Source organism: Mobula hypostoma, chromosome 5 (genome assembly GCF_963921235.1).
Source record: "Mobula hypostoma chromosome 5, sMobHyp1.1, whole genome shotgun sequence".
Lineage (NCBI taxonomy): Eukaryota > Metazoa > Chordata > Chondrichthyes > Myliobatiformes > Myliobatidae > Mobula > Mobula hypostoma.
In genome coordinates, this window is record NC_086101.1 from 62,411,540 (window position 1) to 62,483,628 (window position 72,089).

A 72,089-nucleotide genomic window follows, 5' to 3' on the forward strand; every position below is an offset into this window, starting at 1 on the left:
AATGTGCAGCACAGGAGCCCTGGCACACCTCCACGTGTGCTTGTGGCTGGTGGTTGTTGTGGGCAACTTGTGCCCGACCAGTTGGGAACTGCAGGTCCTGGGGTTGGAAGAGACAAGGCAACGCAGAGTTGTCCCCAGCTCCTGATTCGCTCTGTCAGTCTGGCCATTAGATTGGTGATGGAAACTCATTGAGAGGCTAGCTGTGGCTCCCAAAAGAGAACAGATAGCCTTCCAAACACGGGAGGTGACCGGTGATCTTCAACCAGACACGATATCCTTAGGGAAGCTGGGCAGCTTGAACACGAACTGAACCACAAGGGTAGCAGTTTCAGGAGCCGATAGAAGATTGGGGAGAGCAGTGATGTGGGCAGCCTTGGTGAACCAGTCCACAACTACTAGAATGGTAGTGTTTCCATCTCACAGGAGTAAACCAGTGATGAAATCCAATGACAGGTGGGACCAGGGGAAATGAGGCACAGGCAGTGGGAAGAGCAGACCAGCGTGGTGCTGATGTGACGTCTTGTACTTGGCACAAGGGGGACAGGCAGAGATGAAATCATGGACATCCTGTGACATAGACGGCCACCAAAATCATTGACTTATGAATTCCAGGGTCTGGTGAATTCCCAAGTGGTCAGTCAGACAGAAGAGTGACTCCAGCACTCTGAGGTGCTCAATGGCAGTTACAAACAGCCAGTTAGGAGGTCCCCCACTTGGGACTTGATCTGACTGTTGGGCAGCCCTTGCCTCTGTATCTATTCCACAAAATTATTGGAGAAGCAATGTATAACCAAGGAAATATGGGATCTAGATTGGAGTTGTCCTCAGAGATGTCAAACTGGTGGGAGAAAGGATTGGCCTTGGCATTTTTACTGCCAGGATTGTAGGTGAGGATGAACTTATACTGGGTGGAGAGGAGTCCCCAAAGGGTCTCTTGGTGTCCTAAAGGTAGGAAAGTTTCTTGTGATCTGTCCACACTAGAACGGTATGCTCTTCCCCTTCAAGCCAGTGTCGCCAAGCTTCCAGGGCCTCCTTGACTGTCAGAATTTTTCACTTCCCAATATCATAGTTACACGCTGCAGGAGTCCAGCAACAGGAAAGAACAGCACAGGGATGCAGCCAATCTGCAGAAGAGTACTGTGAGAGTAGAGTTCCAAAGCCAACATCTGTTACATCTTCCTCGAAAATGAATGGACAGGATAGTTTTAAATGTTTCAGCACTGGGGCAGTGGTGAAGCGGCACTTTAGTTTTGAGAATGCTTGGTCCACTTCACTTGTCCGTAGGAATCTTGCAGAGGGCTTCTTGGCGAGTGCTTTTATGGGGGCCATGTTGGAACTGAAGTTTCCGATGAAGTGGCAATAGAAATTTGCAAACCACACGAAGCAGCTTGCCTGCTTTACTATAGCCGGTTTGGGCCCTCTTTAACTGACTGAGCTCGACTTGGGTCCATTTGAACAATGGAAGTGATGAGTAGGTAGGCCAAGAACAAATTCTGCTCTTTATGGAACTCACTTCTCTAGCTTGGCATAAAGATTGTTCTGGATAAGAACTTCATTCAAGTACATGAAAACAAACTGTTTCAACATGCCCCAGAGCACATCATTGACTTGGGCCTGAAAAAACATTAGCGGGGATTGGCCAGATAAAAGAGCATCACGAGGTATTCATAATGGCCAGTGGAGGTGTTGAATGCTGTCTTCTTCTTGTCCCCCTGCTCTGATAGAAACAAGGTTGTAACTATTGAACTTGATCTATCTTGGAAAATATGATTGCTCCTTGGGGATGTTCAAATCCTGAAGCAAGCAGGAGAAGAGAGAAGCATATCTTCACTATGATGTTGTTGAGGAGAAGATAATCAATGCAGGGATGGAGTTTTCCATCCTTCTGGCTCACAAAAGGGAAACCTACTCCTTCTGGCAGGAGAGAGCATCAGGTTCCATATTCTTTCTGCCAATGTGGTAAGTGAGTGGAATTAAACTGGGTGAAGAAGAGAGCCTAATATGCTTGATGGAAGTTGAATTGCTTGGCATCCTGAATGCATGCAAGGTTTGTGATCTGTCCATACCAGAAAGGGGTGCTATACTCCCACCAGCCATTGTTATCATGCTTTCATGCCTCCTTGACAGCCAGTAGGTCTCAGTTCTGAGTTCCTGCCATCACTTTTGCACTCTTCCGGCATCAAAAGATGGGGGAAAAAAAGGCACAGGGATGCAGCTGATTATCCATAGAAGAACACTGAGAGAGTACAGGTCCAATGTCTACATCCGATACATCAACCTCGACGATGAATGGACATGCGTAAGTTTTGAGAATACTTGACCTGCTTTACTTGTCCATAGGAATTCAGCAGAGATCTTCTTGATGATTGCATTTATATGGGCCGTGATGGTGCTGAAGTTTCTGATGAAGCAGTAGTAAAAGTTTGCAAGCCCCATGAAGTGCCGCATGGGAGGTTAGTTAGGAAAATTCAGTCGCTAGGTATCCATGGAGAGGTGGTAAATTGGATTAGACATTGCCTCGATGGAAGAAGACAGAGAGTGGTAGTAGAGAATTGCTTCTCTGAGTGAAGGCCTATGACTAGTGGTGTGCCACAGGGATCAGTGCTGCGTCCATTGTTATTTGTCATCTATATCAATGATCTGGATGATAATGTGGTAAATTGGATCAGCAAGTTTGCTGATGATACAAAGATTGGAGGTGTAGTAGACAGTGAGGAAGGTTTTCAGAGCCTGCAGAGGGACTTTGACCAGCTGGAAAAATGGGCTGAAAAATGGCAGATGGAGTTTAATACTGACAAGTGTGAGGTATTGCATGTTGGAAGGACAAACCAAGGTAGAACATACAGGGTTAATGGTAAGGCACTGAGGAGTGCAGTGGAACGGAGGGATCTGGGAATACAGATACAAAATTCCCTAAAAGTGACGTCACAGGTAGATAGGGTCGTAAAGAGAGCTTTTGGTACATTGGCCTTTATTAATCGAAGTATTGAGTATAAGAGCTGGAAGGTTATGATGAGGTTGTATAAGGCAATGGTGAGGCCAAATCTGGAGTATTGTGTTCAGTTTTGGTCACCAAATTACAGGAAGGATATAAATAAGGTTAAAAGAGTGCAGAGAAGGTTTACAAGGATGTTGCCAGGACTTGAGAAACTCAGTTACAGAGAAAGGTTGAATAGGTTAGGACTTTATTCCCTGGAGCGTAGAAGAATGAGGGGAGATTTGATAGAGGTATATAAAATTATGATGGGTATAGATAGAGTGAATGCAAGCTGGCTTTTTCCACTGAGGCAAGGGGAGAAAAAAACCAGAGGACATGGGTTAAGGGTGAGGGGGGAAAAGTTTAAAGGGAACATTAACGGGGGCTTCTTCACACAGAGAGTGGTGAGAGTATGGAATGAGCTGCCAGACGAGGTGGTAATTGTGGGTTCTTTTTTAACATTTAAGAATAAATTGGACAGATACATGGATGGGAGGTGTACGGAGGGATATGGTCCGTGTGCAGGTCAGTGGGACTCGGCAGAAAATGGTTCGGCACAGCCAAGAAGGGCAAAGGGCCTGTTTCTGTGCTGTAGTTTCTATGGTTCTATGGTTCTAAGTGCCTCACCTCTTTGACTGTAGATGGTTTGCGTCACTCTGTGACAGCCTGAAATTTACATGGGTCCATTTGGATACTGGAAGTGGTGAGGATGTTGTACCACAATGACACCCGTTCTTTATGGAACTCACACTTCTCTGGCTTGGCATCAAGGTTCTTCTCAAGGAGATATCTCAGAGCCCTTTGGATCTGCTGGACGTGTTGTTGGTGAGAACAGAAATAGATCAGACTGAATTCCAAATATAAAAAAACAAACATGTTTTTGATCAGGGATTGAAAAACAACAGGAGCATTTGCCAGACCAAAGGGCATTATGAACTACTTAAAGTAGCCAGTGGAGGGGTTGAATGTTATCTTCCACTCTTCTCTTTCTCAGATATGAACCTGGTTGTAAACATTGCACGGATCTAACTTGGAAAATATGGTTGCTTCCTGAGACGTTCAAATGCAGAGACGAACGGGAAAAAGGATAGCAGTCCTTCACTCTGGTGTTGCACAGGGGCTGATAATCAATATAGAGATGAAGCTTGCCGTCTGTCTTACTCACGAGAAAAAGAAGCTTGTCCCTGCTGGTGAGGTTGACAGATGGATAAACACCAAGGCCAATCCTTTCTTGATGTACTCTTCTATGGCCACCATTTCAGGACAAGAGAGGGAACAGAGCCGACCTCATGGAGGACTAGAACCAGGTAAGGTTTTAATGTTTGGTTGATACGGAGGCAGGGAGGTGGCCTTCGTCTTACTGAAGAGCTAAAGAAGCACAGAAGGGAAGACACTGCCAGCAGCTTGAACTGGATCTGGACAAGTAGACAAGCATGCCGGTCCCCACTCTTGGAGCAGTCAATCTGTTGGTTGATGTCAAGATAACCTTGGCAGTTCAGGAAAATCAACAAGATAGGACAGCTGTTCACTATAGTTACCTTTGGACACAATTGGAGCGATTCTGTGGAAAAGGTGGATCTTGCCAATGCCCAGAGGCTAACCCTCCAGAGCCTTGTCATCTATATTCCACTCAATTGCTGACTCGGAACTCTCCATCTTTGAAAGTGAGAGGTATCCATGAGGTTACTGGCTGCCCCAGAGTCAACAAATGTTGAAGTTCATGGGTCTGAGACAAAGAAGCCAGTGGCAGTACACTAGTAGGGGAAGATGATTGCAGGGTGAATTGACCCATCAGAATTCACCGTCCTACTGAAGGCTATCCTCTTTAACTGGGCACTTGGAGATTAAGCCTGGAATTGTGCTGGATTGCCACAGTAGAACCAGGAACTGTTGTGTCTGTGGCACAACTACATATAGATTAAATGAAAGAATGGATGTGGGAGGTGACTTTAACCGGTGTATTCACGTTACAGCGAGACAGCGAGAGAACAATGCTCATGCATAGAGAACGGCACATGTGCAGACAACTGATCAATACGTAGTGTTAAGGGGGCGCTGATCGTTGTTACAAAAGAATTAGATCCATACAACACACTTCTTCCCCTTTCAGATTAATGTAATATAAAACTGTATATGTACAAAACATTCAATTTCCCTTTCATAAACCCATATTCCAAATAAACATGCTTTCACAATAACAGTCCATAACTAACTTCACAGTTCTAAAGATTCCATCTTTTGGGTGGCACTCTATTTCTTTCAGGGCAGCGCCTCTGGACCCAAGGACTGGCATCAGGTTTGACAGGTGTCTTGTCGACGATAACATTCTCGTCATGCCTCTGGACCTGTGGAATGGCGTTAGGTCTGGAAGGTCTCTTGTTTAAGACAACTTTCTCAGTTTCTGGTGTCACGTTGCTGCCAGTGACATGGTCATCACTGAAAGGGAAGTCCAATGATTGTAATATGTCTGTCATGTTGGATGCATTCGGCTCGCGTGTGTTCTTCGGTTGAGCATCCAGCAGCTGGTCTATATGACATCTCCATGTCTGATCTCCAACATCCACTGTGTACGCCAGTGGTCCAATCTTTGTAACTATCCTACAGAATGTCCACTTGCCTTCTCGGTATTCACTCACTAGGACTTCCCATCCAATCTGGAAGCTCCCCACTGCTTTACGTGGCAACTGACTGTACTGTTTATTCTACACTTCACTCCATGGATCTGGTTTCAGGAGGTTTATGTGAGATCTCAAATTTCTGTCAATGAACTGCCTTGCAGATGTTTGAATTGTTGTCGCATGAACAGAGCTCTGATACAGAAAAATGAAGTTGTCCACCTTGTGCTGCAGAGCAATGTCCTCCTTGTCCATCACTTTAATGAACTTCTTGAAGGTTTGGCTAATTTTTTCAGCTATATCATTTGTTGCTGGGTGGTGAGGAGCTGACTTGACATGTCTGATTCCATTTTACTTCATGAACAGTCAAAATTCTTTTGACGTGTATTGTGTTCCATTGTCACTCACAATTTGTTCTGGAAAGCCATTTCTAGTGAAGGTAGTCCTCAGACTGGAGCCAGACTTTGCTGAAGTGGTTGACTTCATTGGTATAACCTCTGGCCACTACAAATGAGCATCCATAGCAATTGGAAACATGGAGTACATGAATGCCCCAGCAAAGTCAATATGTACTCTTTGCCATGGTGATGACAGATACTCCCACAGGTGTAACAGTGCCTGTGGGGCTGTATTTTTAACTGTTGCCACCCCAAACAGCTTTTGGCCAAGTTTTTAATCTGTTTATCTCTTCACTGCCATCACACGTAATTCCAGGTGAGACGCTTCATTTTGACTGTACTCTGTGTCCTTCATGCAGAATTTCTAAAACGGGGGCACAGTTTAGAGGGAACCACAACATGAGATCCACACATCAGCGTACTTTGACATACTGATAGTTGGTCTTGTCTCACTGAGAACTCTGCAAACATAAAGTTACCATGAGCGGGCTATCCTTGCAATGTGACTTCATACACTTTTGACAATGTTGGATCAGTCCTTGGTTATTTATCCCTTTTTATTTTAGAATTTGTTACTGACATCTGGTCCACCAAGGTGACGTGGAACACTTCTGCTGGGTCACAGTGTGGAGAATTTTCTTCTTCAGGTGCCAATTATGGAAGACATGACAAGCCATCAGTATTGCTGTGTTGTTTGGTACCCTTGAACTCTATGTCATAACAGTGGACTCCTAGGAATAGTGTCCAATGTTGTAACCAGGTAGCAGTCATTATTGGAATTCTCTTCTTGAGGTTGAAAACGGACACAAGGAGCTGGTGATCTGTCACTGGTGTAAACTTCTGCCCACAGAGCAAGTGGTGGAACTTATTTATTCCCCTTACTAGACTAAGGGCCTCTTGGTCGACCTAAGCGTAGTTGCATTCTGCGCTCATCAGTGATCTTGAAGCAAACACAATCTGGCATTCAGATCCATCTTTCATAGCATGTGACAAAATGGGTCCAATGCCATAAGGGGATGCATCGCACACCTGTCTGATGGGCAGGGATGGGTCATAATGGGTGAGTAGTTTCTTTGGACATTGTCACAAAAAAATCTGTGGGTCAATTGTTTAAGAAAAATAACAAGATGGCCTGAGTAGCAAAAATAGATTGAGGTGCTTTTATTTACCTCAAAACAAGAAAAAAAAAACTGGAAAAAAATACAATATATATATAGCCACCCTCAGACTTAACACAAAAGAAAAAAAAACAACAAAGCCTTGGTAACCTGAGGCTTATAACTGCTAAGCCCCTCCCCCGAGACCAACCAAAGGCTAACTAACTCAATTATCCAATTAAAGATGGTATCCTCCACCATCAGCACAACTGTGCAGGTTGCTGCCCTCTATATGAGACAGCTCTATGCAGCAGCTCTGTTTCAGACCCACTGACTATCACTGCTGGGGATGAGTGTTTTATTGAGAGCACCATGTGCCATCCGTAATCAGTGATGGGCGTTCGTCACAGACATCATTAGTCTCTTCGTTTCCTTGAACGTTTTTTCACATCTTTCTGACCATTCCCCCTCTGCTATTCTGTAACAGTGCATTAAATGGGTGTAGCACTGTAACAATGTTTAGGAGAAACCAGTGGTAGGTGTTTACAAGGTCCAAGTATGACCTGAGTTGTGACATATTTTTTGGTTTGGGTGCCTACATCACTGCTTCAATCTTCCCTTGTGACTTCTACTTTTACTTGTCAATGACATGTCCAGATTATGAGATTTTATTCTTGAAAATCTCACATTTCTCTCTTTGCGCGCAGATCATACTCACTTAGCCTGGTAAGCACTTTACTAAGGTTCTGGAGGTGCTCTTCATCTTTCATGTCATTCATGATGATGTCATCAAGGTAGCATTCTGTTCTTGGGATATCCTGGAGCACTTGGTGCATTGTTCTTTGCCAAATTGCTGGAGCTGATGTGACGCCAAAGATGAGATGGTTATATGGGAACAGTCCCTTGAGAGTGTTAATTGTGAGGAACTTCCTGTTTGACTCTTCAGTCTCCATTTGTAGATAGGCTTGTGACAAGTCAATCTTTGAAAAACTCTCCATGCTTGCCAAAGATGCAAAAATGTCTTCTATTTGTGACAGGGGATTCTGTACAGTATGCAGCACCAGGTTGATACTCACCTTGAAATCCCCACATATGCAAATGGCTCCTGCCTTCCCTTTCTTGTCACTAGGACAATGGGCATGGCCCAATTGCTCCAATCAACCTTGTAAGAATTTTAGATGCCTCCAAGTTCTGTAGTTCAATATACACTTTAGGACATCCACAGGACGTGTTTTATGGAATCTTGGTGTTGCTGTTCATTCAGTTCAATTCTGGCCTTCATGCCTTTGAGTTTATCAGTCCCCGTCTTAATCACCTTCTCATTATCATTAAGTAGCTGTGCTAGTTTCTGGTTAGTGCTACTATTTGGCAACCATTGCCTGTTGATGCTACACTGAGAGCTTTGACTGAGTGGCAGCTTAGTTAGATTGTTCTCAACCATTCATGTCCAAAATGTGCTGGCCCTCTACTTTTAAACACATAAAGCAGTAACTGCAGTGTTTGGCCTCCATACATCACCTTATCTTCAAGTTTGCCTTTGGAGGACACTTTTTCGCTTGTGTAGGTCTTTAGTATATATCCATCTCCATTTTCAGTTTTACACCAGATATATTTATTGTGATTTTGTGATTTATATTATATTGTAATCTGCTTCAGTTATACTATGCAATTCCACACAAGACAGTTCACCTTGTCAGACTCTTATATTGTCTGACTCTGTTTTACATTTGGTAACTTAATGCATTTGCTGAGTTTTGTGTTTGAGACTTTTCACACGGTTTGTGCTTTTTCTGTCTGACTTGCACACAATTTCCATGTGACCTTCTCTGTGCCCCTTTCTGCAGACTTTTTCTTTGAACCAACAGTCATTTGCATCATGGAAGGATTTGCCACATTGATAACATTTTTTGGTTTTTTGCACCATTCAGGGACATTTTGTTTATTTCATATTCTAATCTCCTTTTCTGTAGTTCTTCTGCATCCTTTGCTGCAATCTCTAATGCTTTTGTCAATGCCCATTCTAAGTTTCAGTCTCTTTCTGCCAGTAGCCTCATTTGAGTGCTTTGACTGTGCAAGCAGCATATAAGCTTGTCCCTTAATGCACCAGAAAGTCCATCTCTAAAGTCATGGTACTGGGAAATTTATTCTGCAATGTATTCAGGAATGCCTTCATATTTTGATTTGTTCCTTATATTAAAAATCGAAATCACTCAGCTATTACCAGCAGTTTAGTGTTCAAGTGATTTTGTAAAAATGTAACAATTTCATTGAATATCTTGCTTTCTGACATTGCAGGGGTTAAGATGTTCTGTAAGAGATTGTATGTTCTTGAGCCCATTAAGTTAAGAAGCATAAGGGCTTCCTTTTGCTCCTCTACATTGTTTGCATTACAAATACAGTTCCATCCTCTTGATATATGACTCCCAGTCTTCATTAGCGCTGACAAATTCATCAACTTTCCCGGATGAAGCTACCGCCATTTTATTTTCACTTTAAATTCAGCGTGTCTTTCACTGTTACTCACGCGTCCCTTTGTTAGTGTCTGTGATGGCTTTCCCGTGCTGTTTAACTTTCGCTGTTTCATCCCATAATCATGCCATAACAGTCGATGTAGCTCATGATATTTTCTGATATTCAGGTCTGCTCTCATTGCCAATTTGTTGTGTCTATACACACTACATATCAATTAAGTGAAAGCATGCACTTGGGAGATGGCTGTATTCACATTGCAGGGAGAGAGAGAGAGTGAATATCACACATGCATAGAGAACAAATCAATATGTAGAGCTAATGGGGGGCGAGGTTCATTACTCTACAAGAAATAGATGCATACATTACAGGAACCTGTTCAGCTGCTCCAACTTTAATCCTCCTGAGATAGGGTGCAGGTGCCCACCTGCATTGGGTCCTCTGCAGAGTGTGTACTGGGTAATGTGGAAGGGGGTGAAGACAGTCACTGATCTAAGGAGTAGGAAGCTTGGGGCATTCTTTTACCATTCTTTTACTGTGCCATGCAGTTGCCTGGTTGTCAATTTGAATGACTAGATTTATGAGGTCACCCAGGCTGTTTTTCTCATAACGCACTATAATCCTGTGTTGGACCTCTGCGCTCAGCCCACGTTGGAAAGCAGTGATGAGGGATCTGTCATTCCACCCCATCTTAACTGCAAACATGAAGAAATTTTCTGAGCATCTCTCAGTGCTCCTTTCCCTTGGTGCAGATCCAAGAGTCAGTGGGCAACCTCCTGACCATTGAAAGATGAAAATATCAAAAACTTTCTTCAACCTGACTACAAGTTACTGGAACGACTGGGCTGTGGGGGAACCTTGTTCCCAAAGAGCACACTGTGTAATAAAATTCCTGCAGCCATCGTGGTGACCAGAGTATTTGCCTGGTGCAGGAATACTCGGTTCTGGTCCATTCATAGGAGTCAGCAACTGTTAAAATGAAGGATGTGGGACGGGCTGAAAGCTGCTGAAATTTGCCACCAAGACCAATAATAATTGCCACCTGATTCTAGCTAAGGGTAAATAACTTCCGAACTGCGGTCATGACAGCAGTGATCACTGCCATCTGATTCTGGCTGTCTGTGGTTGGTTGCTGAACTGTCGCTGTGAGGTTTGACACCTCTTCTTCCTGCTGGGACTGGGCTTGCTGCTCTGAAAGTAGCTATTGCATTCCATGAGATGCTTCATCCAACACAAACTCTTCTGATTTTAGTTTCTCCTCCACAAAATTTGGTTTGGGCTGTGTTTATTGTTCTGCAAGTAGATATCGCATTGCATAAGTCACCTCTGCCAATGTACCCTCCACTGATTGTGACTTCTCGTCTATCTGGTCAACAAATGTTGGTGTCATAGTCAACTGTACTGTCTCTGTTTGGTCCATTTATGCAGTTGAGTCTTGCTGTCAGGGATCTGCGGTGATGCCTAAGTGCAGAGGGAAAAATGCTGAAATGGATGAACAGTTCACTGACTTTTAATACGAACTGTACAGAATTAAAAGAAAAACAATGAACATTAGGTGAACAGGGCCATTAACAAATACTCTCAACTAAAAGCTAACGCTGATGCTGTAGCTCGGAAGCGGTAACGTAACACTAAGTAAGTAGCACTCTCTTACATGTTCAATCTAAATTGTAGCCTTCTTCCCCTGAACAAAGACAAAGGCAAGCAGGGAGCGTTGACACTGCTGTGCTTTTGGTCAAGACCCAGCAAGACTAAAATGAGAGGAAGGGAGTTAAATAGACTACAATGAAATACTCATTATCTGCAGTGTGATTGGCAATCCCATTCTGCTGCCCACCTATAGGGGCACTCAGACCCCGCAGCAGAGTCTGCAATTGTGACAAATTAAGTATGTTGAACTATTTATATGTACAGTATACATTGGAGTCTGCTTAATTGGTGCACATTGGGACCAGTATATTTTGGACCAGTTATGCAGCTGCCCAAATTAGTCTAAGTTTCATGGAAATTGATAAAATAGTATAAAATGACAAACTGAGTAACAAAATATTTGAATAAGTGAAATACAGAACAAATTAGAACATTACCCATAGCCCTACATTACTATAAATCTGCATTTTAGTTCCAAATAGTTATCAATCAAGTGTACGCTGACTTCTATTTTGATTGACTGTAAATGAATAAAATCAGTGCAGACACCTAGTGTAGATAATGGACTGCTTCATGCAATACTATTGACAATTATGTCCTCCAAATCTTCATTTTCACTAAAACATTCAAGACAATTGTCAATAATTTTGAATTCCTCATAGTTCCTTATTTCAAGAAGTAGTGAAGTTGTTTCATTTTCACTCCCAGCTGCTTCCTGCATCTCCAAGCGTGAATGATTGAAACCACAGTGAATAAAACAGTTCTGAGTTGTCCAACTGCCTATTTCTTGCCAACTATCAGTGATAAATATCACCACTTTTTGAATACAAATGCGTGCAACTGATGCTATTTAAAAACTGTTTGCTCTACGTACAGTGTAGCATCTAATACTGATACAAGCACACATGACTGACGCTGGTTAGAAACTGTTCGGCAATTGCCTGCCCTAATTAAGTGACATAGTATTCCAAATAAAAAAGAGATTTAAGAATTGTCCCAAAGAAATGGCTGGCTCAATTAACCAGTGGCCCTATTAACCAGAATCCACTGTACTTTTAGAAACAAAACAATTAAATGACTGAAAAACCTTATTGAATGGCCATTGTTCTACATTATAAGCATTTCAATAATGAAAGTGAAATCAGATTGCTGGATTATGAATCCTGAATGGAAGAAATTTCTTTGCCAGACAGGCTATAAAATGAGTATCAATTTGGAAAAGCTAATTTCTCAGATCAGGATATCACTAGGTTGAATGCACTATGGTGAAGAAAATGCAAGATGTAAGAGACCATGATGATTTTAATCATCTTGTCCTGACTGAGGGTAAATCAAGTGACTGACAATACCTACTATGACACAAAAGGAATTGTATTAATTGTTTATGCAACTGCAAAATAAATTTATTAATCCCACTTCACTATCCCTTTATTCCCTTGAACCATTGCAACATGTTTAACTCTCACATGGCCATCAATTGCTCCATGGATATTTTTTAATTACTTACTGACAGTAAGGGGTAATTTACTGCTCCAACATGCCACGACTGCTTCATTGAGCAACTCCGCTCTATCCGTCAAAAGCGGAACCTCCCAACGGCCAAACACTTTAATTCCAATTCCCATTCCTGTTCAACCACCTTGGTCTGTGCCTCCACTTGTGCAAAGATGAGGCTACACTCAGGTTGGAGGAGCAATGCCTTACATTGTACCTGGATAGCCTCCAACCTGATGGCATGAATATCAATTTCTCCTTCCAGTAAATTCATTTTTCCCTCCCCTCCCTTCTTCATCTATTCCCCACACTGTCATTTTACCTTTTCTCACCTGCTATCACTTCCCCCTGGGTCCCCTTCTCCTTCCCTCTTTCCTGTGGTTCACTTTCCTCTCCTATCAGATTCCTTGTTCTGCCGCTCTTGACTTTTCCCACCCTCCTGGTTTCACTTATCACCTTGTAGCTAGCCTCCTTCCCCTCCCCCCACCTTCTTGTACAGTCATCTTCCCCCTTCCTTCGCAGTCTTAAAGAAGGGTCTCGGCCCAAAACGTTGACTGTTTATTCCTTTCCATAGATCTGCCTGACCTGTTGAGTTCCTCCAGCAGTTCGTGTGTATTGCTTTGGATTTACAGCATCTGCAGACACCCTGGTGTTTACGATTTACAAGCCAATTAACCTTTGTGTTCTAGGAGGAATCCAGAGCCCATGCCACAAACCCACGCTGTCCGAAAAAGAATTAATGAACTTCTCTCAGAAAGCACCCAAGATCAGGATCAAGCACAAGTCTGTGGAGCTGAGAGGTAGTAACATTAGCTGCTATAGACATAGACATAGACATAGACATAGACATACTTTATTGATCCTGAGGGAAACTGAGTTTCGTTACAGCTACACCAACCAAGAATAGAGCATAAATATAGAAATACAAAAACCACAGACAATCAACCAACAATATGCAAGCTATGCCAGATCGAAATAAGTCCAGGACCAGCCTATTGGCTCAAGGTGTCTGACCCTCCACGGGAGGAGCTGCAAAGTTTGACGGCCACAGGCAGGAACAACCTCCCGTGACGCCCAGTGTTGTATCTCGGTGGAACATGGCCGGAGTCCAACAGCAAAAAGTTCAATATCCGGGCTACAAACACGTTCCTCGATTGTAATATGACCAGGATTGCACCATCCTTTGTTAACCAGAACAGCAAGCCCCCAACTCCTTTACGCTTACCGCTCTCAGTGCACTTCCGGTCAGCCCGAACGGTCTGGAAGCCCACCATGGAAAAGTTTTGGTCGGGTATGTCCACGTGCAGTCCAAGTGGAGAACTCCTCTTCCCCATAAGTCTCTGTTGTCTTGACCCGGTCCTCTTTCCTCGCCCTCTTGATCCCCCCTGCATCCTCAATGCATTTTCCTCCAGATTTCAGCTGGGGTGTCTGCCGCTCTGTTCGCTAAATTGGTCGGCATAAGCGCAATCAGCTGGTCCCTGGAATAAACAATGCGACCATACTGCTGTCCCGCTAATGAGACGGGTCCAAATGTAACTATTTTCAGCACTAAAAACCCAAATAAAACTCTCTCCACCAGCATGTTAGAGAGGGTGCAGCTTCAACATGTTACCATGAAAAAAATACAACAAATAACGTAAGTTAAAAAGGTAAGAAGAAAAAAGTAAGAAAACTAACCATGCAACCATACAACCATGCCATCCTCAGTTTATACAAAAGATCATTAGCTTTCAGTGCTGGTTATCTCAGCTTCTTTCTAACGGTTAGGTCACATAATCTATTAACAGTGTTATAGATAATTTATGCATGTGCAGCATCTTGTGACAATGAGAATTTGCTGTATTTTTTCATGATAAGCAGAAGAGGACAGAAGGCAGGGAGGAGACAAGAATTGAAAAGGACACCTGTGGGTTGGAGTGCCAGTTAAATAACAGGTTTAAGACACAAGAGATGAATTCTAAAAATTGATTCTAAATGATAGGGAAATGCATTTTTAAACCATCTAGATAAATGCACTTTTTATTTGTTCCAGTCAGGTAGTCAGTTTATGCTCTACGGAATGATATGGAATTTATTTAAATGAATGTCTTTACTGGGGGGTGAAGCCTAATAATTTAGGAAATTATCTCAGCAACACGCACAGAATGCTGGAGGAACTCAAAAGGCCAGGCAGCATCTAGGAAAAGAGTACAGTCAATGTTTTGGGCCAAAACCGTTCAGCAGGACTGGAGAGAAAAAGCTGAGGAGTACATTTAAAAGGTGGAGAAAGGGGAGAGAGAAACTCAAGGTGATAGGTGAAATCTGAGGGGGAGGGATGAAGTAAAGAGCTAGGAAGCTGATTAATGAAAGATACAAAAGAAAAAGAGGAAGGAGCACCAGAGGGAGGTGATGGGCAGGAAAGGAGATAAAGTGAGAGAGGGAAAAAGGAATGGAAAATGTTGAAGGGATGAGGGTTAGGGGACATAATTGGAATTCAGGAAAATAGATGTTCATGCCATAAAGTTGGAGGATACCCAAACGGAATATAAGGTGTTGCTCCTCCAACCTAAGTGTGGCCTCATCTCGAAAGTGGAGGAGGATGTCGATGGACATATCGGAATGGGAATGGGAAGTGGAATTAAAATGGGTGGTTACTGGGAGATCCTGCTTGTCCTGGTGGATAGAGCGTAGGCACATGGCAAAGCAGTTTTCTAATCTATATCAGGTCTCACTGATATAGTGGAGGCAACACCTAGAGCACCGGACACCTTAGATGACCTCAACAGACCTACGGATGAAGTTGCCTCACCTGGAAGAACTGTTTGGTGCCCTGAATTGTAGTGAGGGAGGAGGTATAGGGGCAGAGGAAACACTTGTTCTGCTTGCAAGGATAAGTACCAAGAGGGAAATCAGTAGGGAGGGATGAATGGACAAGGGAGTCGCGTAGGGAGCGATCCCAGTGGAAAGCGGACAGTGGGGGAAGGGAAAGATGTGCCTGGTGGTGGGATCCATTAGAGGTACCAGAGAATTATGTGCTGAACATGGAGGCTGGAGGGGTGGTAGGTGAGGACAAGAGGAATCCTATCCCTGGTAGGGTGGCAGGAGGATGGGTTAACAGTAGATGTGCATGAAATGGAAGAGATACAGTTCAGGGTAACATTGATGGTGGAGAAAGGGAAGCCCCTTTCTTTGAAGAAGGAGGACATTTCCTTCAATCTAGAATCAAAAGCCTCATACTGAGAGCAGATTCAGTGGAGATGGAAGAATTGAGAAAAGGGGATGGTGTTTTCACAAGTAGTATGATGGGACGAGGTATAGTCCAGGTAGCTGTGAGAGTCCATGGGTTTATAATAGACATTGGCAGATAAGCTGTCTCCGGAGACAGAGACAGTGAGATCGAGAAAGGGGAGAGAGGTCGGAAATGGACCAGGTAAATTTGACGGCAGGGTGGAAGCTGGAGGCAAAGTGGATGAAGTTGACAAGTTCAGCTTGGAGAAGTGTGCGATGGTCACCAGTATAGGCTTGTAATATAGACTGTTCCACGTAGCCGACAAACAGGCCGGCATAGGTGGGACCCATACGAGTGTCCATGGCTATACCTTTTGTTTGAAAGAAGTGGAAGGAGCCAGAGGAGAAACTACTTAGAGTGAAGACAAGTTCCACTAGATGAAGGACTGTGTTAGCAGAGGGGATCTGATTAGGTCCGCTATCCAGAAAAAAATGGAGAGCTTTGAGGCTTTCCTGGTGGCAGAGGGAGGTTCATAGGGTCGAGTCAGCCACAGTAAAAATCAGATGATGGGGGCCAGGGAGCCTGAAATCATAGAAACATAGAAAACTTGCAGCACAATACAGGCTCCTCAGCCCAAAAAGCTGTGCCGAACATGTCCTTACCTTAGGAATTACCCAGGGTCACCCATAGCCCTCCATTTTTCTGAGCTCTATGTACCTGTCCAGGAGTCTCTTAAAAGACCCAATTGTATCTGCCTCCACTGCTGTCGTCGGCAGCCCATTCCACACACTCACCACTCTCTGCATAAAAAAACTTACCCCTGACATCTCCTAGGTACCTACTTCTGGTACACCTTAAAACTGTGCCCTCTCATGCCAGCCATTTCAGCTCTGAGAAAAAGCCTCTGACTATCCACATGATCAATGCCTCTCATTATCTTATACACCTCTATCAGGTTACCTCTCATCCTCTGTCACTCTAAGGAAAAAAGGCTGAGTTCACTCAACCTATTCTCATAAGGCATGCTCCCCAATCCAGGCAACATCCTTATAATTCTCCTCTGCACCCTTTCTATGGTTTCCACATTCTTCCTACAGTGAGGCAGCCAGAACTGAGCACAATACTCCAAGTGGGGTCTGACCAAGCTCCTACAGAGCCGCAATATTACCTCTCAGCTCCTAAACTCAATTCCATGATTAATGAAGGCCAATGCACCATATGCCTTCTTAACCACAGAGTCAACCTGCGCAGCAGCTTGGAGTGTCCTATGGACTCGGACTCAAAGATCCCCCAGATCCTCCACACTGCTAAGAGTTTTACCATTAATACTATATCCTGTCATCATATTTGAAATGAACCACTAAAATGAACCACCTCACACTAATTTGGGTTGAACTCCATTTGCCACTTCTCAGCCTAGTTTTTCGTCCTATCAATGTCCCCCTGTAACCACTGACAGCCTTCCACAATATCCACAACACTTCCAACCTTTATGTCATCAGCAACTTTACAAACCCATCCCTCCACTTCTTCATCCAGGTCATTTATAAAAATTACGAAGAGTAGGGATCCCAGAACAAATCCCTGAGGCACACCACTGGTCACCGGCCTCCATGCAGAATATCACCTGTCTACAACCACTCTTTGCCTTCTGCGTGAAGCCTTGCATGGAGTACCTTAACAAATGCCTTTCTGAAATCCATATACACTATATCTACTGCTCTTCCTTCATCAATGTGTTTAGTCACATCCTCAAAAAATTCAATCAGGCTTGTAAGGCACGACCTGCCTTTGACAAATCCATGCTGACTATTCCTAATCATATTCTGCTTCTTTAAATGTTCATAAATACTGACTCTCAGGATCTTCTCTATCAACTTACTAACCTCTGAAGTAAGACTCACTGGTCTATAATTTCCTGGGCTATCTTTACTCCCTTTCTTGAATAATAGAGAAATATCCACAATCCTTCCAATCCTCCGGAACCTTTCTCATCCCCATTGATGATGCAAAGATCATTGCCAGAGGCGCAGCAATCTCCTCCCTTGCCTCCCACAATATCCTGGGGTACATCTCATATGGTCTGGGCAACTTACTCAATTTGATGCTTTCCAAAAGCTCCAGCACAGCCTCTTTCTTAATATCTACATGCTCAAGCTTCTCAGTCCCTACAATCACCAAGATCCTTTTCCACAGTGAATACTGAAGTAAGGTACTCTTTAAGTACCTTTGCTGTCTCCTCTGGTTCCATACACACTTTTCCACTGTCACACTGTCCTATTGTCTCACATCTTATCCTCTTTCTCTTCGCATACTTGTAGAATGCCTTGGGGTTTTCCTTAATCCTGTCTGCCAAGGCCTTCTCATGGCCCCTTCTGGTTCTCCTAATTTCTTTCTTAAGCTCCTTCCTGCTAGCCTTATAATCTTCTAGATCTCTATTATTATCTAGTTTTTTGAACCTTTCGTAAGCTCTTCTTTTCTTCTTGACTAGATTTACAACAGCCTGTGCACACCACGGTTCCTGTACCCTACCATCCTTTCCCTGTCTCATTGGAACGTACCTATGCAGAACTCCATGCAAATATCCCCTGAACATTTGTCACATTTCTTCTGTACATTTCCCAAGAACATTTGTTCCCAATTTATATGTCCAAGATCCTGCATGACAGCTTCATATTTCCTGTTACTCCAATTAAACACTTTTCTAAATTGTCTTTTCCTGTCCCTCTCTGATGCTATCATAAAGGAGATAGAATTGTGATCGCTATCTCAAAAGTGCTCTCCCACTGAGTGATCTGACACCTGATCAGGTTCATTTTCCAGTACCAGATCAAGCCTCTCCTCTCTTAGGCTTATCTACATATTGTGTCAAGAAACCTTCCTGAACACAGCTAACAAACTCCACCCCATCTAAACCCCTTGCTCTAGGGTCATGCCAATCAATATTTGGGAAATTAAAATCACCCACCAAAACAACCCTGTTATTATCACACCTTTCCAAAATCTGTCTCCCTGTCTGCTCCTTGATGTCCCTGTTACTATTGGGTGGTCTACAAAAACACCCAGTAGAGTTATTGACCTCTTCCTGTTTCTAACTTCCACTCACAGAGACTCCGTAGACAATCCCTTCATGTCTTTGTCCTTTTCTACAGGTGTGACATGATCTCTGATCAACAGTGCCACGCCCCCACCTCTTTTGCCTCCCTCCCTGTGCTTTCTGAAACATCTAAAGCCTGGCACTTGAAGTAACCATTCCTGCCCCTGAGCTATCCAAGTCTCTGTAATGGCCACGATATCATAGCTCCAAGTACCGATCCATGTTCTGAGCTCATCCACTTTGTTCATAATACTCCTTGCATTAAAATAGACACATCTCAAACCATCGGCCTGAGTACGTCCCTTCTCTATCACCTGCCTATCCTCTTTTTCGCACTGTCTCCAAGCTTTCTCTTTTTTGTGAGCCAACTGCCTCTTCCTCCGGCTCTTCAGTTTGGTTCCCACCACCCAGCAGTCCTAGTTTAAACTTCTCCCCAATCGCTTTAGCAAACCTCCCTGTCAGGATATTGGTTCCCTTAGAATTCAAGTGCAAACCATCCTTCTTGTCCAGGTCACTCCTGCCCCAAAAGAGGTCCCAATGATCCTAAAATCTGAATCCCTGCCCTCTGCTCCAATCCCTCAGTCACGCATTTATCCTCCACCTGACTCTATTTTTCTACTCACTGTCACGTGGCACAGGCAGTAATCCCGAGATGATTACCTTTCAGGTCTTGCTTCTTAATTCCTTCCTAACTCCTTGTAGTCTGCTTTCAGGACCTCCTCCCTTTTCCTGCCTATGTCATTAGTACCAATATGTACCACAACCTCTGGCTGTTTTCCTTCCCACTTCAGGATATCATGGACATGATCAGAAACATCCTGGACCCTGCAACCTGGGAAGCATCTACCATCGCGTTTCTTTCCTGCATCCACAGACTTGCCTGTCTCCCCCCCCCCCGATACTATAGAGTCCCCTACCATTGTTCCATCCGCTTCCTTTCCCTACCTCTTCGAGCCACAGGACCAGACTCTGTGCTAGAGGTGCGACCACTGTTGCTTCCCCCATGTAGTCCGTCCCTCCCAACAGTACTCAAGCAGGAGTACTTATTGTCAAGGGGTACAGCTGCAGAGGTACTCTCTAGTCTCTGACTCCTGCCCTTGCCTCTCCTGACTGTTACCCACTTATATGTCTCCCCAGGCCCCATTGTGACCATCTGCTTGTAGCTCCTCTCTTTCACCTCCTTACTCTCCCTGGCCAGATGAAGGTCATTGAGCTGCATCTCCAGTTCCCTAACACGGTCCCTAAGGAGCTGCAGCTGGGAGGCTGGGAGTCTCCCGGACTGCCCACATCTAACACCAAGGACAGAACACTGGCCTCATTGAGAAGATCCAGAGTATGTCAGGTGTTATGGATATAGGTAGGAAGGGACTGAACTGGGGGGATAAAGCAGAGTCAAGGTATGCCGGTATGAGTTCAGTGGGGCAGGAACAAGCTGAAACAATGGGTCTACCTAGACAAGCAGTTTTGTGGATCTTGGGTAGGAGGTAGAAATGGGCAGCTTGTGTAGGAGGCTAGGAAATTATCTTAATAGATTTGCCATTTAATGGTCAAGAATCAGAAAAGCATTCATTGGTAATGCACACAAAATGGCAGAGGAACTCTGTAGGCCAGGCAGCATCTGTGTAAAAGAGTAAGCAGTCGACGTTTCAGACTGAGACACTTCTTCATGTCCTCCAGAAGGGTCTGACCCTGAAACATCGATCATTTACTCATTTCCATGGATGCTGCCTGGCCAGCTGAGTTCCTCCAGCATTTTGTGTATTCTGCTTTGGATTGCCATCATCTACAGATTTTCTCATGTTTGTGATTCTTTGGTGATATTTCAGTCAGAAAAAAATACTTTAAATGCATGGCTCAATAAGCTATTCCTATGAAAAAAACAAGAAGATTTTTTAAAAAATAGTGTTTGTTGTGTGCTGTTTTGTTAAAGGTGATCCCTGCTATTAATGCTACAATTAAGCTTATAACATGCAGAGTGGGATATTTTTTAACTGTGCTTTTCCAGTCAACGCTTAAATACTTCCTACACAAATAGCATCAATTACCAGCAAATATGAATTAAATTGTCTTTATTGGGAATTGACCTCACTGACTTTACTCTGCCTTGGTGGAGTTATCTAAAAGTAGACGGTATAGATTTAGGGGTAAGATACTTAGAGGGGACCTGAGGAAGAACTTTATTACCCAGAGGTGGGCTGGGAATATGGAACACACTGAGTGGGCAGGTTCTGACTTAACATTTGGACAAACACATGAATCACCAAATAGAGGCTTCTGACCATGAGGAATTAGTATTGACGGGCATTTGGTGGTCCACTTGCTCATTATTGGCTAATCTGATCTGTAATTCTACAACCTGAATATAAAAGATTGCAAAAACATATCTGCAAAAGACTTGTATTAAAAGAATCACATAACCATGTTAAAAAAAAACAATCATTTATTTCAAATAAGAGATGTGAAGACCAAAGTCATTACATTACGTTGTGTGATGTTGCTGAAGCAGTTCTCTAAGTCTTGGCAGAATCTTATTCCACTAGTACGGAGTGGTTTCTGAGATCTTTTTACAAGATTTACTGTAGCTATGGGTTTGTAGTTAATACTTTGTTTTTGTAATTTATTTTTTTATTGAATTTCATCATCAAACAAACATTTCCATAAGATGTATTTCTGATGCTGTACATATATATCATATAATCATATTTGTCACAAATCTTTTTCAAATTGTGACATTGATTTGAGAATGTAAAGGTTCAAAGGTTCATTTCATTGTCAAAGTATGCATGCAGAATACAACTTGGTACAAGATAATTGTCTTCTCTAGATAGCCATGAAATACAGAAAAAGCATGCAAATCATTGAAAGGAAAAGACATCAACCCCCCGCCCCGCATGAAAAAGAAAAAGAAACAAAAACTCACTAACCTCAAACCTGCCCCAACGCCTCCCTCACACAAAAGTGACAGATCATCCATTCAGAAAACGGCAGCTAGAACATGAAAACCCCAACCCCCTATGGCCCAGCCTTGCACAAAAACTAACAGACTGACCAGGTGGAAAATGCCAACTAGAATATCAAAACCAATCCCCCCCCCCCACAACTCCTCCCTCACACAAAAACTAACAGATTGCCCACCTGGAAAACAGCATCTAAAACGTCAAAATTCCAAACCTCCATCCCCTCCCTCGCACAAAAACTGACAGATCGCCAGCTAAAACCCCAAACCCCCATCCTCTCCCTCGCACAAAAACTGACAGGTTGCCAACTAAAACCCCAAACCCCCAACCCTCCTATTGGCAACAAGAAAGAAAACACAGAAAACTGAAGGAGACCAATATAAACGACAGTCACATAAATCTCAGAATTCAGCATTGAGAAGAACTACTGCTCACTCTCAGACTATCCACGGAGAGCAACCAATGATCCCATGGCCTCACGGGTCCTCGCTGTCCCTCACTGAACTATAGCCTCCATGGCAGAGAGCGACCACTTACTTCCTCTGCATTCGCCTCGGGGCTTCGATCATCATTGACCCTCCAAAACATATTTTTTTAAATACTGAAGAGATTATAATCAAAACTGTTGACTGTTTTCAAAACTCAAAAACTTTGCCTTGGGAAATAGTTCAATTAGGGTAAAGGGAAACTCCCTCTCTTAATTCAATATTTTTTGAGTGATAGAGCTTATAGCAGTAAAGCAATATGATTCTAACTTACATGTTGAGTCTAGTTCTATCATATTCACCCTCTTGGTCACATGAACTTCGTTTTCTTTTGTTTTAATCATGTTTTCTTGTGAAAAATATATAATTTACATTTCACTTATGCATTTTTCTTCTGCATGCTGCAAATGTGATATTGTGTTATTGTGTCTGCATATGATGATAAACTCAGCTTGGATATTCCTCTGTAATTTTGCCAAAGCATTTAATTTAATCTGAAATTCTCAAATTATTTCAGAAGTTAATGAGACAGCAGTCACTGCACTAAATTATCCATGATATATATGCAATCAACCAAACATTTATAGAGTCCTTGTCCCATTCATCTTCTCAAAATGAAAATAGCTGTCAGTTGAAGTTGTCAAAGTTCCAACTGAAGAGAAGTGAAGTCAGAAACGTGTTCTGAAAGTGGAGGTGGTGGCATGGGGTGGCAAAAGGTCTTCAAATGATATATCAGTGAACTCATTTGAAACTGCAGAATTTATGATGAAACAGGTCTTTTAATATAAACACAAACAACAGGAATTCTGCAGATGCTGGAAATTCAAGCAACATACATCAAAGTAGCTGGTGAACGCAGCAGGCCAAGCAGCATCTATAGGAAGAGGCGCAGTCGACGTTTCAGGCCAAGACCAGGACTAACTTCGTCAGGACTAATGAAGGGTCTCGGCCTGAAACGTCGACTGCGCCTCTTCCTATAGATGCTGCTTGGCCTGCTGCGTTCACCAGCAACTTTGATGTATGTTGTTTTAATATAAACATTCTGAATTGGGAAAAATTTTGCAGGAACCACAAGAAGATACTGATGATGAAATCTGGAGCAACATGCACCCCACTGAAGGATCTCAACAGGTCAGGCAGTATCTGTGGAGGGGGCAAGCAATTGTCAATGCTTTCAGTCAACAGTCTGCATCAAGGCTGAGAAAGGAGGAGGGGGTGACAGTCTAGAGAGGAGAGGAGGAGCGGTGAGACAGGAGCCCAAGATGATTAATGGATTGAGGTAAGGTGAAAGATGATGGGAAGTTTGTGCCAGAGAGGAGAAGGAAAGAGGTGGAGTTGGAAGACTGTGGTAGATGAAGATAAATCATCACCCTCTAGCTGCTGTCTCCAACCTTCAACCTCTCTTCCTCCTACCTCTATCCTGTATGATTCTCAATTACTGTATTCTCTTTGTCTGCCTCCATCCAGCATCCCCTGCCACTGTCTCCCAAGAATTCACAACCCTGCCCACCCAGCTTTCAATATTCCCCCTCCCTTACATGGCATAACATACCTGTCTTCTTTCAATCACCTCGGGCTCCTTTCTCATCAATTCCTTCTCCTGATTATACTGACCATCATCCCTCTCAGTCCCAATGCAGAAATTTAACCTAAAATATTGACAATCCCTTTCTCCCCATAGATGCTGCTCGACCCATAGTGTCCCTGAAGCAGGTCGGGTACTTCCGGGGAAGGAGTATTCTGAAATGTCTAGTTGATTTTAAAATGGGCCTAATTTGTTCATGTATTAGTTCTTATACTTAAGATGGTGTCACACTTCAGAGAAATGCAACTTTAATTCTTCCTCATCCTCCAGTTTCCTTAGAAACATTGCACAAAACATAGCTGCTTTTACAATTCTGACTTGATCTTACCAACACTAGAATCACACCAGGGGATACAGTTCTGTCATTATAATCTATTATTAATCTTAGTCCTGTGACAGAAATCATGTTGATAATGGTTAAGGATATCCACTCAGACCTTTTCTGTTTTCTATTAAACTGTCAGACTTTACCTATAGGTTTCTGGAGGCAATAAATATCCTTGCTTACATCAGGCCACCAGAACATTATTATATTTCAGCCTCTCCTCAGAGAGGGTGTTACACCTATTGATCCAGGTGAAATCAAGTCAGTAAGTATTTGAGAAGAAATGCAAATGAATGTGCTTGAGGAATTGAAATTCAGAAAGACTAGAAAATCTGCAGACGCTGGAAATCCAAAGCATCACACACAAAATGCTGGAGGAACTCAGCAGGTCAGGCAGCATCAATGGAAAAGAGTTAACAGTTGATGTTTCAGCCGACACCCTTCACCCGGACTGGAGGTGACGCGGGAACAGTCTGACTCATTCCCTCTTCCTTTCTAGTCCTTATGAAAGGTCTTGACTGGAAACATCAACTGTTTACTCATTTCCACAGATGTTGCCTGGTCTGCTGAGTTCTTAATCGGTTTCTATAATTCTTCTATTTGTAAAGGCTTAGCAATTGTTGTAACTAACTGCAGAATTCTTCCAAACATCAACAGCAAATGCTTTTCAAGAAAGCCTCATTAGAAATTGGTATCTCTTGATGATATAAAATATGTAATATAAAGTAAATCCTTTTCTCTTTAAAGGATTGTACTCAGATTATACAGTAAGGGCTAAGACTGGTATATGAGTGCAACTATGAGGTTTAATTTTCCACATAGAGAGACCAGAACAAAAACAGCTTCTCAGCAGACAATGAGTATAGAAAATTTGAACAAACTATTGGACATGTCAACATTTCTCGCTGAAGTATGTTGCATCTTCAAACATAGCTGCAGTCCCTTGGGCTGCATTACCAGTGCCCACCAAGGTAGCTTGTGGCATTGAACAAAACTCTGGATCCTTTCATGTAGAAATGCTGATATCTGCACCACCACCCAAGATTGGCAACCTGAGCTTCTGTCAAGGAAAAGTCATCACAATTCATTGCCACTTGCCAGATGCCAGCAGGAGAGGAATCCTGGCTATTCCAGAAATACAGAATATCTCTTAGTACCTGGTGCCACTAACTATAAACGTGTAAATTTGTAGAAACCCTATTTCAACACATGCACATCAAGAGTTTCCAGCTCAACAGGCAATTGATATGCAACCATGGCAACTATTGAATCTGATTGCAATTTAGCTTGTAATGCTTATAATTCACATGTAAAACCATAACACAATGTGCAGTGGGATGCTACTTATAATGTGAGGACATACCTTGGCTGCTTTGCCTTTTTGTAAGATTTTCAATTTAAATCTCTAATTGAGGTTGTTAATAAAGATGAGAAAACCTGCAGATGCTGGAAATCCTGGCAACACACACAAAATGCTGGAGGAACTCAGCAGGTCAGGCAGCTTCTATGAAAAAATGTAAACAGTAAACTTTTTGGGCCGTGACCCTTCATCAAGACTTTGTGTGTGTTGAGGTTATTGATCATTGGTTTGAAAATATTAGACCTCTCGCGGCACTGTATCTAGCTCATCAGGGCTTGACGCCTGACAATGAAGGTCCTACCTATTGTATCTGTGCCCATTACCTTCTCAGTGTGTGTCCAGAGGCTCTCCTGCTTCCTTTGCTTCAACAAGGAATCTCCCATGTTGTCCACCATAAAAATCCCCACAAAGCATCAAAAGTCCTCAAGGCTCACATGTTCTGTTATTTTTTCATCACGTACTTTCATTCCTGAATTAGTGCTCTAGTTAAATATGTGCTCCTTTAAAAGGTGCTCATGATGAAAATGGTCAAGTACCGCTTGCGAAGAACTGTAAATCATGGACTCTGACAGAACCCCAACCATCTTGAAAAGAAAAGGAAAATATAAGTGAAGATGAATAAGCTGTTTTGAGGATGGACTGGAAGAAGTTGCCTGGGTCTACAAAATCAACGGTGCAATCTTACCTTGCTTCTCTTATTATTTCAATATATTGGCTAGTACCAGGTTAACCTATTTAATTGCTTGTTCAATTATTGACACAAAGCATTTTTAAATGAGAAATACTTTGTAAAAAGATAGACATGGAGAAGCTTAAGGTGTATATTCTGGATTTTTAAGACTGAGGCTCAAATAGTGTAAATTAAGTTAACTGAAGGCTACCAATGTAGGAACATTGAAATCAGAAATAACCAAAACTGCTGTAACTGTAGGAGTATAAAAATTACAGAATGGCACAGCAGACAGCATTGCTGCCTCACGGTTCAGTGTCCTTAAATATTGTCTTTGTGGAATGTGCATATTCTTTCTATAATGCATGCACCAATAGAAGGTAAACAAATATGTTGGAAATAATTTGGAAGATGAGTAGCTCAGATGGTTGATGGTTGAGTTCTTCTCCAATCTTGACAACTTACTTGCAAACTTTTCATTGCCATGCGAGAGCATATCATCAGTGCACTCTTGATTATGGTGTGTCTTCTGAGTGCTTGGCCTTTAAATACTTTATGTAACGTTAATACTGACAATGTCTCTTTGCATAAAGATGAAACATTTGCAAGTAAATTGTCAAAACTGGGGAATAACTTAATCTAACTAGTAAATGAAAATTATTCACCATACAGTCCCGAAAGTGAGCCCACTACCACAGAGCTAATATGCATAAACAAATGATTCCAATCTCACTTATTATTTCTTCATCACCTTTACCTTTTGTCTATCCATTCAATCTACTTTTGGTCTCAACAAAGGCACTGCACTATCCACTAAACTTCAAGCATACTTCATAGCTTCACAATTTTCCATGAAGACCTTGGATTCTTATAAATTCTCACAAATTCTTTATAATGTTTATATTGATTTTGGTGTCATTTGGATCTATGATTCATATCAAAATTATAATCTTTCCATTCATTTTGTCTATGAAGCTATATTTTCTATAAAAATTGGTCATATTTTTCTGTCATGCCTTTCACTTGAAATTTATCATTTACATTCATAATATACAACATAGTAGCATTGTGGTTAACACAATGCTTTACAGTACAGGAGACCCAGGTTCAATTCCTCCTGCTGCATGTAAGGAGTTTGTACATTCTCCCCGTGACCACACAAGTTTCCTTCAGGTGCTCCGGTTTTCTCCCCCAGTCCAAAGGTGTACCAGTCGGTAGGTTCATTGTAAATTTTCCAGTGATTAGACTAGGGTTAAATCGGGTGATTACTGGCAGCGTGGCTCAGAGGGCTGGAAAGGGCCTATTCTGTGCTGTATCTCAATAAAATAAAAATACAACAATACACTATCTATTTGAACCATGACCTTATTACTGTATTCCTTTATTTATGTCCAAACAATATTATGAAAAGGAATTATAAAATGATAATTACACACAAGATGTGGGACCTCAGCAGGTTTAGCAGCACTATGGAGGAAAATAAACAGTTGACATTTTTGGGCAGAGAACCTTTATCAGTTCTAGTTAACTAACAGTCCTAGGTCATTAGCTGCTGTAAACTGGATGATAGGGGAATCGGAGTGGACTTGACGAACAAATGTAAAATAATTGGTTACAGGGAAGTAAGTGGACAAAAGGCATCGTTGAAAATGGCTTGTGAGCCTGCATGGGATTTTTGGGCTGAATGAATCCCTTCAATTTTTAAAGAAAATTTCAGTATAGAAAACAAGAAGACAACAAAACAAACAATTGTACTACTGCAACACAAATAAGATGCTGGAGGAACTCAGCAGGTCAGGCAGCACGTATGGAAAGGAATAAACAGTCGACATTTCCACAATGTTTTGGGCTGAGATTCTTCCTCAGGACTGTACAACAGTAAATGATGGCCTTTTACTTGTCATTCGCCTTAACTTTCATTTTTCATAGTGACAAATTAATTAGAGGTCAAATGTCTTCATATCAAAGTATCAACAAAAAAACAGTGAAATTGGAAGGTATCCAAAATCAGGCATAAGGGTAGGAATGAACATTTTACCACCACAATTAACTGCAGTCAAGGCAGCATGCCTACTTGGAAGGTGTCAATAGTAATTGTACTCTTGACTGGCTGCCAACTCATCACAGTGACCATTTTCATCATGAGCACCTTTTATAGGAGTACATATTTAACTCGAGCAGTAATAAAAGTACATGGTGAAAAAATAACAGAACATGTGAGCCTTGAGGACTTCTGATTCTTTGTGGGGATTTTTATGGTAGACAACATGGAGGATTCCTTGCTGAAACAAAGGAAGCAGGAGAGCGTCTGGACACACACTGAGAAGGTTATGGGCACAGATGCAGTAGATAGGAACGTCACTGTCAGGCGTCAAGTCCTGATGAGCTAGAAAGGACTAATATTTTCAAACCAATGATTAATAACCTCAACACACACACAGTCTTGATGAAGTGGGCCTGGCGCTTGACTATCACCTTGAAGGAGGGATTTGGATGCTAATGTGCCTATTCCATTTTTGTTCATTTTTCTGTGCAGGGAGGTGGGATATGGGGGGGGGGGGGTTGATGATTGTGCTGCCTTTCTTTTTTCTTTCTTCATTTCATGGCTACCCAAAAAATAATTTCAGAGTTGTATGCTTAGATAACAAATTAACCTTTGAACGTTGGAATAGCCCAGAAGACGTGCAGCCTCGAAGCTGGGAAGTTAGATATTGGAGAGTGGCCCCATTGACAAGTCAGTTCATCACCGATTTCACTGACTGAGCACCATGAGAGAATTAAGCATCAAGCCTGGAACACCAAGACAGTAGTCAGAGTGTTTACTGACTGCTGGTGGAGGTAGGCCCCTCTACCTGAGCTATCCCACTCTCTCTCTCTTTTGATGGAGAGTGAGAGCCTGTTGGTCCTCAAGGTGTGGGGTTTGGAGAAACGACATGGAAGATTGTAGCATCAGAACAGTGAGTTGCTGGTCTCTGCTCTTGTTGTTGTAGGAGTGATCTCTCTCTTCCTTGATGGAGGGAGAGAGCCTGTCTGAGATAATGAAGTACTGGTTTGGGGACTGTAGTTTTGACGGACTCTGGATAAAGGCTTCTCTTGGGGGGGTTCTGCTGCTGCTTGCATGGTGGGGGTGGGGGGGGGATAGGGTGTCAGAGCCTCTACTGGAAGCAGGTGGGGGGTGGGGTGTCAATAATTTTGTTGCTGCTCGTGCAAAGGGAGGGGAAGGAGGGCTTCGGGGCTTCAATGTTCCTATCATTCAATAGGGCTCTTGTTTAGAGGATTCCTGTGAAGAGTACAAATTTCAGGTTGTATTCTCTGATAGTAAATGAACCTTTGAACCTTTGAAGTTCTTAATCAGTAGTTGAAAAGTTCCTAAACTTCACAATCTCTATCAGCAAGGTTTCCCTACATGACTGTGTGCTTAGCCCCCTGCTCTACTCACTTTACTCTTATGACTGTGTGGCTAAGTATGGCTCCAATTCCAGATTCAGGTCTGCTGACGAGACCACTGTTGTGGACTAAATCAAAGGTGGCGATGAATCAGCATTTAGGAGGGAGATTGACGATCTTGCTGAGTGGTGCCGGAGCAACAACCTAGTACAGTGAAGGGGCGAGTGATGGTGAGTTTAGAGGATGAGCCAAGAGGGTGAGTGGCAGAATCATTGTTCAATTGGCTCAAATCCGAGGTTTGGATCGCACTGGGCACCAAGCCTATTTGAAGAGCTTGAGAGCGGCTTCGGGCTGGGTGATGAAACCTGGGCCCAGAGTGAATGGCTGGGTGGCGTGGTCTAGGCTGGAGCCTTTCACACCAGTGGTGCCAGGGTCCAGGTGCAAGATACAATATACAGTTCAGACAATTTAAACACCGGCCCAGATCAAAGGTGAGAGGCAATTTCTCTCGCTCTCCACAAACTCTCTCCTCTCTCCAGGGCGCTGGAACCTTCTGCTGTTCCATTGTTTGGTCAATTTAAACACTGGCCCAGATAGACTGAAAAAATAGTGTGTTGGTCACGACGACAGCCGATTTCACTCATTCTTCGTGATGGTGATTTCCATGGTGCTGAGCTATGAAGGCTGCCCTGGCTGCTGTGCTCCATGTCTGCCAATATGATAAGCTGATAAGCGAGGCTTCAGGCCTATTCTGGGCTGCTCTGGGGTTCAGATCTGAGGACTCAATTTTGGTTTGCAAAGCTGCTATTGTTCGCTTCAATTGTTTGTATGCTTTGTATTTATTTTTCTTTCTCTTGTGCAATGAGTGTTAGCCTTTTATTTTTACTTTTATTGTTTTTTTTCTTTAATTGGCTTCTTTCAGGTTTTTTGCTCTGTGGCTACCTGTGAGCAAGCAAATCTCAAGGTTGTATAATTTATACATTCTTTGAAAATAAATGTACTTGAATGTTGAATCATGAATCCTAGTCAATGTCAACAAGACCAAGAAGCTGATTATTGGTTTCAGGAAGAGGAAGCCAGAGGTCAATGAGCTAGTCCTCATCTGAGAATCATAGGTGGAGAGGGTCAGCAACTTTAAATGCATCACTCAATCGTTTTGGAGGACCTGTCCTGTGCCCAACACATAGAAAGCATAGTAGCGCCTCTACTTCTTCAGGTATTTGTGAAGATTCGGTATGACATCTAAAACTTTGTATAGCTTTGATAGATGTGTGGTCAGAATATATTGACTGGAAACACCAATGCCCTCGAATGGAAAGCCTGCAAAAAGGAGTGGCTAAGGCACAGTCCATCGCGGGTAAAACCCTGCTTACCATCTACACTTGCGTTGTTGCAGGAAAGCAGCATCCATCACCAGGGATCCTCACAACCCAGGTCATGTTCTCTTCTATTTGCCGCCATCAGGAAGATGGTACAGGAGCCTCAGAACTCACACCACCAGGTTCAGGAACAGTTATTACCCGTCAACCATCAGGTTGTTGAAAAAAATGGGAAAACTTCACACAATTTCACTTGCCCTGTCATTGAATTGTTCCCACAACCTATTGACACGCTTTCAAGGACTCTTTATCTCATGTTCTCAATATACTGTGTTTATTTATTTATTTATTATTACTTTTTCTTTCTTTTTGTATTTGCACAGTTTACTGTCTTTTCCAGACTGGTTGAATGCCAAAGTTGGTCTGGGCTTTCATTGAAACTATTATTGTTAACATTCAAATATCGATTTACTGAGTATGCCCGTGGAAAAAAAAAGAATCTCAGGGTTGTGTATGGTGGTATCTATAAGACCATAGGACAATAAGATGTAGGAGCAGAATTAGGCCACTTGGCCAATTGAGTCTGCTCCACCATTTCATCATGGCTGATCCATTTTCCCTTTTATCCCCAACTTCCTGCCTCCTCCCCATATCCCTTCATACCCTGACCAAGCAAGAAACTATCAGCCTCTGCCTCAAATATAAAGAAAGACAGCTGCATATGGCAAAGAATTTAACAGATTCACCACTCTCTGGCTAAAGAAATTCCTCCTCATCTCGGTTCTAAAAGAATGCCCTCTATTCTGAGTTTGTGTCCTCTGGTCTTAGACTCTCTAACATAGGAAACATCCTCTGCACATCTGCTCTATCAAGACCTTTCACCATTCAATAGGTTTCAATAAGTTCATCCCTCCATCCCTCATTTTTCTGAATTCTTCTGAGCACAAGCCCAGAACTACCAAATGCTCTTCATATAACAAAACATTTAATTATGAAATAATTTTTGTGAACCTCCTTTGAATAGTCTTCAGTTTCAGCACATTCTTTCTAAGATAAGGGGCCCAAACCTACTCATAAACCTGCATGTGAGCAATCAACAGTGCTTTATAAAGTTTCAACATTGCATCCTTGTTTTTATATTCTAGTCCTCTTGAAATGAATGCTAACATTGTGTTTGCCTTCCTCACCACAGACCCAATCTGCAAATTAACCTTCAGGAAATCCTGCCCAAGTCCATTTGCACCTCAGTTTTCTGTATTTTCTCTCCATTTAAAAAATAGTCAACCCTTTCATTTCTTCTTCCAAAGTGCATGGCTATACACTTCTTGAAATTGTATTCCATCTGCCATTTCTTTGCCCATTCTCCTGATGTCCTTCTGTAGCTGCTCTACTTCCTCAAAGCTACCTGCTCCTCCACCTATCTTCATATCACCTGCAAACATTGCAACAAAGCCATCAATTCTAACATCCAAATCCCAGATATATAACATTAGCTAAGATAGACTGGCAAATGACACTTAAAGGATTGATGGTGGATATGCAATGGCAAGCATTTAAAGATTGCATGGATGAACTACAACAATTGTTCATCCCAGTTTGGCCAAAGAATAAATTAAGGAAGGTAGTGCACCCGTGGCTGACAAGAGAAATTAGGGATAGTATCAATCCCAAAGAAGAAGTATACAAATTAGCCAGAGAAAGTGGCTCACCTGAGGACTGGGAGAAATTCAGACTTCAGCAGAGGAGGACAAAGGGCTTAATTAGGAAGGGGAAAAAAGATTATGAGAGAAAACTGGCAGGGAACATAAAAACTGACCGTAAAAGCTTTTATAGATATGTAAAAAGGAAAAGACTGGTAAAGACAAACGTAGGTCCCCTACAGACAGAAACAGGTGAATTGATTATGGGGAACAAAGACATGGCAGACCAATTGAATAATTACTTTGGTTCTGTCTTGGTTCTGAAGGGGTTAAAGGCAGATAAATCCCTAGGGCCATATAGTCTGCATCCCAGAGTGCTTAAGGAAGTAGCCCAAGAAATAGTGGATGCATTAGTGATAATTTTTCAAAACTCGTTAGATTCTGGACTAGTTCCTGAGGATTGGAGGGTGGCTAATGTAACTACACTTTTTAAAAAAGGAGGGAGAGAGAAACTGGGGAATTATAGACCGGTTCGTCTAACGTCGGTGGTGGGGAAACTGCTGGAGTCAGTTATCAAAGATGTGATAACAGCACATTTGGAAAGCGGTGAAATTATTGGACAAAGTCAGCATGGATTTGTGAAAGGAAAATCATGTCTGACGAATCTCATAGAATTTTTTGAGGATGTAACTAGTAGAGTGGATAGGGGAGAACCAGTGGATGTGGTATATTTGGATTTTCAAAAGGCTTTTGACAAGGTCCCACACAGGAGATTAGTGTGCAAACTTAAAGCACACGGTATTGGGGGGTAAGGTATTGATGTGGATAGAGAATTGGTTAGCAGACAGGAAGCAAAGAGTGGGAATAAAGGGGACCTTTTCAGAATGGCAGGCAGTGAATAGTGGGTTACACAAGGCTCAGTGCTGGGACCCCAGTTGTTTACAATATATATTAATAACTTGGATGAGGGAATTAAATGCAGCATCTCCAAGTTTGCTGATGACATGAAGCTGGGTGGCAGTGTTAGCTGTGAGGAGGATGCTAAGAGGATGCAGGGTGACTTGGATAGGTTGGGTGAGTGGGCAAATTCATGGCAGATGCAATTTAATGTGGATAAATGTGAAGTTATCCACTTTGGTGGCAAAAATAGGAAAACAGATTATTATCTGAATGGTGGCCGATTAGGAAAAGGGGAGGTGCAATGAGACCTGGGTGTCATTATACACTAGTCATTGAAAGTGGGCATGCAGGTACAGCAGGTGGTGAAAAAGGCAAATGGTATGCTGGCATTTATAGCAAGAGGATTCGAGTACAGGAGCAGGGAGGTACTACTGCAGTTGTACAAGGCCTTGGTGAGACCACACCTGGAGTATTGTGTGCAGTTTTGGTCCCCTAATCTGAGGAAAGACATCCTTGCCATAGAGGGAGTCCAAAGAAGGTTCACCAGATTGATTCCTGGGATGGCAGGACTTTCATATGAAGAAAGACTGGATGAACTGGGCTTGTACTCGTTGGAATTTAGAAGATTGAGGGGGGATCTGATTGAAACGTATAAGATCCTAAAGGGATTGGACTGGCTAGATGCAGGAAGATTGTTGCCGATGTTGGGGAAGTCCAGAACGAGGGGTCACAGTTTGAGGATAAAGGGGAAGCCTTTTAGGACTGAGATTAGGAAAAACTTCTTCACACAGAGAGTGGTGAATCTGTGGAATTCTCTGCCACAGGAAACAGTTGAGGCCAGTTCATTGGCTATATTTAAGAGGGAGTTAGATATGGCCCTTGTGGCTAGGGGGATCAGGGGGTATGGAGGGAAGTCTGGTGCAGGGTTCTGAGTTGGATGATCAGCCATGATCATAATAAATGGCGGTGCAGGCTCGAAGGGCCGAATGGCCTACTCCTGCACCTATTTTCTATGTTTTCTATGTTTCTATAAAAAAACCCTGTCCCAATACAGACCCATGTGGAACACCACTCGCCAGCAGCCAGCCAGGAAAAGGTTTCCTTTTTTCCACTCTCTGCCTCCTGCCAATCAGTCATGCTTTATCTATGCTAGCAACTTCCCTGGAATACCATATGGGCTCATAACTTGTTAAGCAGCCTTACCTGTTGCACCATGTCAAAGGCTTTCTGAAATTTCAAATAGACAACATCAACCAATTCTCCATCGTCAATGCTGCTTGTTATTTCTTCAAAGAATTCCAATAGATTTGTCAGGCAAGATTTTCCCTTGAGGAAACCATGTTGACTACGGCCTATTTTATCATTTGCCTCCAAAGACACTGAGACATCATCCTTAATAATCAAATCCAACATCAACCCATCCACTGAAGTCACTCTAACTGGCCTATAGTTTCCTTTCTTCTGCCTTCCTCCCTTCTTTAAGAGTAGAATGACACTTACAATTTTCTGGAACCATTCCAGAATCTTCTAATTGTTGAAAGATCATTACTAATGCCTCTACAGACTCCTCAGCCACCTCTTTCAGAACTCTGGGGTGTACAGCATCTGGTCAAGGTGATTTCTCTACCTTCAGACTTTTCTGTTTCCAAAATACCTTCTCTCTAGTTCTGCTAACTTCACTTCACACACTTCATGACCCCTGACACCTGGAACCCCTACCATACTATTAGCGTCTTTCTCAAGAAGACCAATGAAAAATACTTATTCAATATATCTGCCATTTCATTGTCCCCATAACTACCTCTCCAGAATCATTTTCCAGTGGTCAAATATCCACTTTGTCTCTCTTTTACACTTTAGGTATCTGAACAAACTTTTGGTTCCTTCTGTACAGGTCAAACCTCCCTTGAAAGAGGGCCGAATGATTCAAAAATCTTACACCCTTCCTCCTACACCAGCTCCTTAACCATGTATTAAGCTGGATAATCTTCCTAGTTCTGGCCTCACTAACGCTGTATGGTTAGCAGTCCTGAGGTCTCAATCCTGGAGGTCCTGCCCTTTAGCAAAGCACCTAACTCCCTAAACTCCCTGTGCAGAACCCCGACATTCATTCTACCCATGCCATTGGTACCTACATTGACAATGACTTCTGTCTTTTCACTCTCTCGTTTAAAAATGCTGAGGACTCAATCTGAGATATCCTGAACCCTGGCACCCAAGAGGCAACATACCATCTGTTAATCTCATTCTCACCCAGAGAATCTCCTGTCTGTTCCCCCTAACTAATGAATCCCTATCACCATGTGCCTTTTCTTCCCCTTCTCTTCTGAGTTTCAGTGGCAGACAGTGTTAGAGACTTGACCATTGTGACTTTACTCATTCCCCCAACTGTATCCAATGTGATATACCTGTTGTTGAGGGGGATAGCCACAGGGGTACTCTGCACTGGCTTATCCAAAGTGTTATACCTGTTGCTGAGGGCGATGGCCACAGGAATACTCTGCACTGGCTCCTTAACCCCTTTCTCCTTCCTGACTCTCACTCAGTTTCCAGTGTCCTGCATGCTGGGTGTAAACTACTTCTCTATATGTCCTAACTATCATACTCTCGACCTCCCAAATGATCCAGCTCCAACTCCTTAACGTGGATTGTTAGAAGCTACATCTGGAATCAATGGAAATGAATATTGAATATGGGTTAAATGCTAGCAGATAAAACAAAGGACAAATGTCTACATTTGTTAAACCATTAAGGATAGAGGAGCAGATTAGTAGATGGAGGAAAAAAAAAACAAATGTTTTTCTGGGTATAGACAAAGGTATCTTAAATGTGAAACAGGGAATAGTGTTGAGCATGTCCAAATTTGAAGCAGAACAGTGTTGAAATAATAACTATTGTTCGGGAAACCTCATAACAAGGAAAATAATTACTAGAAAACAGGAAAAGTGAATTCTGATAGAAAATGTTCTTGAGGTAAAAGGTGTTGGACTCATCGTATGGGCAAAAGTTAATGCCGTTTTAATTTTTCTTTCACTTTGGAACAGTAGGGGTTAAGATGTATTGCAAAGTATATTTTGCAAGAAAAAGAAGTGAAGCATTATTTTCATTGTTTGGAAAATGGGTTACTTGACCCAATGTCTGCAGATTATCGCAATAAAATGAACAGAAATTTAGAAGAAATGTTAGGAGAGAACATGTTATTACCTCAAGGAAAGCTTTGATACAAGTGACTAGTAAAGCAAAAACAAATTGAGAAGAATTTGAAAAGTTGAAATGAGAAAAGCTGTGGGGTAAAGGTGCTTCAACGCGATTAGAGAGGACAAGCCCAGTTGGAGTGAAAATGCTCTGAGAGGCATGAAGGATCCTTCTGTATTTTATTCTGCAGGATTTTATTATTGAAAGAAAATACAACCTATAACTAAATTGGAATGTCTATATCAGGAACATGTAAACTCAGAACACTGAGTTTTAAAGGTGTTGCCTAACCTGATGAGTGTTTCCACTTCTTCTGTATTTTTTTTAATTTCTGATTTCTGGCATCTGTTTTTTATATGTATGCCTCAATTAGTTGTTGAAACATGAACTCTGTGTCTCTGAACAAGACCTTTAATCAGCAAGATCTCAAATTCAGTGCAAAATACATCAACAATCTGAAAGATAATGGAAGAATGTGAGGGAAAGGTCTTCTTTTGGCCCAAGTGGCTATGGTGTAGAAGTCCCTTCCTTCAAGAGTGGTGGAGGGAATCAACTAGGACATGCAGATGAAATGCAGCCACACACACAAAAGGCTGGAGGTATTCAGTTGGTCAGGCAGCATCTAAGGAGGGAAAGGGATAATCAGTGATTCAGATAAAGATCCATAATCTGGACTGCATATAATATGCAGGTGTATGGGGAAGTAATGAGGGAATGGGAACAACTGGATTGCTCAACAAAGAGGTAATATGGAGGTTCACAACCTGAGGTCCATAGACCCCTCAGTTAATGGCATAAAATGGTTGGGAACCCCTGAGCTAACATGAATTTGATGGGCCTGATATCCTGCTTCTGCACTAAAGATTCATTATTTATCATGCATGAAGCACCTGTCATGTTATACTGTTTTACTTTTTAACTTTTATCGCATAGGTACCTTATTATTTGTTCATTTGTGTGTGGTAATATCACTTCATGTGTTATGTGTGTGAGTTACTGTTTATGTATTGTGTTGTACACCTTGTCCTGTAGAAACGTTGTCTTGTTTGGCGGTATACATGTACACAGTAGAATGACGACAAACTGAACTTGATCTTGAATTCCATGATTAAATATATAAAAAGAAGAGATACCTCGTGATAATTAATCAATTCTTTAAAACCCACGATCTTCTTATATAGGAGGCAGGGTTTGAGGGTCAGCACAACATTCTGGACCAAACGGCCTGTACTGTGCTGTGTTCTATGTCCTATGTTCTATTACTGTCAGAGATTGACAGCACATAGTGCTACATATTCAAGTTTCATGGTACATTTGTTATCAAAGTATGTAGGCAGTATACAACTCTTATATTCGTATTCTCCAAACAGCCATGAAACAAAGAAAATCATGGTAGCCATTCAATGAAAAATATCAACCCCTCCCCTGCATAAAAAATCAAATCAAGCAAATGGCAACAAGAACATCAACTCCACCACCCTCGTGCAAAAAATACATATTGTGTAAACTCCCCCCACATTCAAGAAATCAAATCAAACAAATGGCAACAAGAACATCAAACCCCACCCACAAGCAAATAAAAAAAAGCGTATTCTGTATTTCTCAGAAAAAAAACTGTAGCAATCAGCTTTAGATGCAACAGGCTGCACACAATAGCACACCAAATAATTACAGCCAATTACTGCAGATAGTTTAACAGGGCTATCCCTGAAGCTTTCACACCCTTTAACAAGTACACTATTTATATCCCAGATCACAAAAACAAAGTGGTATGTAACTGTTAGAAAAATCCTGTTGATAAAAGTGTGAATCTAATAAATTATAATCTGTATTTGTTGAAAATAACAGATGAGATAATAAGTAGAAACATAAATGATTGTGCAAAAAGAACATGTTGAGCCAAACATCAAGAAAAAAAAGGCATGAAACATTATCCAGACCAGCTAGAAATGTTACACTGACCCATAATTTTCTGAAATCAGCAGCTATTTCTCTTATTTTCAATTTCAGGAACAGTTTTGCTGTGAAATATCCAAAGTATAAATTATAATGTAAATCTTGGTGAGCATGCAAGAATTTGTTTCATCAACCCAAGAGATCTATAAAAAAGAGAGCCAGAATAGACCGTGGTGGAGGAAGGAATAAAATGCAATAGAATTTACACAGAAAGTTAGAAACAAATAAAAAATGAAAAATATTGTAACATTTAAAAGAAGCTTCTGAGAACCAGCTATTACACAAAAAAAGGTTATTCCACAATTCTGATTTTTCTCCTATTCAAAACTGAGCACCGTGTCATAATCATAAATTGCCCCTTATTAGTGTGTCTACACAATGTAATAGCAACTTTATCTATCTATCACAAATTTAATTTGTACTTGTGACACAAGTCCAATTAATTCATGACCTTCATATATAGTTTGGTTGTGAGTTCCTGCTTGTGTGAGGCAAATCACTCAATAGCTTGATATAATTGGTAACTCTCCCTTGGAAAAAATTATGTGTTTTGGGCCGGTAACAACAGCAGGTGCTTTGAACTTGCCAATACATCCTCAGCAATTTCCAGAGCAGTGCAATGCAAAGAAATCAGAAGGATAGATGTGATTAGTGGTAATCTTTAGTAATAGAGACAGTGAGATATTTCAGCATAGCTCATATTTTCACAAGTGTACAGACGTTTTTAACTTTTACAGATTTTCCTTGTTTCAAGATGGACATTTTATGATTTGCTGATTAAGGGGAGAGAGATCCAATGTGACAGCTGTCTGATGCCAACAATTGTGCTAAACTAGCGATTATGTTAAGCCTTAGTAATTATTTTTAGTTAAGTTTGTGAAATATTTGTGACTAATGCATGGGTTGCCCTTAATTCAAATTATTCAGGTAATGTTGCTGCTACATAGCCGGGATTGCAGATATGTATTACTTAACACCTGAACTAATGAAGCAAAAATTGTCTCCTGCTTATTTTACTAATCTGGAAATTCATACAGAGTGGCATGTTAGCTTAGTGGTTAACATCACGCTTTACAGTACAGGCAACCTGTGTTCAATTCCCGTTGCTGCCCTAAAGTATGTTCTCGCCATGGTCACGTGAGTTTCTTCTGGGTGCTCCAATTTCCCTCCACAATTCAAAGATGTACCGGTTGATAGGTTAAGTGGTCATTGTAGATTGTTCCATGATTAGGAATAAATCAGGGGATTGCTAGGTGGCGTAGCTCAAAGGGCCCAAAGTGCCAAATCTGCACTGTATCTCGATAAATAAATAAATAACTTCAAAGTGATATCTTTTCATTTTCCATTTTTTTTCCAAATATAATGTTTTCAAGTTGTTGTTACAGTTATAAAGAAAGAAAAAGCAGTATCCAACTATAATCATATAAATAATAATGAGAATGGAATAATCATACTAAAATATATGTTTGTTGAAACGTCATGACCATCACAGTAAATGAGTTCACTGCCATGGCGTAGTTTGCTAGTGCTACAGAATATTTTTTGTATACTTCAGACATGGTTTGATGTAATGATTTATTCTATACAATGTACTTCCAGCTTTCCTTCAGTATTATGCTGTAGTGAACTTGCTGCTGAAGTCTTTGAACCTATAACATTCCGATACACCCAGAGTACCATCAACTCAACCAAAGATAATGCTCATGAAATTTCATTGTATGCTCCTTACAGTCACATGCAGCACTTAAATATTAGTGTAGAAATGGCTGGGAAAATAATGGTGACTTTGTGTCATTCTCCATTATTAGATTGTAAAAATAAGCAGCAGTTTCAGGCAAAGAGTAGCTTTATTATGCGTTCCAATTCTCACGTGTCACTGGGTGATTTGTGTTGCTTCACTAACACACTCAAATTGGAAAAGGTTGCAAACCTATAATGAACATTTCCATGAAAATCATTCTGTATCTTTAATAAAAAAGTTGGATTTACTCTATGCTGTCAATGCAAAATAGTCTCATTGCAGTCATTTAAGGCTAAAAATTTATGCAAAAGAAATGCAACATTGACATGATTCATTGTCCTAACCTGGTACTTAAATTTGGGAGCCCAGAAAAGAAACACTGAGATTGTGGAGTTCTGCATTAGTAGATGGTGACTTGTTTCTACAGGTTTTAAAAACTTTTATTTGTCTTAGTTTTCTTTTGCCGATGTTGCCAGGTACACTTCAGAATCAAAATCAAGTTTAATATCACTGGCATATGTTGTGAAATTTGTTGACTTTGCAGTACAATAAAATGCATGATAATATAGAAAAACATGTGAATTACAGTAAATAAATATATAAAATAGTTAAATTAAATAAGTAGTGCAAAAATAGAAATAATAAAAGTTGTGCAGTAGTTCATGGGTTCAATGACCATTCAGAAATCGAATGGCAAAAGGGAAAAAGCTGTGCTGAATCATTGAGACTGTGTCTTCAGGCTTCTGTACCTCCCTCCTTATGGTAGCAATGAGAACAAGGCCTGGGTGATAGGGGGTCCTTAATGATGGACGCTGCCTTTTTGAGGCAGCGCTCTTTGAAGATGTCCTGGATATACTTCAATTTGAGTTGAGAATCTGAATCTTCAGTTGCTATAAATTAGAATCCTCACAAAAAATATCTTTGGGGTACAGTGAGTAATTTCTATCATGATATTGTGGGAGCAGGATATTAGCTGAAAAGGGTGATCATGAACCCAAGAGTTTTACTTCACTGATTTCCCTTTTTGAAAAGTAAACTGGCAGTAACTATAAATGATGTACCACACATTTAAGATATAGGAGGAGAAGTAGACCATTTGGCCCATTTAACAGGAAATCAAAAGGCAATGTAGAAGCTCTGTGCCATTTAATAAATTTCATATGTTGATATGGAAACATTTGAGGGCAATATCTCCAGGAGGATCCACTGTTCCAATTGTCTCACTTTGGCCTTACCAGTTCTATATTCCTTAGGGAAATTGCATACTTTAATCACCCAGTCTTTCATTCTCTTGTTTTGAAAATTTGACTGTTGCAATACTTAATCACAAATAAAAGATGAAAGCAAAGAAGGGGAACATACACACCACTGAATTTCTGTCTTGGAGTTATACAACTTCTCTCTCTTCCCATCTCTGTCCCCTATCAAGCTTAGCCAATCAAAGCCACCCAATCTGCCTCTACCACTCTGTCAGGCGATGCATTTCCAATGTAATCCAATGCATTATTTGAGGATGATAACCTCTTTCAACAACCATATCAACTTTACTTGTCACCTTCAAACATATCTTCTGCCTGTCACTTGACCTGCACAATGTTTTGGAATAAGAGCTTTGTATTTATTTTGCTCTCCTTCATTCTCCTCTCCAAAGTCTTATTGTTCTAACAATGATTGAAAATGGGTGTAACTGGAATGAATCGCCTTTGTTAGCCAGGGAATAGTGATGTTATGGCAGCAGAAAACAAATTATTTCTTGTTGTGTGCACAGAGTAGACTCCTGACTTCTCCAAAGTGAAGTCTCACAAATAAGCACATTAACATCCCTGTCAAAGTAGCAGACAGAAAGCTTACATATGGTACTCCATGAAGCAGTAGCTTGTTCAACAATATTTCAATGCAGCAAACTAATTTATGTCTCCATATTGCAGCGCAGATTTACAACACTTTTTAAAAAAAAATCTTAGCTCTAAAACCAAGGTTCTAGAAAAATGTTTGAACAGGCTCTTGGAATTTCGGTTCATACTAAAGAATGAAGAAGACATACATAGAACTTCAATGATACTGATGGAAGACTGCTGCTGGTTCTTTTACAGAACAGAAATGACAAAGCAACTAGGAAATAAACCATCAGAGATAGTTAAACTTTAGAAGTAAATTTATTATCAAAGTACATATATATTACCATATACAGACCTCTAAGATTCATTTTCTTGTGAGCATACTCAGCAAATCTATAGAAAAATAACTATAACAGGATCAATGAAACATCAACCAGAGTGCAGAAGACAACAAACTGTGCAAATTCACAGTTGTTCAGAGCATGTAGCAAGGAGAAGTTATTTATGAGGAGAGACTGTGTAGCCAAGTTTCCATCAAACTCAATATATAAGTTTGCTGATGACACAACAATTGTCGGCCGTATCTCGGGTAATGATGAGTTTGAGTACAGAGAGGAAATTAAGAACCTGGTGGCCTGGTGCGAAGACAATAATCTACCCCTCAACGTCAGCAAGACGAAAGAATTGGTTGTTGACCTCAGAAGGAGTAGCGGACCGCAAGACCCAATTTACATCGGTGGTGCACAAGTGGAACAGGTCAAAAGCTTTAAGTTCCTCGGGGTCAATATCACAAATGACCTGACTTGGTCCAACCAAGCAGAGTTCAATGCCAAGAAGGCCCACCAGCGCCTTTACTTCCTGAGAAAACTAAAGAAATTTGGCCTGTCCCCTAATTTTTATAGATGCACTGTAGAAAGCATTCTTCCAGGGTGCACCACAACCTGGTATGGAAGTTGTCCTGTCCAAGACCGAAAGAAGTTGCAGAAGATCGTGAACACGGCGCAGCACATCACACAATCCAATCTTCCACCCGTGGACTCACTTTACACTGCACGCTGTCGGAGCAGTGCTGCCAGGATAATTAAGGATACGACCCACCCAGCCAACAGACTTTTCGTCCCTCTTCCCTCCGGGAGAAGGTTCAGGAGTTTGAAGACTCGTACGGCCAGATTTGGAAACAGCTTCTTCCCAACTGTGATAAGACTGCTGAATGGATCCTGACCCGGATCTGGGCCATACCCTCCAAATATCCAGACCTGCCTCTCGTTTTTTTTTGCACTACCTTACTTCCCATTTTTCTATTTTCTATTTATGTTTAATAATTTAAATTTTTAATATTTACTAATTTTAACTATTTTTAATATCTTTAGTATTTAATATTTGTAATCCAGGGAGTGTGAAGCGCAGAATCAAATATCGCTGTGATGATTGTACGTTCAAGTACCAATTGTTTTGCGACAATAAAGTATAAAGTAGGATAAATAGGGATAAATAGGCTGGAACAAAGGAGGATAAGGGACATTTGTTTGAGGTGTGTGAAATCATGAAAGCCCCTGATAAAATGAACAAGAATAACCTAATTCTCCTAACAGATTGTTTCCAGAATAAGCAGATCACAGGGTCATCATGTAGCTTGAAATTCACTGGCTGAAGGCAAAAGGACTCCCGGCAGGTAAAAAGTATGTGTAGGTAATACAAGGCCATAAGAAAAATGGCAGAATAGGGACTCACACTCATAGCTCTTTTTCAGTCCATGATGAGAAATCTGTAACATAAACATCTGTGAATTTTCCCATTTGTGGCTATGTGTTACCATGATAACACTAAAAGGTGCAATAAATTTGAAGATCTCCCAAGGAATACTTCAAATTTTTACCATTGCCAAAATAATACTACATGAGTATTGGTCCATAGATTGAAGGTGTGTTTTGATTGGATAGTTGATGGGACACCATTAAACTCCCTTTTTTAACCTTTTCCGACCCGCTTGGTGGCGTAGTGGCATCAGCGTAGGACTTCGGGATGAAAGGTCCCAAGTTCGAATCCAGCCGGCTCCCCTGCACACTTTCCATCCGTTCTGGGTACGAGCTGGTGATCTCTTTAGAAACTCACCCGGCAGAAGGGTGAGTTCTGCTGTAACCTAAAGCTGTAAGGGTGACCACTGCTGTAACTTGCCTCGTACGTGGTTCCCCACTACGTCAGAGAAGCGTGAAGGGAAATCGTCTGCTAACCAGAGAAACTCCGGATGTGACGTACCTTTCCTTTCTCTTTCACAGGGTCATTAAGATAAAGAATGCTTTCCAATAAATTGGTTAAGGACTTGCACAATGGCACAGAAGGTAATCTTGCTGGCCCATAGCACCAATAACCCAGATTTGATGCTGGCCTCTGTTTGTCTGTTTTCCCTGTGACTGCATAGATTTCCCTAGCTGCTCTAGTTTCCTCCCACAATCCAAATAGGGGGTGATTGGTATATTGATTGTCCACAGTGAATTACTACAGGTGTTGATGGTATGAGAATTGGGACAGAGAGGACGTGCATTTGAGGAAGAATAGGTTACAGATTAGGTCATATACACCAGGGTGAAATGAAATTCTGTGCTTATATGAAGTCCGCAGAATAATCAATGCATCCAGCAATGAGTGCAAAACAACAGAATGGTGCAAGATTGTGGAGCAATCTGAAGGAGTGGAAAAAAAATGCAAATGTAACAATGGAACAGACAAGTGATGGAGAGTTAACAGACAGAGAATGTAGCAGCATTACCAGGAAAGGAGCTTGAAAGAGGTGATTAGTTCAGTGGCAAAGAAGCTATTCTTAAGCCTTGTTGTCCAGCCTTTCAAGCTCCCGTGTTTTATAGAACAGGAAAAATGGAATGGGCAAGGTGGCAGACATGGTTGAGGATATAATTAGTTTTCCTGCAGCAATGCACCATGAGGACAACTGAATGGAAGGAAGTGTGGAGCTTGTAATGGATTGCATAGTGTTTTGGTTGCCTCTCTACAGGAAAGACGTGGAAACCATAGAAAGGGTGCAGAGGAGATTTTCAAGGATGTTGCCTGGATTGGGGAGCATGCCTTATGAGAATAGATTGAGTGAACTCGGCCTTTTCTCCTTGGAGTGACGGAGGATGAGAGGTGACCTTATAGAGGTGCTCAAGGTAACGAGAGGCATTGATCATGTGGATAGTCAGAGGCTTTTCCCCAGGGCTGAACTGGCTAGCATGAGAGGGCATAGTTTTAAGGTGTTTGGAAGTAGGTACAGAGGAGATGTCAGGGGTAAGTTTTTTTTTACACAGAGAGTGGTAAGTGCGTGGAATGGGCTACTGGTGGTGGTGGAGGAGGAAACGATAGGGTCTTTTAAGAGACTCCTGGATGGCTACATGGAGCTTAGAAAAATAAAGGGTTATGGGTAAAGCCGAGGTAGTTCTAAGGTAGGGTCATATTTGGCACAGCTTTGTGGGCTGAAGGGCCTGTATTGTGCTGTAGGTTTTCTTTGTTTCTATGTTTCTGTGTTTACCATTCTCTGCAGATTCTGGCCGTCTGGAGCAGAACACCTGCCAGACTACAAAGGCAAGTAGGGAAATAGAATCAATGAGAGTTGGCATGGACATAATAGTCTGAAGGAACTTCTTCTAGTTCATCTAGACAATGAGCCAGTCCTCATCAAACGATCAGAGGTGGAGAAGGCCAGTTACTTTAAATTCCTCATATATATGATTTTTCTCTAGTTTTTTTTCCAATTCAGAAGTGTGTAGAGACCTCCCAAAGAGTTATAATATATATAAGATGAATTCTTTGGGAGGTCTCTACACACTTAGTTTAAACACAGGGTTATTCATGTGGAGTTGGCCCCCTTTCAAGAACAGCTGCATATCCATGGTTCTTAAACCATGTTCTGTAAACTCTTGGATGTCCATGGAGACCAGTGAGAGTGTTTTGCAAAGTAATTAATTCTGGGGTTGGATAGGGCATTCAAACTTTTATTGCTATGCTCTCTGACTTCCTACAAGGGAGATGTGTTTGCAAGGCTTCATATTTTCTTCCTACAGTACTAATTTTCTTGTCCCACGTCACATAACAGGTCCAAACTGGTATGATGCCAAACTTTTAATTGTTTTTCACTTTCTGCTGATAGGAAAAGGATCCTGGGGATATGCTGTGAATATGTAGGCATAAAGGTGTTTAGTTACTTTATTTTGAGGTTGCATAATTGCTACACATTAGAATATGGAATATAAAGTAAATAATGCAAAAATTATGTACTTGAGTTCGTGGGCCATTCAGTAATCTGAAATTGTTCCTGAATCATTGAGTGTGGGTCTTCCGGCTTCTGTACTTCCTACCTGATGGTAGCAACAAGAAAAAGGCCTGTTCTGGATGGTAAGGCTCTATTAATGATGCGTTCCACCATGCTTGAGGCACAGCCTCTTAAAGATGTCATCAGGTGGAGTGGTGCCATCTTGATGCTGTCTTTATTCAGACTAGATGTTAAACTAAGGCCTTAACTGACAATTGGACGTAAATTATACCACTGTCAATGAAAATTACTTATTGTGCCTGGTTAGCATGTATCTTCCAGCCAATGCTTCCAACAATATGTTACTCTTGAAATTATAATTCATAATAATAAACTTTTACTGGAGTTATGCAATTGAAACTTGACATTTCTGACAGAAACAACCAGTTCTGGGTTGTAATACATGAATCTAGAAATGTAAGTGCATTGAGTCACCCTTCCACACTGTGCACCAAAGATATCTTTCTCTTGCAACATCCCTTTGGAAGCATTGCCATTGCAGAGGAACCTGGACCACAAGGTCATGCAGCAACAATTGAGTCTCACTGGGACTACATACATAGTATTCCCAACAAAATATTGCAAAAACTGATGGATATGTCATTTACTTACATTCATCCTTTGGGCCATCCTATGAGCTGAACCAAGAACCCCTCACGTATTCAATATCAATACACAATCCCTATCCCATTTTCTATTGAATCTAACAATTGCTCAACTGCCAAAAGCAAAACTACAACCTGCCACTTCCTGATGCGGCCTATGCCATTGACCACCTCCCAAGCATTGCTGGCTTCCTGATCCTCTGTCCATCCCACCTCCACCAGACGATCATTGCGAGAATTCAGTTTCACTCCTCCCTCACAATCATTGCTAACACCTCCTCTAACCTTGCTCCGTTGGGCTCAGAGTTGGGGCATTAATTGAAATGGTTATTGGTTTCATTCAGCAAATGTACCCATGAAAGATCATTTGAATTTCTTGATGATTCTAACTAGATTTGCAGAGGGGTGGGAACTGAAGTAAAAGGCAGAGGATGTGGAGGTTGGCACACAAGTAGAGACAACTTGTAGGGGGTTTGTGAGGAAGGATAGGCAGATGTTAGAGCAAAGATGCACTCAGCCTGATGGTTCGAGATGTGTCTATTTTAATGTAAGGAGTATCATAAACAAGGCGGATGAACTTAGAATGTGGATCAATACATGGAGCTATGATGCTGTGGACATTACAGAGACTTGGATGTCTTTGGAGCGGGAATGGCTGCAGAGTGTGCCAGGTTTTAGATGTTTCAAAAAGAAGAGAGAGGGAGGCAAAAGAGGTGGAGGTGTGGCATTGCTAATTAGGGATTGTGTCACAGCTGCAGAGAAGGATGAAGTCATGGAGGTATGGTCTACTGAGTTTGTGTGGGTGGAAGTCAGAAACAGGAAAGGGGCAATAACTCTACTGGGTGTTTTATAGACACCCCCCCACCCCCAACAGAATATTGAGGAGCAGATAGGGAGGCAGACTCTGGAACAGTGCAATAATAATAGGGTTATTATGATGGGAGATTTTAACTTCCCTAATATTGATTGGCATCTCTTTCATGCAAGGGGTTTAGATGGGGTGGAGTTTGCTAGGTGTGTTCAGGAAGGTTTCCTGACAGAATATGTAGATAAGCCAACTAGAGGAGAGGCTGTACTTGATCTGGTATTGAGAAATAAACCTGGTCATGTGTCAGATGTCTCGGTGGGAAAGCATTTTGGAGGTAGTGACCACAACTCTATCTCCTTCACCATAGCGCTGGAGAGGGATAGGAGTAGACAATTTGGGAAAACATTTAAATGGAGTAGGGGGAAATATGATGATATCAAGCAGGAACTTGGGAGCAGATATTTTCAGGGAAATGCACGGCTGAAATGTGGCAAAAGTTCATGGCCTTATCTCCTTGGAGCGATGGAGGATGAGAGGTGACCTGATAGAGATGTATAAGATGATGAGGGGCATTGATCATGTGGATAGCTAGAGGCTTTTTCCCAGGGCTGAAATGGCTAACACGAGGGGGCATAGTTTTAAGGTGCTTGGAAACAGGTGCCGAGGGGATATCCAGATAAGTTTTTCATACAGAGGGTGGTGGGTGCGTGGAATGCACTGCCGGTGGTGGTGGTGGAAGCGATACAATATGCTTTTTTAAGAGCCTCTTAGATAGGTACACGGAGCTTAGAAAAATAGAGGGATAAGCGCTGGGGAAATTCTAGGCAGTCTCTAGAGTAGGTTACATGGTCAGCACGACATTGTGGGCCAAAAGGCCTGTAATATGCTGTAAATTTCTATATTCTCTGTTTTATGTTTTACATTTATCTGATCATTTGTCCTTTGTGTTAAGAGGACAAAACTAGAGGTTCATGAGCCAATCCTAATCAGGGGATCAGAAGTGGAGAGGGTCAATAACTTTAAATTCCTCGGCAATATTTTATTTTAGAGAATCTGTCCTGGGTCCGGCACATACAGTGCTTCTAAAAAGTATTCACGAACCCCCACCCCCCAGAAGTTTTCAAGGTTTGTTGTTTTACATAATTGAATCACAGTGGATTTAATTTGTTCTTTTTTTGACATTGTTCCACAGAAAAAGACTCTTTCATGCCAAAATGAAAACAGATCTCAACAAATCAATCTAATTTAATTACAAATATAAAACACAAAATAATTTATTGTATTAGTATTCACCCCCTTCAATATGAAACACCAAATCATCACTGGTGCAGCCAATTGGTCTTGGAAATCACATGATTAGTCAAATGGAGATCACCTGCTTGTAGTCAGTGTTTCAATTGATTGTCGTAAAAATACAACTGTATCTCAAAGATCAAACTGCTGATGAGTCAGTATCCTGGCAAAAATTACATCATAAAGACAAAAGAACACAACAAGCAGCTCCACAAAAAGGATTTTGAAAAGCACAAATCAGGAGATGGATGAAAGGAAATTTGCAAGTCACAGAATATCCCTTGGAGTACAGTTAAGTCAATCATCAAGAAAAGGAAAGTAACAACAGAAAATCTGCAGATGCTGGAAATCCAGGCACCACACACAAAATGCTGGAGGATCTCAGCAGGCCAGGCAGCATCTATGAAAAGTGTACAGTCGATGCTTCGGGCTGAAATCCTTCGGCAGGACTCAATAGAAAGAATCTGGCACAGCTGTAAATCTGCCTAAAGCAGTCTGTCCTCAAAAACTGAGTGACCGTGCAAGAAGGGGACTAGTGGGGGAGGCCACCAAGACACCAATGACAACTCTGAAGGAGTTACAAGCTTCTTTGGCTGAGATGAGAGAGACTGCGCATACAACAGCTGTTGCCTGGGTGCTTAAACCTGTCTTAGCTTTATGGTAGAGTGGCAAAGAGAAAGCCACTTTTGAAAAAAACTCACATGAAATCTCAGCTGCAGTTTCCCTAATGGCATGTGGGAGATTCTGAAGTCAGCTGGAAGAAGGTTCTATGGTCTGATGAAATCAAAATTTAGCTTCTTGACCATCACACTAAACACCATGCTTGGCATAAGCCACACCCCACACATCATCATAAACACACCATTCCAAATGTGAAGCATAGTGCTGGCTGTATCATGCTGTGGGGTGTTTCACTGCAGCGGGCCCTGGAAAGCTTGTGAAGGTAAAGTGTAAAATAAATGCAGCAAAATACAGGGAAATTCTAAAGGAAAACTTGATGCAGTCTGCAAGAGCACTGTGACTTGGGAGGAACTTTTTTTTTCCCCAGCAAGACAATGACCTCAAGCCTAAAGCCAAAGCTACACAGAAATGGCTTAAAAACAACAAAGTTAATGTCCTGGAGAGGAGAAGTCAGTCCAGATTTCAATCCAATTGAGAATCTGTGGCTAGATTTGGAAAAGCTGGCTCACTCACAATCTCCACGCAATCTGACAAAGCTTGAGCAGCTTTGTAAAAAAGAATGGGGACAAATTGCATTGTCCGGATGAGCAAAGCTGATAGAGACCTATCCACACAGACTCGAAGTTGTAATTGTTGCCAAAGGTGCATCTACTAAATACTGACTTGAAGTGGGTGAATAATCATGCAATCAATTATTTTCTGTTTAATAATTGTAATAAATTTAGACCAATTTGTAGAAATTTGTTTTCACTTTGACACAAAGAAGTCTTTTCTGTTGATCAGCTTCAAAAAAGCCAAATTAAATCCACTCTGATTCAATTTTATAAAACAATAACACATGAGAACTTCCAGGAGGGGTAAATACTTTGTATAGGGACTGTAAGTGACATTACAAAAAAGGTACAGCAGCATATTTATTTCCTCAGGTGTTTGCGAAGATGATATGCCGAATCTAATACTTTGTTAAACTTCCATAGATGCACAGTAGAGAGAATACTGACTGGTTGCATTATTGCCTGGTATGGCAACACCAATGCCCTTGAATAGAAAATAGTCATAGCCATAGTCATATTTTATTGATCCCGGGGGAAATTGGTTATCTGACACAAAAATCTGACACAAAATAATCTATATGACCCAGTCCATCACAGGAAAAGCCATCCTTACCATTGGGCACATCTAAAAGGAGCGCTGTCACAGGAAGCAGCCGCCATCATCAAGGACCCCCATCATCCAGACCATATTCTTGTCTCATTGCTGCCATCGGGAAGTGGCTAGAGTAGCCTTAGTGCTACACGACCAGGTTGAGGAACAGTTATTTTCTCTCAACCATCAGGCTCCTGAACCAGAGTGGATAGTTTCACCTACCCCAACACTGAATTGAATTCTACAACACATGGACTCACTTACAAGAATTCAATGACTCATGTTTTCAATATTATTTATGATTTATTATTATGCTTTTTTATATTTTTGTATCTGTGCAACTTTTTGTGTTTTGCATATTGGTTGTTTGTCTTTACAAATAGTTTTTCTTTGATTCTATTGTGGTTTTTGTATATTCTGTGAATGCTGGCAAGAAAATGAATGTTAGAGTAGTTAATAATTTTTTTTTTGAACTTTGAACTTTGAATTTTGGGATCCTGCTGTTTGCAACCATAGTATTGAATTAAGTTAAATCAGCTCCATAAAATTTCAAATATGTTTGTACTTCCTCTATCATAAATAGAGCTGTAAATATTGTGGACTCTTGTAGTCAAATTGATTACACCAATCAGATTTCTTAATTGTTCCGATGCCTTTTTAGTTAGAACTTTTACAAAAGACATCACAATGAATGTATTTCTAAAAATATTGCTGAATCAGTCATTCTGGGGCATGTTATTTATCGTACCATTTGATTTAATTGATTTCCATTACTGCCTGCTCCCTTTCTACCACTATGCAGAACATGCAATAAATAAAGAAAGTATTACACATACTCAGCAGTTCAGGCATGAAACAAAATGCAGGATTAATTATTCAGTTTGATGAAAGTTGTGTTGCAGGTAGATAGGGTCATAAAGAAAGCTTTTGGCACATCCACCTTCTTAAATCAAAGTACTCAGTACAGGAGTTAGGATGTTAAGATGAAGTTGTATAAGATGTTGGTGAGGCCTAATTTGGAATGCTGTGTGCAGTTTTGTCAACTACCTACAGGAAACATGTAAATAAGATTGAAGGAGTACAGAACATTTACAAGGATCTTGCTGGAACTAGGGGACCTGAGTTATAAGGAAAGATTGAATAGTTTAGTACTTCATTCCTTGGTTCACATTAGATTGACTGGAGATTTGCTAGAAGTATACAAAATTATGAAGGGTATAGATAGGGTAAATGCAAGTGGCTTTTCCCACTGAGGTTGGGTGAGACTACAACTAGAGGTCATGGGTTCAGGGTAAGAGGTGAAAAGTTTAAGGGAAGCATGAGGAGAAACTTCTTCACTCAGAGGGTCGTGAGTGTGGAATGAGCTAACAGCACAAGTGGTGCATACAAGCTCAATTTCAATGTTCAAGAACAGCTTGGATGGGTACAGAGATGGTAGGGTATGGAGAGCTGTGATCCTGGTGCAGGTCATGGAGAGTAGACAGTTTAAGTGGCTGCTATGGACCAGGTGGGTTGAAGCCTGGTTCTGTGCTGAACTTTTCTATGACTCCATGTCTCTATGACCTTTTGTAAAAACTGGAAGCAGTTAGAGATGTAAAAGTCTTAAAGCAAGCAGGAAGCACAGGAGGAGAAGACATGGACAAAAGTTAAAGGAGAAATTAAGTGACAGAAGGGATGCTGCCATGGTGCAGAAAAAAACTGCTAACGTTGTAAAGAAGCAAAGCATAGACTGAGAGAAGCTCAAATAGAAACTGCAGTTTCCTGCCAGTACCAGAAATTTAGTCTGAAATTTTTAAAATCAATCTTCAGCCTTAAAGATTCGTCCATCATCATTGATGAAGACCTCAACACCATTCGTGATGGTGTCAAAACTAGTGCTTGATTTGGATTTAAGTGAGGGAAAGTTGCACAGCGTCAGCCTCACTAACTCTTCCCAAATTCTATCTGGAACCAGTGGCAAGACAGAGTCGAGACGGATGGAGATGGGACTAGGCGCAGTGGATGACCAGGATGTCTTCTGTGTCTTGTCCTGCTCTACACATCCCACAACGCCTGCAGAGACCGCCTTCTTGACTGTTGGACCTTCCATTGGTCTTGTCTACTCAATCCGCCGGAGTCTGTCTTCACATGCTGGGATAGACAACTCCCTATCTCACTGAGGGTTTGAGACCCAATGACTACCCTCACCTGGTTTAGCCGGCTTGTCGAAGCCGTTGCCCGGGGTGTAGCCGTTGTCGCATGCAAACAGCTACGGGGAGCCACAGGTGAGAGCTGAGTGCCAGGTGGGGACCAGAGGTGGACAAACCACCTGAAAAGGATGTGACATGTACCCCCACCAGAGGTGCTACCCATCCCTGACACCTCCTACACCCCATCGTCAACCTAGAGGCTTGTGAAGTGGGAAACCTAGAGATAAAATGTTGTTTCTTCAGCTTCCATTAAACTTCACTGTTAAAACTGGATTCAGCTGGTGATTCTGTTGACGGCCCTTTGATCCCATGTGACTGTATTACCTTGGTGGAGTAAGGAACTATTCTGGAATATGAAACATAGAAATATAGTATAGTTTACCACAGTGCAGGCCCTATGGCCCACAATGCTGTGCTGACCTTTTAACCTAATCTAAGATCAAACACTTCCTTCAAACAAAGACTTCTGTTTTTCTTTCATCCGTGTGCCTACTTTAAGTTTCTCTTAAATCTCCCTGATACATCTGTCTATTTAACCAGCAACGTTAGTGTGTTACATGCATATATCACTCTGTGTTTTTTTAAGAAAAAGCAACAATCCTCCCTATACTTCACTTCAGTCACCTTAAAATGATGCCCTCTCACATCAGCCATTCCCCCGCTGGACAAAAGGTGTCGGCTGTCTGTGCTATTTATGCCTGTTGTACATCTCTATCAAGTCACCTTTCATTCTCCTTGACTCCAAAGAGAAAATCCCTGGCTCATTCAGATATTTCTCATGAGACACTCTGTCCACTCCAAGCAGCATCCTGGTAAATCTCCTCTGAACCCTCACTAAATCTTCCACATCCTTCCTATAAGGAGGCAACCACAGCAGTCCAAGTGTAGTGTAATCAGAGTGTTATAGAGCTGCAATGTTACCTTGTTGGCCTTGAGCTCAATCCCCCCAACTTGTGAAAGCTAACAAACACTATCAAAGTGCGTGGCAACTTTGAATGACGTATGGAACTGGAATCCAAGATCCTTCTGTTCCTCTATATTGCTGAGAATCCTTTCATTAATCCTGTACTCTGCCTTTTTGTTCAATTTTCCAGTGTATCATACTTCTCTGGACTGAACTCTATCTGCCAATTTTCGGCCCAGTGTTGCAGCCAATGGATGTCCCATGGTTACCGACAATAACCGTCTGCACTATCCAGGACATCACCAATCTTTGTATCAGCAGCAAACTTTTCCACCTCCTCATCCAAGTCAGTTCTAAAAATTACAAAGAACAGGTGTCCCAAAATAGATCCCTGCAAAACGCCACTGATCACCAGCATCCAGACAGAATACACTCCATCTACTACCACCCTCTGCTGTCCATGGGCAAGCCAATTCTGAAACCATGCAGCCAGGTTTTTCTGTATCCCACGCCTCCTAACTTTCTAAATGATCCTACCATGTGGAATGCTGCCAGGTGCCTTACTTAAATCTATATACAGCACATCCACTCTTCTACCTACATCAGTTTCTTTTGTCACTCCCTCAAAGAATTCAATCTGAGTCATGAGGCACAGCCTACCTCTCACATAGCCATGCTAATTACCACTAATCGGACTATGCATCTCCGGATGCGCATAAATCCTGTCTTTAAGAATCCTCTGCAATAGTTTGCTGACCACTGATATAAGAAAGAGTACAAACATATTTTTTCTAAAACCTTCAGAGAATCTGGAAGTATATTTCCCCAAACGGTGATCATCAAACAGCAACCCCCACACAATTGTTTCTGTCCTATCTGACATTTTCATGTAGGCAAAATGCATTCTCAAAAATCGATGTGGATGCAGAAATTACACAATCCCCAGAGGGTGCTATCTGTCAGCTTGCATATTGTTTCCAGTGGTAAAATGCACACTTTTTAATGCATCCAGAAACTGATGAGAAATCAAGAATGTATTGAAATATTTGTATTTTATTGATTGAGATACAACTCTGATTAGGCCCTTCTGGGCCTTTGTGCCGCACCACCCAGCAACCTCCTGTTTAACCCCAGCTAGATCATGGGACAAAATAAAACGATCAATTAACCTACTAACCAGTATGTCATTAGAGTGCGGGAGGAAACTGGAGAACCCAGAATAAACCCACACGATCAAGGGAAGAACAGGCAGCATTCAGAATTGAACTTGGGTTGCTGGTACTGTAAAGTGTTGTGCTAACCACTACGCTATGAAAACTGCAATAAAGAATCTTCCTAGATCTGAGTGCGATGGTATTCCTGAGTCTCTGCCTGGGACTTGCTTGGCTGATCGTAGTGAAAATTAAGAAGAAGCTACTGACATGAAGCCCTGAACACCAGAGATGGAAGATCTTAATTGCTGCCCTAAATGCCTGTAAGTAAGTGAGTCAAGTATTATTTGGCTGCTGAGCTGAATGTAATAATTAATTACGATGGTTCATACTTTAGCTCTCCAATGAAAGGTTTTGACCCGAAATATTGACTACACATTACCCTCCATTGATCATTGATGCAGCCTGACCTGGAGAGTTCCTCCAGTATTATGTGTGTTGCTCCAGATTTCAGCTGCTGCCGTCTTATGTATCTCCAAATACTTATTATACGTTGTCAATTCTCCAGAAAAGACATCCCAACCCGGGGTCCACCGACTCTTTGCTTAATGGTATTGGTCCATGGCACAAAAATGGTTGGAAACCCCTGCTCTACGAAGTCTCCTCTGTTTTACAAAGACAGCGGATGCAAGAGAATGCCAAGTAAAAAAGTGAAACCTACCCCTTTTTCAAGAGTGAATCACAGCTAATTCACATGGAATGACTTCAGTTCAATTTAACCCACTGTTTTACGCTTGAATTATAAGATTCCTAAAATTTTATGTTGTAGAATAAGCCTATATTACATTAAGTGTCTGGGCTTGTGAAAGTGCTCTATATATTGTTACGTACACCGTAACTGAATTGCCAAACCAGCAGAAATGGAACGCTCGTTGGAGTCTGTGATTACTAGGAACTAGTGAAGTTTTATTAAAGAAATAAGTAATACAGTACACTAATCGCAAGGATATAAATGTAACAGGTTAGCAATGATAATACACACATATACACAGAAATAGGGTGATAGGAATCAACCAAGCTCTATCGCAGTTTAGGGGTAAAATGATCAGTCTTAAGTGAAGCAGAGTTCAGTTCAGTCTAGTGCAGTTCGAAGTAGTCGCAGTTGTTGTACCGTTAGAGAGAGAGAGAGAGTGAGAGATGTTGTTGGTTTTGGGCAGACCTTTTGATGTCTTCTGATCCCACTATGGTCACCGACTGTGACCCCTCCGTTCTGGATATGATCGTTCTTCCGCGGTGAACCCGGCACCCAGGCAAGGGCGGACACACACCCCAGGTTCCCACCGATCGTACCTTTACACCCTGTGAGCCTCTGACCAATTCCCGCGAACCGGTCCTCCAAACACACACCAACTTGTGGGGGCACACTGCTCTTTCCAGGGTCTCGTGGCGTGTCATGCCTTAGAAAACCTGCTCTTTTTATCCCCCTGCTGGGGTATCACCTGTCCATCAAACTTCAAACAGTTCAGGTTCAAAGCAAACGGTCCGTCAATATCTGAATTGTGTTTCTTTCTCTTCTCTCTTATTAGCATTTTGAATGTTTCTCCATTGTCTTCCGTTATCTCTCTCATTAGCATCATCCGTCCAGTAGCTCTGCTAGGCGTCACACATGACAATATGCACCATAGAATTGTCATTTATGTGGATTGAGATTGCTGTGTTTTTCAGCGTCCTTATCAAATTAAACAAATTCTTTGCCTACATTGTAGAGAAATGTTCTTTGTCACTCTGTATATTATCAAACTGATATTGATACTAAACTATTTTGAGTTATTAGAATAGGAGCTTCAAAGATGGAAAATTTTACAGCATGATTTTGAAGAATTTAAAATCACAGGCATCAATAATGAAATGTTTAGACAATAGACAATAGACAATAGGTGCAGGAGTAGGCCATTCAGCCCTTCAAGCCAGCTCCACCATTCACTGTGATCATGGCTGATCATCCACAATCAGTACCCTTTCCCTGCCTTCTCCCCATATCTCTTCACTCTGCTATCTTTAAGAGCTCTATCTAACTCTTTTTTGAAAGAATCCAGAAAATTGGCCTCCACTGCCTTCTGAGACAAAGCATTCCACAGAACCACAACCCTCTGTGTTAAAAAGCTTTTCCTCAACTCCGTTCTAAATTGTCTACCCCTTATTCTTAAGCTGTGGCCTCTGGTTCTGGATTCCCCCAACATCGGAAACAAGTTTCCTGTCTCTAGCATGTCCAATTGATTAATAATCTTACATGTTTCAATCAGATCCCCTCTCATCCTTCTAAGTTCCAGTGCATACAACCCCAGTCGCTCCAATCTTTCAACATATGACTGGGAATTAACCTCAAGAACCTACGCTGCACTCCCTCAATAGCTAGAATGTCCTTCCTCAAATTTGGAGACCAAAACTGTACACAATATTCCAGATGTGGTCTCACCAGGGCCCTGTACAACTGCAGAAGGACCTCTTTGCTCCTATACTCAATTCCCCCCACTGCCTGCTGTACCTGCATGCTTACTTTCAGTGACTGATGAACAAGGACACCCAGATCTCGTTGTACTTCCCCTTTTCCTAAATTGACACCATTCAGATAGTAATCTGCCTTCCTGTTCTTGCCACCAAAGTGGATAACGTCACATTTATCCACATTAAGCTATATAAGCCATGCATCTGCCCAATCACTCAGCCTGTCCAAGTCACCCTGCATTCTCATAACATCCTCCTCACATTTCACACTGCCACCTAGCTTTGTATCATCTGCAAATTTGCTAATATTACTTTTAATCCCTTCATCTAAATCATTAATGTATATTGTAAGTACTTGCGGTCCCAGCATCGAGCCTCGAGCCTTGCGGTACCCCCCTAATCACTGCCTGCCATTCTGAAAAGGACCCATTAATACCTACTCTTTGTTTCCTGTCTGCCTACCAATTTTCTATCCATGTCAGTACTGTACCCCCAATACCATTTGCTCTAATTTTGCCCACTAACCTCCTATGTGGGACCTTATCAAAGGCTTTCCGAAAGTCCAGGTACACTACATCCACTGGCTCTCCCTTGTCCATTTTCATAGATATTGGAGATGACAGAATAGAAAACCATAGAAAAACTACAGCACAGAAACAGGCCTTTTGGCCCTTCTTGGCTGTGCCGAACTATTTTCTGCCTAGTCCCACTGACCTGCACATGGACCATATCCCTCCATACACCTCCCATCCATATATGTGTCCAATTTATTCTTAAATGTTAAAAAAGAACCCGCATTTACCACCTCGTCTGGCAGCTCATTCCATACTCCCACCACTCTCTGTGTGAAGAAGCCCCCCGAATGTTCCCTTTAAACTTTTCCCCCTAAACTTTTCCCCCCTCACCCTTAACCCATGTCCTCTTTTTTTTCTCCCCTTGCCTCAGTGGAAAAAGCCTGCTTGCATTTACTCTATCTATACCCTTCATAATTTTATATACCTCTGTCAAATCTCCCCTCATTCTTCTACGCTCCAGGGAATAAAGTCCTAACCTATTCAACCTTTCTCTGTAACTGAGTTTCTCAAGTCCCAGCAACATCCTTGTAAACCTTCTCTGCACTCTTTCAACCTTAACTGAACACAATACTCCAGATTCGGCCTCACCCATGCCTTATACAACCTCATCATAACATTCCAGCTCTTATACTCAATACTTTGATTAATAAAGGCCAATGTACCAAAAGCTCTCTTTACGACTCTATCTATCTGTGATGCCACTTTTAGGGAATTTTGTACCTGTATTCCCAGATCCCTCTGTTCTACTGCACTCGCCAGTGCCTTACCATTAACCCTGTATCTTCTACCCTGATTTGTTCTTCCGTGGACCAATTGGCGGTTATCAGTCTGGATGAGATCACAGAAAAGGACAAAGCCGTTAAGAGATCTGAAAAGAATTGGAATAATTTTAAACATTAGTTGATTTACGTATGCATCTTAGGGAGATGAATAAACAATACTTAAGGTGTGTCATCAGAATTTTGGTTGACCTCAAGTTATTGGATGGTAGATCAAGATGGATTGTCCCAAAGTGTGGTCAGATAAACAAATTTTGTGGTGGGAACTATGTTGAAGGATTCAGTAAAAGGTGGGAAGAATTAGTGGGGTCAGTTGGTACACAAATTGATTGAAATGATTTTTGTGATGTCGCTAATATGTAGTCTGAAGTTTTTCTTAAAGATAATGCGAAGTTACAAGTAGCCTTCCTGCGTAGGATTGTTGTGTGCAAGGGCTGCAAGATAACTGAAAACACTGGATGTGGGATCACTGTGTGTTGGAGACAAATGAGGTTTGTAATCCTTGTAATCTTATCTTTTGTTGTTTCCCTTTTCAAAGCATTGACATTGGAAGCGTTATCTGGCACTGCAGGCCTACAATACCTTCCTTAAATGTTGACTGTTCATTTCAGCTACAGTATAGCCATTAGTGAATTGTTTTGACAACACCATCCTAAGCAAGGCACTCAAGACTGAATCAGTTGAGAAGTATTGCACTAATTCAAAAGCAACAGAATGAAATCAGCTTGCTGCATTTTTCTCTGTTTTTCCTGTATTAATTAAGTTAAATGCTGGCCCAAAATATCACCATACTTTCAGTTTCTGCTTTACATTCCTTTCTTAACATTATTGCAAATGTGAAACTAGCAATAATTTCCAAAGCAAATTCAAAACAGGCTAGAGTAATGCATTGAATAGATAATACTCTGTGTTATTTCAGTAGCTTAGCTGTGACAAGTGCATTTAATTCTGATTTTGTTTACACCTCCTATGCCATGCTACTATATTAGATCTTCCAACAGCAATATTTTCCTAGGTGACCATAAGAATAAGACATAGAAACTAAATTAGGCCATTCTGCCCATCAAGTTTGCACTGCTATTTGATCATGGCTGATCTCATCACAATCGTCTTCTTGATGTAACCTTTGACACTCCTACTAATCAAGTATCTTTCAACCTCCATTATCAACCTCAGCTGTGCAAAACATCAACTGTTCATTTTGCTCTGTAAATGCTACCTTACCTATTGAGTTCCTACAGCATTTTTGTGTGTGCTGCTCAGGATTTCTACCAACTGCAGAATATCTTGTGTTTATCCCTTTTAATCAACATTTTTTATTATGTGATAGTATTATTTTTGAAGTGCTCCTGTCAATTCTTGTATATTGTTCAAGCATTTCAATGAATATTTTAGACTAAGGATAATCCTTGAAGTGAAAAATTATTGCATCATGACTGTCCATGTGTTTGCTCTAGACTTGTAAAGACAGCATGGAGGAAATCAATCAGTCTGATCCTTAGATTACATTAATGAGAATCAAGGAACAATTTGGTAGCTCGGGCATTTCATGTTTGAAAACAGTTTGTCTTAGATGGGATCTCTTGGAAACACAAGTAAAAAAAAAGTGAAAAATTAAATGGAAAGTAACCTTTCAAGATAAGAAATAATAATTACAGTGCATCATTGAATTAAATCATTATCACTCTGGGTATGTGTTTGTGTGTGTGACATTTTATCATATATGATTATACAGATCACTTGGACTGCTTTTCATTTATTTGCAGAGAATCCATTGGATAAATATTTCTTTGGAAAAGGAATTGAGCATTATAAAGACATTTAATGCCAGTAATTTTTTTTTAGTAAAGATGGAAAAAGGATTTTGGTTGTAATGGAATATCAATAATGAAATAAAAATCACAGTTCCTGGATGTGATGTGCATTCACTGAGACCAGGACCTCTTCTCTCTCCGGACCCTCTTATATTATCATGTGATGTATTGTCCTCGTTATCCTCACGATGAAGGAGAACAAGATAGAGAATAACAGATTGTAAAAGGGATGTCTACGACTTTAAAACAGCATCATCAGTATTTAATAGATGGTTTACTCCAAGGTTCTTGATCGTTTAAACAAATCAAATCTTGGAAGGGAAATGAGCAATTAACACCTGAAGTTACCTTCTACTCTTGCAGTCTCTCTGGATTGATCATATTCCCCAGACATTATTATCAAGAGAATTATTGATTGCTAATACCAGTGCTGCTTACTGCCAAGCAGCAGTGCTTTTTCTGTATTTAATTACAGCATTATAAAACAAAATATTTCAGAAAGTAATTTTGAAGATAAAAAACCTAACTCATTTGTGGACTTGTATATAGGATTATTTTTCCTCCAAAAGAATTACATTTTGTGCTTTCTAATAGCATAATTGGAACCTCTCAGAGCATACCTCATAGCTGAAAATGACAGCTACCATGATTACAATCTTATGGAATAGTATGGTTGTCTGGAAAACAATATTCCGTAATCCACTGTATATATTGTAGCATTTAACTTTTGCCAATGGCATCATGTTCCTCCTGAAAGTTGCAGTATATGCATATTAATCAGCAAAAATCTTATTCACAATCCATTAAATACTTCAAAGTTTGAAGTGCAAAGCGCATTTATTAACAAAATATGTATACATGCTATATTATACCGGCAGTTACAAAATAAAGAAACTTAAACAAACCCATAAACAAAAGACTGTCAAACACTCTATGTGCAGAGAGAGAAAAAACAAACCATTCAAACAATAAAAGCAAGCAAATAGCATTTAGAATTACAGTGAGCCCTCAGTAGGGTTGCCAACTTTCTCACTCCCAAATAAGGGACAAAAGTAACAGTCAAATACAGGACACTGGTGTTTACCCCGAGAGAGACTACCATAAACATGAAGCCTTGCGCGGGAACCTGTGTGTGCATGCGTGACATGCGCATGCGCGTACGTGTTGATATTTTTCATACAAATCGGTTTTGGCTTAATCTTCCCGATTCTGATACACTGTACATATATTATATAGGCTGTGAATTTATCATATCATTCCTGCTTTTACTATACGTTAGTGTTATTTTAGGTTTTATGTGTTATTGGTATGATTTAGTAGGTTATTTTTTGGGTCTGGGAACACAAAAATTTTTCCCATATGAATTAATGGTAATCGCTTGTGCGCTTTATGCCATTTCAGCTTAAGAATGACTTCATAGGAACACTCTACCTTAGCTGGGGAAATACGGGTCAAGGGCGGTCCTGAATGGGACAAACCAATTTGGCCCTATATATGGGATGTCCCGGCTAATATGGGACAGTTGGCAAACCCTAGCCCTCAGATACAAAGCCAGCTGCAGCCGGTGTAGGCTGACAGCCTCAGCCTTAGTTCAATACATAGAGGGGCAAACGAGCTGCCAGAGCAGGTCCCAGCCTCTACCTCGGTGCAGCACAGACCTGAGTAAATGTCACAAAGCAGCGAGCAGACCTGATCCTGATACCCAGCACCCAAATAAGCGAATTGCTGGGTGAGATATAAATTCTGATCCAGTAACTATTGTATGTTAAGTTATTTTCCCAATAAACCTAGGTGCAATATTTTGCTCAGGAGTCATTCCAACTGATTGGTATGTACTGGGGTGACTGCTTAATCCAAATTGATAAATTGAGATGTTGGGATGGTCAAGTCATTCTACTGGATTATTTTGTCTAATCTATCAGAGTCTAAATGTTATTTAATTACAGCTCAACATTAAAAGTGCTATTAACTTATTCTTAGATATAAACCACATAAATCACTTCTGTTTGATTTATGTTTCACTTCAGAACACATGTTGAAACTCCCTAGTTAATATTTTTCTTTTGTCAACTAAAAGATTTCAGTTCTGCTCCTAACTGCTGATTTTTATTTATGTCACTGCCTGGAAGCTGATCAGGACTGTCTGGCATTGCCATTGTGACACTTAGAGGAGTGTAAGCTTCTGAAGATTTTAGACTAGAAAATCTGCCGACATAAACCTTTGACAGTTCACGTGGCATTAGTCCAGCGGGCACATTGATTTCAGCAGAGAACATTGGCCAGAGAGAGAGAGGAAGACAAGTACCAGCTAATTTATTTTCTTTCCTTAGTTATAGACAATAGACAATAGGTGCAGGAGTAGGCCATTCGGCCCTTCGAGCCAGCACCGCCATTCACTGTGATCATGGCTGATCATCCACTATCAGTATCCAGTTCCTGCTCTATCCCCAAAACCTTTGATTCTCCTATCTTTAAGAGCTCGATCCATCTCTTTTTTGAAAGCATCCAGAGACTTGGCCTCCACAGCCTTCTGGGGCTGAGCATTCCACATATCCACCACTCTCTGGGTGAAAAAGTTTTTCCTCAACTCCGTTCTAAATGGCATACCCCTAATTCTTAAACTGTGGCCTCTGGTTCAGGACTCACCCATCAGCGGGAACACGCTTCCTGCCTGCAGCGTGTCCAATCCCTCAATAATCTTATATGTTTCAGTAAGATCCCCTCTCAGAGGGATTATACTCTAAATTCCAGAGTATACAAGCCCAGTCGCTCCAATCTTTCGACATATGACAGTCCCGCCATCCTGGGAATTAACCTTGTGAACCTACGCTGCACTCTCTCAATAGCAAGAATATCCTTCCTCAAATTTGGAGACCAAAACTGCACACAGTACTCCAGGTGTGGTCTCACCAGGGCCCTGTACAGCTGCAGAAGGACCACTTTGCTCTTATACTCTATTCCCCTTGTTATGAAGGCCAGCATGCCATTAGTTTTCTTCACTGCCTGCTGTACTTGCATGCTTGCTTTTAGTGACTGATGTACAAGAACACCTAGATCTCGTTGTGCTTCCCCTTTTCCTAATTTGGCTCCATTTAGATAATAATCTGCCTTCCTGTTCTTACCACTAAAGTGGATAACCTCACATTTATCCACATTAAACTGCATCTGCCATGCATCTGCCCAATCACCCAGCCTGTCCAAGTCACCCTGCATTCCCATAACATCCTCTTCACATTTCACACTGCCACCCAGCTTTGTGTCATCGGCAAATTTGCTAATGTTACTTTTAATTCCCTCATCTAAATCATTAATATATATTGTAAACAGCTGCAGTCCCAGCACTGAACCCTGGTACCCCACTGGTCACCGCTTGCCATTCCGAAAGGGACCCGTTAATCGTTACTCTTTGTTTTCTGTCAGCCAGCCAATTTTCAATCCAGTCAGTACTCTGCCCCCAATGCCATGTGCCCTAATTTTGCCCACTAATCTCCTATGTGGGACATTATCAAAGGCTTTCTGAAAGTCCAGTACATCACATCCACTGGCTCTCTCTTGCCCATTTTCATAGTTACATCCTCAAAAAATTCCAGAAGATTAGTCAAGCACGATTTCCCCTTCGTAAATCCATGCTGACTCGGAACAATCCTGTTACTACTATCCAGATGTGTCGTAATTTTAGCTTTTATAATTGACTCCAGCCTCTTTCCCACCACCGACGTCAGGCTAACCGGTGTATAATTCCCTGTTTTTGCTCTTCCTCCCTTCTTGAAGAGAGGGACAACATTAGCCACCCTCCAATCCACAGGAACTGATTCTGAATCTATAGAACATTGGAAAATGATTACCAATGCGCTCACGATTTCTAAAGCCACCTCCTGAAGTACCCTGGGATGCAGACCATCAGGTCCCGGGGACTTATCAACCTTCAGACCCAACAGCCTATCCAACACTATTTCCTGCTTAATGTAAATTTCCTTCAATTCATCCATTACCCTAGGTCCTTTGGCCACTATTACATCTGGGAACACACATCAAAGTTGCTGGTGAACGCAGCAGGCCAAGCAGCATCTGTAGGAAGAGGTGCAGTCGACGTTTCAGGCCGAGACCCTTCGTCAGGACTAACTGAAGGAAGAGTGAGTAAGGGATTTGAAAGTTGGAGGGGGAGGGGGAGATCCAAAATGATAGAAGAAGACAGGAGGGGGAGGGATAGAGCCAAGAGCTGGACAGGTGATAGGCAAAAGGGGATACGAGAGGATCATGGGACAGGAGGTCTGGGAAGAAAGACGGGGGGGGGACCCAGAGGATGGGCAAGAAGTATATTCAGAGGGACAGAGGGAGAAAAAGGAGAGTGAGAGAAAGAATGTGTGCATAAAAATAAGTAACAGATGGGATACGAGGGGGAGGTGGGGCCTTAGTGGAAGTTAGAGAAGTCGATGTTCATGCCATCAGGTTGGAGGCTACCCAGACGGAATATAAGGTGTTGTTCCTCCAACCTGAGTGTGGCTTCATCTTTACAGTAGAGGAAGCCGTGGATAGACATGTCAGAATGGGAATGGGATGTGGAATTAAAATGTGTGGCCACTGGGAGATCCTGCTTTCTCTGGCGGATAGAGCGTAGCTTTGCTGAACATCTACGCCCCAGCTCCCCCTCGTACCCCATCTGTTACTTATTTTTATGCACACATTCTTTCTCTCACTCTCTTTTTTCTCCCTCTGTCCCTCTGAATATACCTCTTGCCCATCCTCTGGGTCCCCCCCCCCTGTCTTTCTTCCCGGACCTCCTGTCCCATGATCCTCTCGTATCCCCTTTTGCCTATCACCTGTCCAGCTCTTGGCTCTATCCCTCCCCCACCTGTCTTCTTCTATCATTTTGGATCTCCCCCTCCCCCTCCAACTTTCAAATCCCTTACTCACTCTTCCTTCAGTTAGTCCTGACGAAGGGTCTCGGCCTGAAACGTCGACTGCACCTCTTCCTACAGATGCTGCTTGGCCTGCTGCGTTCACCAGCAACTTTGATGTGTGTTGCTTGAATTTCCAGCATCTGCAGAATTCCTGTTGATGACATCTGGGAGATTGTTTGTGTCTTCCCTAGTGAAGACAGATCCAAAGTACCTGTACCTTGTTCCCCATAATAAATTTGCCCGCTTCTTGCTTCAAGGGCCCAATTTTGGTCTTAACTATTTTTTTCCTTTTCACATACCTAAAGAAGCTTTTACTATCCTCCTTTGTATTCTTGGCTGGTTTACCTTCATACCTCATTTTTTCTCCGCGTTTTGCCTTTTTAGTTACCTTCTGTTGCTCTTTAAAAGTTTCCCAATCCTCCGGCTTCCCACTGGTCTTTGCTATGTTATATTTCTTCTCTTTTATTTTTATACTGTCCATTACTTCCCTTGTCAGCCATGGCCTCCCCTTACTCCCCTTAGGATCTTTCTTCATCTTTGGAACGAACTGATCCTGCACCTTCCGCATTATTCCCAGAAACATTTGCCATTGCTGTTCCACTGTCATCCCTGCTAGGGTATCTTTCCAGTCAACTTTGGCCAGCTCCTCCCTCATGGGTCCATAGTCCCCTTTATTCAACTGTAATACTGACACTTCCGAGTTTCCCTTCTCCCTCTCAAATTGTAGATTAAAACTTATCATATTATGGTCACTAGTTCCTAATGGCTCCTTTACCTCGAGGTCCCTGATCAAATCCTGCTCATTGCACAACACTAAATCTAGAATTGTGTTCTCACTGGTAGGCTCCAGTGCAAGCTGTTCTAAGAATCCATCTTGGAGGGACTCCACAAACTCCCTTTCCTGGGGTCCAGTACCAACCTGATTCCTCCAGTCTACCTGCATGTTGAAGTCCCCCATAACAACTGTAGCATTAACTTTGCGACATGCCAATTTTAATTCTTGATTCAACTTACACCCTACATCCAGACTACTCTTTGGGGGCCTGTAGATAACTCCCATTAGGGTCATTCAACCCTTAGAATTTCTCAGTTCTATCCATACTGACTCTACGTCTCCTGATTCTATGTCCCCCCTCGCAAGGGACTGAATATTATTCCTCACCAAGAGAGTCACCCCACCCCCTCTGCCCATCAGTCTGTCCTTTCGATAGGACGTATATCCTTGAATATTCATTTCCCAGGCCCTGTCCACTTGAAGCCATGTCTCTGTTATTCCCACAACATCATACTTACTGATTTCCAACTGTGCCTCCAGCTCATCTACTTTATTTCTTATACTCCGTGCATTCATATACAATACTTAATTGATTATTTAGTTAATTTACTATTTTTAATTTATTTATTTTTATTTATTTTCCTGTTGTTACGTACCCCGTAACTGGGTTGCCAAACCAGCAGAAATGGACCACTTAGTTGGAATCTGGATTACTGGAACTAAGAAAGTTTTATTAAACAAATAAACAACACAGTACTCTAATCAAAAGGATAATAAATGCAACAGTTCAGCAATGATAAAACATGTACACAGATCTAGGATAATAGGATCAATCAAGCTCTATCGCCGTCTAGGGGTAAATGACCAGTTTCAAGTGACACAAAGTTCAGTTCAATTGAGTTCAGTTCAGTTCACAGTAATCACTGTTGTGCCGTTGGGGGCAGGGGGAAGGGAGAGAGAGAACGAATGAATATTCAAATCGGATTCCAAACAGATCTTCGATATTCCTCGCAGTCAGCTTTCGGGCGAGCCCTTTGTAATGTCTTCTGAGGTCACCGACTGTGACCCCTCTATTCCAGATACAATCGTTCTTCTGCGGTGATCCCGGCACCCAGGCAAGGGTGGACACACACACCGGGTTCCCACCGATCCGTACCTTTCTACCCTGTGCGTCTATGGCTGGTTCCGCGACCAGACCTCCAAAAACTCCCACCAACTAGTGGGGGGGCACACCGCTTTCAGGGTCTCGTTACCTCGTGGAGTCGTGTGTCTCTTGCCTTAACGAACCTGTCCCTTTTTATCCCCCTGCTGGGGTATCGCCTGTCCATCACACTTCAAACAGTTCAGGTTTCAAAGCCCCCGGTCTCTGACAATACTCGGAACTGTGTCTCCTTTCCGTTATTCCCTCTCGTCTCTCATTAACATCTCTGAAGTTTCCCCCATTGTCCTCTTATCGGCATCAATCTTCTGATAACTGGCTTTTTTTGTCACACTGTATTCTCAAGTGGTTTAGAAATTAGTATTTTGAAGATTATTTTTATATTTTTTTTATTCGTATTTGATATTTTTTGTCCTTTCCATCCATCATCTCCCTTCTCTGCAGTTAAACCTCCTGTGCTTTTCTCCTTTTCCAAGTTCCATTGAAAGCTCTTTAACCTGAAGCATTATCTATGCTGCTGTTTATCAAGTGCTTTCTCACCTGCTGAGTGGTTCCAATATTTTCTGTTTTTTTTGTTTTAATTTCAGATTTCTGCCTTTTCATTTTGTTCAAACATTTGATGACCTTCAAACATGTTCAAGGATTGTTTTCATCCCGAAATAACATAGCCTGCGAAATGGCAAATCCAGGGCAAAAATCAAAAAGGGCCACTTTTCAACATCATTGTATAAGGGCTAAGAGTGTTGTAAAAGTGAGCCTGAAGGCTTTGTGTGTCAATGCAAGGAGCATTCGTAACAAGGTGGATGAATTGAATGTGCAGATAGTTATTAATGAATATGATATAGTTGGGATCACAGAGACATGGCTCCAGGGTGACCAAGGATGGGAGCTCAACATTCAGGGATATTCAATATTCAGGAGGGATAGGCATGAAAGAAAAGGAGGTGGGGTAGCATTGCTGCTTAGAGAGGAGATTAACACAATAGAAAGGAAGGACATTAGCCGGGAGGATGTGGAATCGATATGGATAGAGCTACATAACACTAAGGGGCAGAAAATGTTGGTGGGAGTTGTGTACAGGCCACCTAACAATAGTAGTGAGGTTGGGGATGGCATTAAACAGGAAATTAGAAATGCGTGCAATAAAGGGACAGCAGTTATAATAGGTGACTTCAATCTACATGTAGATTGGGTGAACCAAATTGGTAAGGGTGCTGAGGAAGAGGATTTCTTGGAATGTATGCGGGATGGTTTTCTGAACCAACATGTCGAGGAACCAACTAAAGAGCAGGCCATTCTAGACTGGGTATTGAGCAATGAGCAAGGCTTAGTTAGCAATCTGGTCGTGCAAGGCCCCTTGGGTAAGAATGACCATAATATGGTGGAATTCTTCATTAAGATGGAGAGTGATATAGTTAATTCAGTAACAAAGGTTATGAACATAAAGAAGGGTAACTTTGAAGGTATGAGGCGTGAATTAGCTAAGACAGACTGGCAAATGATACTTAAAGGGTTGACGGTGGATATGCAATGGAAAGCATTTAAAGATCGCATGGATGAACTACAAAAATTGTTCATCCCAGTTTGGCAAAAGAATAAACCAGGGAAGGTAGTACACCCGTGGCTGACAAGGGAAATTAGGGATAGTATCAATTCCAAAGAAGAAACATACAAATTAGCCAGAAAAAGCAGCACAACTGAGGACTGGGAGAAATTCAGAGTCCAGCAGAGGGGGACAAAGGGCTTAATTAGGAAAGGGGAAAAAAATTATCAGAGAAAGCTGGCAGGGAACATAAAAACTGACAAAAGCTTTTATAGATATGTGAAAAGAAAAAGATTGGTTAAGACAAATGTAGGTCCTTACAGTCAGAAACGGGTGAATTGATCATGGGGAACAAGGACATGGCAGACCAATTCAATAACTACTTTGGTTCTGTCTTCATTAAGGAGGACATAAATAATCTTCCGGAAAGAGTAGGGGACCGAGGGGCTTGTGAGGTGGAGGAACTGAGGGAAATACATGTTAGTAGGGAAGTGGTGTTAGGTAAATTGAAGGGGTTAAAGGCAGATAAATCCCTAGGGCCATATAGTCTGCATCCCAGAGTGCTTAAGGAAGTAGCCCAAGAAATAGTGGATGCATTAGTGATAATTTTTCAAAACTCTTTAGATTCTGGACTAGTTCCTGAGGATTGGAGGGCGGCTAATGTAACCCCGCTTTTTAAAAAAGAAGGGAGAGAGAAACTGGGGAATTATAGACTGGTTAGCCTAACATCGGTGGTGGCGAAAATGCTAGAGTCAGTTATCAAAGATGTGATAACAGCACATTTGGAAAGCGGTGAAACAAAGTTGGCATGGATTTGTGAAAGGAAAATCATGTCTGACGAATCTCATTGAAGTTTTTTGAGGATGTAATGAGTAGAGTGGATAGGGGAGAACCAGTGAATGTGGTATATTTGGATTTTCAAAAGGCTTTTGACAAAGTCCCACACAGGAGACTAGTGTGCAAACTTAAAGCACACAGTATTGGGGAAAGCTACTGATGTGGACAGAGAATTGGTTGGCAGACAGGAAGCAAAGAGTGGGAATAAACGGGACCTTTTCAGAATGGCAGGCAGTGACTAGTAGGGTACCGCAAGGATCAGTGCTGGGACCCCATTTGTTTACAATATATATTAATGACTTGGATGAGGGAATTAAATGCAGCATCTCCAAGTTTGCAGATGACACGAAGCAGGGCGGCAGTGTTAGCTGTGAGGAGGATGTTGAGAGGATGCAGGGAGACTTGGATAGGTTGGGTGAGTGGGCAAATTCATGGTAGATGCAAATTAATGTGGATAAATGTGAGGTTATCCACTTTGGTGGCAAGAACAGGAAAACAGATTATTAACTGAATCGTGGCCGATTAGGAAAAGGGGAGGTGCAACGAGACCTAGGTGTCATTTTACACCAGTCATTGAAAGTGGGCTTGCGGTACAGCAGGCGCTGAAAAAGGCGAATGATATGCTGGCATTCATTGCAAGGGGATTCGAGTACAGGAGCAGGGAGGTACTACTGCAGTTGTACAAGGCATTGGTGAGACCACACCTGGAGTATTGTGTGCAGTTTTGGTCTCCTAATCTGAGGAAAGACATTCTTGCCATAGAAGGAGTCCAAAAAGGGCTCACCAGACTGCTTCTTGTGATGGCAGGACTTTCATATGATGAAAGATTGGATCGACTAGGCTTATACTCTCTGGAATTTAGAAGATTGAGGGTGTATCATATTGAAATGTATAAAATTCTAAAGGGATTGGACAGGCTAGACACAGGAAGATTGATCCCGATGTTGGGGCAGTCCAGAACGAGGGGTCACAGTTTGAGGTTAAAGGTGAAGCCTTTTAGGACCAAGATGAGGAAAAACTTCTTCACACAGAGAGTGGTGAATCTGTGGAATTCCCTGCCACAGGAAACAGTTGAGGCCAGTTCATTGGCTATATTTAAGAGGGAGTTAGATATGGCCCTTGTGGCTAAAGGGATCAGGGGGTATGGAGAGAAGGCAGGTACAAGGTTCTGAGTTGGATGATCAGCCATGATCATACTGAATGGTCGTGCAGGCTCGAAGGGCTGAATGGCCTACTCTTGCACCTATTTCTATGTTTCTATGGTTTGGACTTTTAGAGATGTCAGATGGCTTCCAAAGGGAAATCAATGTAGAACCAGTCATTTGAATATCAGGATCACATGAGGCCCAGCTGTGTGTGTCTACTGCTGGAAAAAAAAGAGAGAGGGCGAGAACAAAATACATGGATAGAACCTTAAAGTAATTACTTAAAAGAATAAATAATTTCATGGAAGTGAATGGATTAACTGATTTTCTTAAAAGTGCACAAAAGTGTAGGTAACTTAAAGAAGTTTCATAGTGTGACACTAATATATATGCTAATACTCATTTAATTGAGAATTACTGCCTTCAGAATTTTGGGTATTGTGAGCAGTGTTTAGCTCCATATCTAAGAAAGAATATGTTGGCATTGAGTAGGGTTTAGAGGACATTTTCAAGAATGATCCTGTGAACAGAAGGTTTAAGATGTGAGGACTGTTTGATGGTTCTGGGCCTGTGCTCGCTAGAGTTCAGAAGAAAAAGTGGGGATCTCATTGAAAGC